This window comes from Ciconia boyciana, chromosome 2 (genome assembly GCF_034638445.1).
Source record: "Ciconia boyciana chromosome 2, ASM3463844v1, whole genome shotgun sequence".
In the NCBI taxonomy this organism is placed as follows: Eukaryota; Metazoa; Chordata; class Aves; order Ciconiiformes; family Ciconiidae; genus Ciconia; species Ciconia boyciana.
In genome coordinates, this window is record NC_132935.1 from 117,303,263 (window position 1) to 117,375,351 (window position 72,089).

Consider the following 72,089-nt stretch of genomic DNA (forward strand, 5'->3'; position numbering starts at 1 on the left):
TTGTTTTGCTTTGCCATTAATTACAATTTGCATGTTGTCTAGGTCAGCGTGCTATCTCAGAAGACAATATTAAGTAGGATTGGCTTAATTTTTCTTTAGTCTAGAAAGTAAAGACCTACACACAGCTAGCTGATAAGACTGCTTCTGTTGTCAATGAAAACAGATGCTCAAGAGGACAATTTATCTTCAGTATCTTAGACAACTGCCTTCTACAAATGCCTATTGAGAGGTCTTCTCCATTGACTACAGTAAGCTTAGAAGCTGATTTTTGACAAAACACCTAAGGTTTAAATGCTAAAGTTAGGGAAAATGAATCTCATGCCCCTGGGAAAAAATGACCGGATTATCCGGAGTGTAATCTTGAGGAGACAAGAGAGGAATATTTCTTAGAAGGGACAGCATCCAAGCAGAATACAGAGACATCTGAAGATGCTGATGACTGAGTATTTCCAAAGCAATGGCAATGCCCATGGCTGGATTTTTTAAATCTGAAGAATGAAATTCTTCCCAATGAACCAAAACCAGACCCTTAAAAATGGTCCATGTTATTTTACAGCAGGAGTCGGCAAACAATTTGAGGGAGGCAGAAGATGGCTTCTGCTGTTTATATTTCTGTTTCATGTGTAGAATCAATACCAGAGCTGGGAACAGCATAGCTGATCATATCCCACATGCACGGGAGGCTCACAGCAATAAAAGGATTGTTAATAACCAATATTGATTCACCTTTCCCTAATGGATGGACAAAAATGTCATCAATAAGCTGGTCAACAGCCTGAAGCAATGAGCCTTATAATAGTCTACTAAGCCAAGAATAACACAACATTCATTTATTTATTCAAACATCAAATCAGTTGCATGTAATCCCTCAAGAGATGAATGGATTTAAAGCAACAGGGCTATGATCTACATGGCAACTTCTTTTGTGGGTGTCACACCCATGTGTGCCCCAATGTGGTGTTGACTTTAGACATTGCTGAGCTGGCTTCACCTGACTCTCCCCCTCCACCCATCTTTGCTGTTCTGTTAGTCAGTCCCCAGAGACAGCACTTAAATTTTTTTTTTTCTTTCTTGTACCGGGCTATTAAAAGCAGTATATCACGGCAATTATGAAAGGTTTTTCAGTTTTGCTGCATTGAGGCTGATATGAATATGGAAAAGTATTTCAAGATAGAAACAATTTGCCTAAGAGCCTTTCCCACTATGTTTATTTCTTTCATTAAAATAACTGATCATCCAGGGGAGTGGAATAGATCTACCCACGAAAGCCTGTAGACCTCTCCTAGGTGAAAACTTTACTAACAGGGACTAGATAACACTTTGCAATTAAATGGTACATAAAGGCAAGGCAAGCAGAAAACATGAAAATCCTGTAATACCTAATTTCTAAAACTACCATTCGAATGAATAATAACATGGCATAAGTATAATCCTATGAACCTTCCAACGTAATTGCTATTTGTTTAATTTATTAAAAAAATCCGAATTTACTACTCTGGGAGGTTGAAAGGCTTTGGGTAAGAGGTGAAATGCCTCTTTTCTACATTTTAATCCCATCATAGGTTTTGCTTTCTGTCTATATATTTATACAACCTTCATTACCATAGTTCCCAAGCATGTGACCATCACAAGAATGTGTTTACGATTAGCTGTCTTTTTTTTTTTCCTAGTGAGAAACCGATGCTGGATTCAAGCCAGGAAATTTGGATAGAGAGCAAGCCTCCAAATATTAACCCATTGTCAATTACAGAATTTTACTTCCTCCCCACAGGACAATTTGAGGACTTGGACGCAACTTGGATCTAGGGAAAGAAAAGCTTGTATTTTGAACTCCTCATGTCCGTCTTCAATATGGAGTTATTTTTTAGAGCTAGCTTTTTTCTCCATAGATCTTCAGCCATCAATAAAGGTGACAGAGAAATGTCCATTTCATGGAATATGCATGGCTATATAAATAATAAATAAAAGTACTCAACAGCATGGCACACGAGTCATACACACAAAGTAGCCTCACTGGCAAGCTAAAAATAACATTCTGGCAAAATTCTGCACAGAAATTTGAACAACAGGATTGCTTTACCCTTTCTCAGGTACACAGAGTCAAAATAAAAACCTTAAAATGATCTGAACGTCCTTTTATATTACCCTTCCCACTGCTCAGGGATCCAAAGAACTATTCTCAGAAAAGCAGCCCAGTAAAAATGGCAACATGGAGTTCAGAAGTTGATGTCTCTCAGAAATTTTAGATCAAATCTATTAGTTTTAGAGATGGGCTATTTGCTTCCCATTTTCTCTCCCAGTAGCCATTCTAAAAAAATCACTGTGCATCTGAAGCCAGCCTGGATCCTCCCTCTCTGCTACATGACCATCAGTAAATAACGTTTGTGCAGAACTAATTAGGTCTGTTATCATATCTTAGTAGTTCCATTGTCATCAATGTATATATTGAACTAGCGCAACATCACTGATTTGGATACAGTCTCTTGAGGCTATCTGATGTATCCTTTTAATTAAAACTCAATAAACACTTCTAATAATAAAGTTACACAGAAAAGAGCAGAATCAAGATCTCTTCATGGAGCTGTGCCACTTCTGAAGGATGAACAAGAGTAAAAGAAGCAGTACAGATGTATTTCTGCCACTGAAGTCAGGAGATAAAACTCTGAACACACATGTGGAGCAGATCTGATAAGTTAAAAGGTGACACTTTAATACTGTCACTCTTCATAATGGAACCAAACTTTCAAATAATATGTCCTAAGTAGTTTTCAAGAAATATTCTGGAGTGGTTAACACATTAATTTCATACTAGAAATGTCTATCAGGCACTGCAAGATAGACAGGATTACTTATGTGGTCTCACTTAAAAATATTCTATGCCCATGGTTTATCACTTAAATAAGAAAGAAAAAAAGGAAATAATTACAATTTATACTCTTGCAAGTGTGTGGAGTCAGTCCCTTCTTTAGCAGTTTTGTACATTTTTGTCACAACTACCAAAGAGGTCAAACAAAAATGGCATCTATAAAGCTAAGTGATCCAGTAGAAACCCACAGAAATACCAACTGTGAAAGATCCTCAGAACAGCCTGAAAATTTGAGGATCCAAAGACATAAAGTTGTCCATTCTTTACTGTCCAATATCACTGGGATATTACAAAGCATATTATTTTCTTCTTTTCCATTATGACAGAGCTGTCTATGTTAAAATAAAAATAATAAAAATTCAGGAACGTGTTTTGATTTCAACCAAAACTATAACAGAAGAATAGCCATACTCAGTCAGATGAAAGATCTGTCTTGACCATTCTCTGACATTGGCCAGTAATGCATGAGCAGGTGAAAATACAGAAACCAAGACAATTATGAAATGATATTTCCCCAGCATAGTCCCAAAATAATAACTTGTCTTTGGTCTCTTAACCTCTGGAGACAGGATCTGAAGGCAACATACACTAATACGGCAATATCAGCTGACAAACTGAATAAGTTACTTGATTTTGTGTCTTTCTTCTGGATTTGGAAAATACAGAGACTGTAATGATCTCAAGCATCCTCCAAAAATGCCAAAAGCTCCCTGCCTTGGCAAGACACCAAAGCTCTTTCCTTTTCCACCCTGTTTTCCTTCCAGACGTACAGAGATCTTTGTTAGCTGCCACCAGTAGGACTACATAATTAGAAGCAAGGTTTAGTTCCCTTAACAAAAAAATAAAGATATAACCACCACAGCAGTTATTAAGCAGAAGCTTTGGTGAAAATGCCCAGAGGAGGCATTGCAAAGATCAGAGGCAGCTAAACCTTATATTTAGTGATAGACAGTTTGATTAACTGGGTTTTCACATTGTGTTGCTCCTTTTCATTATTCCAAGACAGGACTGTTTCAACATTGCTCTCAAATGGCACTGTCCTTTCTTTTCCAAGAATACCTTTGCCTAGCATCCTTCAACCTGTCTGATAACCCTCTGAGTCCCAATGCATTCCTGTTTGGCACATAACCTCTCATTTAGATTGCCATAAGCTTGATTATTTTCAGTGTTTGGGTTACACAGTTACAGAGGTTACTTTTATCCCTTTTTCTCTCTTTGGGTTGAGAGCACCATATTTAACAGAGTTCACAAACAGGCATATACTGATCTGTGCCTGAGACTCTAAAAGGCAACTGTAAACATACATACATAATTATCACTCAAAAGAGAAAGAAAATTACTTAGATGGAGCTTTCCAAAACATTCTTCCTTTGAACACAGAAAAGTCCAAAGATTCTGCTTAAGAGGAGTTGTTACTGGATTTTTGGAAAAGACCTATTTGCTTTGGACCCCTTTCTCCTAATCTGGTACTATAATAGTTTACCCGTTGAACTACATACAAATGCCGATGCATAACACATTTACCTTTAGACTGGATATTCTCAGTTGTGACATTCACTTCCTTAAGCATTTTCAAAGTCATTACCAATTCCTCCCACAAGAACCTTTTTAAAATACAAGGAGAAAGTCAGACAGATTTGACCTTGATGAAAACATTGCTTATTACTTTTTCAGGTATCTCCATATTGCAGCTTATTATTGTACACAGTGGGTTCTGTAGAAAGATATTTGTTCTATAAAATTTAGTTTAGAGTTTCTAGCCTTTTTATCTCCTCCAAAGGACAAGTTTATTTCCTGGTATATTTTTGAAAACACTCATTAAGGGGAGTTCTGTGGGGCTCAGACAGGGGCTTTTCAAACTTCAGGCAAAGAGGAAAGACTTTTTTCCATCATTGGTATCCTTTTAATAATTTAATAAAAAGAAGGAAAGAAGCTGAGGCTTCAGATTTACAATACATGGATTGAATAATTATGTCGCATCAGATCCTATACATTGGTGTTGGACGGGGGGTCCTATCATAGCATTTGGCAAAAGTAACACAAGTCATATTAGAACTCAGTAATTATATCTTCTTTAAAATTACTACTTCAGAAACAGCAAGGGAGAACTGAAGTCTCTTGGACTTCTTTTGGATAAGTGAGAAAATTCAGTGTCTGGCAAGAAAAGGGAGACCTGTCATTTGCTGGAAAAGTGGAGCATGTGAAGAGTAGCCTCAAAATTTAGCTTTTTTTTTTTCCCCCCTCCTTGCAAAATATCACACAATTAATTCCACAAGCTTTATTCAATTGTAGTACTGTAGCACATACCTAGTAGGCTCCCTTTCCCTGGAAATCAGTTTGTCATGGTGGCTATCATGATAAGAATCCATAAGAATCCACACAAAGCAAATGCTGTTGTATGAAAATTAATGAACGGTGGTGAAACAAAAGGGTTTTTTGTTTGCTTGTTTGTTTTAAAAACTAAAAATAAGATATTGAGATGTCTCTACTCATGAGACAAAGAAGAAAAAAAGATTATCCTTGTATTCAAACTCTGCTGGAGTCTAAGTACCCTTCCTCCCCATGGTCTTTGGATCAGGCTATATACAAACACCCAGAACTACAACGGGGATCAAATTTAAATTCAGATAGATACTTCCAAGCTTGGAATTCCTATCCATTTCCAACTCACTTCACAACTGAGAGTTCCTCCATTCCTGGCCCTTCATAACATCACTCCTGCACTACCTGCTTTTTCATCTACCTGCTATGTTTCCCTCCTCTTTGTGCCTCCCCGTGTACCGGAGACTCAGCATCTCGTACCTCCTGTCCCACTGTGTTGCAGGAGACCCTTGTCTGCAGGGACCCTCTAAAAGATGTGGCCTGATGGAGATGTTTGGATACTTTGCTGCATTGCACAGGAAGAAGTTGCCTAGCCAAAATGAAGAGAACTACCCAAGCAGTCTTTTCATACTTAGCCTTTGCGCACATAAGCACTGCCTTTTTCTGGTCTGCTCTGCTCACTGCTAGCACGATAAAATGGAAGGCAACAGGATGAAATTTAATTTACTCTCAGAATCCATATCTAGTACTTTGCATGATACACAGCTCTGAAAAAATCCAGCACAGAGAGAGTCACAAAAAAGAGCAAAAGACAGATTTTTAGAGGCACCAAACAGGAAAGTCAAATACATATACGAAAATTATTTATATTTCCTAGTTAGAGGTGCTCCACATACAATTGCCTGACTAAATGTAGAAACCAAAATATTATAACAGACTGATGCAGAAACCTTATAAGACTTGTGGTTTGGATTTGATTTGGACAATTTCAAATCATTCCATTTTAAGGTTTCCTCTTTTCACTTCAAAATGCAGAACTAGACTGGAAATCTTATGAGGGAAGCTTCCCAGTTTATGAGGCTTCTACTGCCAATCTCAACTGAAACAAGGAAAAGAAAGCTGAGGGAAAAATGCATGAGGAAAACATATAAAAAGAACATTTCACAATCTGAAAAGTTTATGTTTTGAGCTTTTTGCTAAAAACAAAATTCAGGGATCATACAGGTAAACTTTATCTTTTCAGCTCTAGTACTACAGAAAGCCAATTTAAAAACAGATCATATTTTACTTAAAACCCCCAAACAACTATGATGAATATTGTATAATACAATTTAAAAAGACAACACATTCCTTCAAAAGGATACTATTAAGCCATATACAATTCTGATGTGAAAACTCAGATCCTTTGTAAATTCATAAACTATCCACAAATAACAAAACAAATGAAGTTCTGATAAGTCAGCATCAGGCATTAAAAGGATTAATAAATAGTTCCTTAACACAGAAAATACCACAGCTATGATATGGAAATTATCGAAGAAATACTAGAATCTGCTTGAATTGAGGGATGGGTGCTGCAGCTGGGCTGCAAGGCTATAAAGAGAAAATATCACCAGCCTCCTTAACTTATCAAAACCATGTCTACTAAATTTTGCCCAATAAATATATGCAGCTGTTCAGCCCAGTTTGTTTCTTATCAGTGGGTGACTTTGCCTCCTGGACCTCGTGTTACCAGATTCATCTGAAATAACATGGGGCTGCTCAGGTGACTCTGCTCCCTTAATCAACACCAAAGTTGAAGCAGGCTCCTGGCAGTGAGAAAAGCAACACCAGAAGTCCAGAAAGCGGTTCCCAAAGTTACTGAAAAGGATCAGTACCCTGCCTCCAACTTCACAGGCACTCTGCCTCAGAGTGATGGAGGCCTGTGTCCGAAGGGGAGTCGGTGGGTTTTGCTCAATTGTGGTTGGAGTAGGAAAAAACAAAAAGCAAAAGAAGAGAACCTCAGCACTAATTCTCCTTCTGCGAAATCCTTCAACTGAAGGGCATGGATTACTAAAAGCTAAGATGAATGAAATATCCTTTTTTTTTCTATTTAGCATTTGAATGAGACCCCATTAGAACAGGTGCTGAGTGAACAGCACAAATTACCATAACCTTGAAGAAAGAGCTTATCTTTGGTTCAGCATTTAGGAATGTAGGCCAGTCCTTAACGTACAGATGAAGATCCCTCATGCTTGGTAACAATTTACATGATGAATTCATCGACTTTAATGTTTACAGCATCAATGCTTTGAAGTGGTAAACTTTTACAACAATCACTTAAGCATGGTGGGAAACAAAATAGCATCCTGAAACAGCTCTAAAGGTAAAAACTGAAGTGTTTTAATAAATTCACATGAGGCCATGCTGCTTCTTGAGGGGTATTTCAGTGCCTGGGAAGCTTAATGCCCTAGGCAAGCTAAAGCAATCCAGGTGTTTGAGATGACTCAGGGGATACAAAATCCAGGCTCTCCCACAGCCAATTCATAAGTTTCTAGGAAGGTGTGCAGCAGTCTCACATGTATTTTACTGTGTGTCAGATTTAAATAGTGACACAGAGGACCCAGCCTGACTTAAAGATTGCCCTGACACGGACATGTCCTCTTAAGCATTAAACAACACGCAGTGCAGGGGTTAATACTGCTCTGCCATGCTAATTCTTGATTCATTTCTGTGTAAAATGTTGTTGTTATCAACAAACAGACTGAGCATCATGATCTGGAAAGGCTGTAAACTAAAATGATTTTGTCTAAAGATTTTTTTTCTTTCTTTCTTTTTCTTTCTTTTTCTAGTAAAATCAATTGAGTACCATACAGGTCAGCGTTACATGATTTGGCAGAAATGTTAAACCTGAGTAAAAAAATCCCATTGGAAACAAGAATCAAAGTTATTTTGCAAGCAATGCATTTTTCTTACTGCAGGCATAATAGCTACCCTCAGGGTTTAGAGATTTTAGTTTATTTGGAAAAGGAGAAGTAAAAAGAATAAAAAGAGAGAGAAAGTCACTTATGCTTTTGCCTTAAAGAACCAGATTAATGATGTGCAGTGAACAATGAAATGAAAACATTCAGTTTGGTTCAAAATGCTACTTATTAGCTAGCAGAGTTAGGCAAAAGTGTGACAATTTTCAAGATTTCAAAGAGGATGGAGAGTGAAAATATCCAATATTTTTAATGGTATTTTTCCTTTGTTTTGGACAAATTAAACCATTGCATTTTGCTACTTTCACATGTTTTCATTTGGACCTGTTGGTTTTTATTTTAAACATAAAAGGTTTTACAGAATCCTACTTCTTCCTTTCCATAGGCCTGTCACCTCATTTTTAATTTTTAAAATATCGAGTGGACACTTCAGCAACCTAGAAACAACTTTTTTTTTAAAGTAAGAAGGAAATTTTGTTAGAACTGAGTTACTCTTTTGTAGAGTTGCAGCTGCAAAAAAAAAAGCTTTTTTAAAACACAAAACCTATAGCTGAAGAATTTTTGAGGAAATCTGTAGCAGATCATTACAAAAATAAGACATGTGCCACCGCAATAGTTTATATCACATTTACTACATAAAAACCTTCTAAATAGAACATTGAGAGTCTATTATACTTTATCATTTAATGCCTGCTTAGAAAAAGTATTACTATTGTTTGGATCCATTGAAGTCTTTTACAAATTCAGCTGTATTACACTAATTTTTACCTGCTCTCCCTCTTCTGTAACACTCTTGTGAAGAGGAGAAAGAAAGCTCTTCTGACTTTATTTATATTTGTCCACTTAGAGAGGACAAATATTTGAATCCTGTCAGTACAGCAAATACTCTCTTTGCTATTTGTGGATATACTGCCACCTACTAGTATACTGGGTGTTTTGTGAGAGGGAGAAAGACAAGAACAATACACTTCATAAAGTTACTTCACTAAGTTGAAAACCATTCATAAGAGGATTCATTCATTCTGAAGAGGAACTTAGGACTAAAGAGAAAGTTGTAAATATAATCTATGTATACAGTTTCAAATCAAGAAAAAAGGGCATTCAGAATTTAGACTAACAATAGCTATAAGGAACAGGTCAAGGATGCATCTTGATCCGTGTTCTGTCTCCAACAAAAAGCAGATGCCCAAGATTATAAAGCACAGGGCACATGTAGATGAAATACTCCTTGAATACTCTCCCAGCTTTGAATCATTTAAAGATCATACTTTATATTTTCTCCTGTTTAGCTTTTTCACCTTTACAGACATAACTCCAAGATCTTGCTCTGATTTCTAAGGATCATTTCAGAACAAGTCATTTTATATATAAGGCTTTGATTGTGTTTTCTCTATACATCGCTTTACACTTATATTGAATTTCATCTACCATTTTAATCTAGTGACAGTCTCATAAGGCCCTCCTGCAATTCTTCCCAGTAAGCTTTCTTTTTTGCTGCCTTGTATGCTTTAGTATAATTAGCAAAATTAGTCGTAACATTGTTCAGTACCTTTTCTGGGTCATTTAGATATATGCTCAATAGCACAGTTCCCTGCAGAACCTCACTGGTAACTTCTCTACCACAAGCAGCAGTGATTTGCACCTAATCTGTTTCCCATCTTTTGGCAATTTATATAAAGGGAAAAACATTCCCTGTTATTTCACAGTTTCTTCATTTCCTTTTTTTTTCTTTTTTTTTTTTTTGGTGATGGACCTTGTTAACTGCCTTTTGGAAATCCAAGTCATGTATTCCAAGTGAAGTGCATCAACTGGACCTCCCTGTCCACATGGCTGTTGATGTGAAAGTCTGTGAGGCAGATCTGTTTTTTAATTATTTGTATTTTAAGGAAAAGCCAAGTTCACAGCTCCCAAGTGAACCATAGCTCTCCTAACTATTCATTATGACATTACCTTTTGTTTTGCCTAGTATAGACATTACATTTACCATGCAGTAGTTCCCATGATCTCTTCTGGAACCCATTAAAAGCCCTTAAAAACTCTTAAAGACCAGTATCACATTCATCACCTTCCAGGCCTCCAGTAGTTTTAGACAAGAGCCTACATACTGCAAGCTCACAATTCTCCTATTTTATCCCTGACTTCCATTAGCACTTTTAGGCCACTACCTGGTCCTGGCTCCTTGTCACTGCTTACTTTGACAATTTGTTCCACAACCTCTTCTTATAGACATTTCAATTCCAGACAACAGCCCCTGATGCGTCCCTGACCAAGACGGGTTCATCTCTGAGCTCTCTGCCTCCTTGCACACTGAAGGTGAATGCGTTTCACAGCTTCCTTATGCCTTTAAAAGATAGTTTCCTAAGGATCTATGTAAAGTGGAGAAGCTCCCACTGAAATCATTGAATCCTTATATAAAGCTGTATACCTACACACCCAGACCCAGTGTGGCCTCCAGAATTGTGGGGTTTGCTGCTCACAAGATATATAGGATTGCTGTACTGCATGAGAGTTTGTGTCCATGTAGACCACACTGTGCCTCCCACAGCATCGGTCCCATTTGCTTCAGGTGTAAACAGGACCTAAACTGAAGATAGCTGCATGCGGAGTGGAGGGGCATGGAAAGGGAGAGCAGACAAAGAGGCAAAATCACCAATATTGTGTAACTGTAGGTATTTTTAGCTGCTATACAGATATCCAAATCCCTTTTGAAACTTTCCAAGTTCTTGACCTCCTTGACTCGCAGTGCCAATGAATTCCACAGATCACTTCTTGCATGAAAATGTGACTGATGGCCAGAAGCGTTACTAAGCAGAATACTCCCATCAGCTATAATTCAATAGGTACAATCCTGCTGTTTAACCGTTAAAAACAGCTCTATTTCTATTATACAGGTATGTGGCAGCAACGTTTCTCTGAAGCAAGGCTAAAATACAAAGGACAGACTTTTGAACATGACTTCTTAGAATATTTAGCAGGAAATCCCTGGTTCCTTATAGTGCCTGAAGATCTCAACACTGCTTTTTACTTTCCTTTTTTTCCTAAATCTGACTTTGCCTTCCCGCAGGTGATACATTTCATCCTAGTTTTATACATTCTGCTTTTTTACAATCCATTAGCTTGCTTTCAGTCAATTATCATCTGACTTTCTACACCTCTCAGTGTACAAGTCAGTGCAAAGGAAATTTTACCAAAATTTCTAAAAAATGGACACATATGTAACTCTAAAGGAATGAACATGGTCTCTAAGTGAAAGGACCATTTGAGGAATACTTTTGTAAAGACCAGAATTTGACCAAGCTGATAACTATAATATAGGTACAACTGTTATCTTGTGACTTTTCATACAGAAATGAGCACATGAATTAATGTACTTGATCATACTGGTTCAATCTAAGGATACCTGCAATAATTTACATAATTCCTATCTCCTCTCTTTCTGTAGGCAATTTAGGACAATGTGTAATGCTTTTAATCAGTCTTTTATTAGTGTCCTAAAAATGAAATCTTCCAAAAACAGGTTGTGAAGCAATATAAACTCATGTACAATTAGCTCAGTTTAAAAATGTTTTCTCCTAATGGGATTATGTTCTGTAAATGATCTTGTTGCTATGGCAACTACCACAAAAACCGCACCATGTTTTCTGTTCAATAGCAACTATTGCACCTGTGTACCAGCCTCTCTTTCTGCGGTTTATGTTTTTGCTTTTCAGACATTAGTGTGGAAACAAAAGCAAAAACTGTGACCTAGAAAAGTTCAGGCATTGTTTCAGCTACATTTGCAGGTAGTATTGTTAATAGCACTTTTCCCAAATATGTTATTGGAATTAAGTTCAAATATTCTTTATTCATCAAGCTGAAAAAAACTGCTGGTGGGGGGAGTGTGTGCATGTATCTGCAGGGAAAATAGAAAAGCACACTGCTTAATTTTCATGGCATCCTAGCAAAATGAGTAGATAAATTGCACAATAATAAAAATTATCTTACTGTTTCAAAGAAGGCAGTAGGAGGCTATGACCAGTATCAGCAATAGCCAGCAATGAACAATTCTGTGTGGCCACATACCTATCTTCAAAAAAAAAAAAAGAAAAGAAAAAAAAAGAAAAGCCTCTGTCAAGCTTCCCCTTTCCACTCAGGCCAAGGAGGCATCAAAGAACATGGTATCATTTCCTTATCCTATATTCTCTTGAGAGCTGATGCTGGAAAAACACAAGGGAATGAGGAATTATTTTTAAAAGTACCCAAAGTAAGATGAGGTAAAAATGGTTCCTTTTTACTTGTAAATGTGTTGCTGAATTGGAGTCAGATACACTGACTTAAGTGATAGAAGTGAATGTCAAGCTCAAGAAGGAAACGTGGGTGAGCAGAAAACAGAAGTTACACGGTAAAAGTGGAATTTACCACTAGAGAAGATCACGTAGAAAACCCCAGAAACATGTAAGTCCATTTCTCTACCCAACCTTTTCATTATAACTGACAAGTAAAAAGCAACAAACAACTTCCATTCCCTCCTGAAGGAACAGAGGATGCTGCATTTATAATTTTGAGGGGCAGTCAGACACAACAATGATGGATGCTGAGTTTGAACACAGATAAGACTGGGTTCTGTTCCTCCAGCACCCATTATCATTTCTGCCTTATCAAAAGCTTATAATTCACATACTGTCTCAACAGGAAAATTATGCCCTTTGTTTTTGCAGAAAAGTAGACATAAATCAACATGCTATTTGCAACCTGAAGACACTAAACAAGGTGTACAACAATTTTTTCAAAAGGCATCCTATACAAAACAAGGACAAAACCAGAGTCTGATAGAAGTCTGAAGAGGAAGGCTTTGCTGGGAAAAGAAGAATGACTAGCCTATTCGGAGAAGAATAGGGAAAAAGGCATTACCAGGTGTTCCCCAGTGGAATACTGCATGATCCACTGTATCAAAAAGAACTGATGGATTCAATCCAGTTAAGAGACATTTTATCTATGGGTGTTGAGAGCCTGAAAGTAAAAGCCTGTTACCAATATGACCTCTCAGCAATAGTCACACCTGAACACCATTTCTTCATGCTCCTTTCTTCATACACAACATACTCCTTCCCCATCTCCACAGTCACCACTGAAGCACCAGGAGCATGGGGAAGGAGCCCTTTCAGACAGGCAGTCAGGAAAACAATGCAGGAAGTCTGTCTTTCACTATACCTGTTCCACTCTTCATTCCCTGAGCTGTATCGCACAGCAAGGTGCTTTTGTTCTCAGTTTCTTCAGTTAATAGATCCAAAGGCTGGAAAGGCTCGCTATGAAATAAATCTTTTGGAATATGGGCTACCAGGGATGCCCAAACTGCACAACAAACACTTTGGTATTGGTATTTCTTGGATCTGGCTATTATTATTCCAGTGTTACTACCTTCCTAATCTTTTTAATCAGTGTTTAGAAAAGCTGAAACATCCTCACTTTGTGGCAATGGATTTGGATTGAACAAAGATGTTCAGTTCTCAGCTCAGACTTCCTTTGTTATTTGGAGGACTTCACCTACCTGTGTCGCTGGGCTACCAGCTTTTCTGGGTACCTGTGTTTCTATTTTGCATAGCATAATAAAATCATAGGCACACGTGGGACCTCCACATACTACTGACTTAAATATTAACCAATATGTCTGGATTTTTAGGAAGTGTTCCCAGCCTCATAGGGCTAATTTGTTCTTCTGCATGAAGAGGTACAAACACCAGCCATCCTTCCCTTTCCTTTATATCATTCAGCTTCTGCTGCTGTACTGCACAGAGTATATTCCCTTTGTCATGAACATAAACAAACTGTTTTTACCACTCTTCCTCAAGCAGCAAGCCACAGGGCCAAGGTCTCTCAACCTGAATACAGAGAATTAAGCCGTCCACCAAAAAGGAATAGGGATAAACAGTAGAAATACATGAATAACTACTTTTCGGTTCACTTCTGTTCTTGTAAAGCTGATGCAAAAGGTCCTTCCTGTTACCTGGAATATTATCTATTTTTTCTCACTATATGTGAGAAGTGAAACAAAGAATGGTCCTAAACTAAAATCTCAGACTTGAATAGCCTGAGCTCTCCGTAGTTTTTCATCTGCTGACTGAGGACCAGTGTTAAATTGTTAAAAAATGTACAATTATTATGAAATGACAGGTATAATGTATGCAAGTAGTCACCCACTTTGGCGTACTAGTCAGATGCAGGCAAAATTATCAAATGACACTATAAGGAGGTGAACAGTTTTTCTCATAAAACATGAATCCTATTGATTAACCTGCACTTCTGTACACTAATACAGAATAATTGCATGAGACAGCAAAGTATTCAGGCACACAATCCACTGATATATGAGCAATGGTCATTATCTCTATGGTGACATTCATTAAGACAGACAGAAAATGAGTTGCTGCCAGGGATTATTGCTCAGTCATTCCCAAGGTTTTTAGACAATACAAAATGGGGGACATTTTCTGACTGTCAACTTTTGCCCAAGAAGTGAAAGAGAAAAAAAGATGAAGAGCAGTTCAGGACGAAGTGAAACTCTGCATGCTGGTGTCATTAAGTTTTTATTCTGTGCATTAAACTTTAATGAATAAACTAGAATGTAAACAGTGATGAATAGAACAAAAATTGTTTTGTTTTGTTTTAGCAAATTTTATGTAATTCTCAGACAGGACATTTTGTTTCTGAAATATTTAATTTAGAGGTTCTTGATAGTCTCTGAAGTTATCAAATACCAAATGCTAATTAGATCATAAGACTTAACTAGCTGGACTGAAATGCCAAAAAAAAAAAAAGGTTATTTAATCACCAAAGCAATACAGTTCCACTTTGAAGAGAGCTCTTGCATACTTTGCTCAAGCTAAATCAAACTGCAGTGATTCTTGAATACAAAACACTGCAGGATCAATAGTCACAGTCATGCAAGTATCAGAAAACCTAGGCTTTACTCCAAGCATATCCCAGGACATATGAGAAAACCCCCAGTTCATTGCTCAGTCCTGACCTACTCCCAGTTTTTGTACATATTAAAGAACATAACTTGGATTTTAAATCTCTCCATGGAAGAGATGGTTGTCCAGTATCCCCCAGCCAGCACTGTCACCACTAGCTCCCAGCAACCTATCCAGAGTCCACGTGTGACTGGGAGCAGAAGATAGTCCCCTGCTCGCACAGAAAGGCTGTCCTTGGAAATAAATTACTTATGGCACAACACAATTGAATCTATTTCTGAGGTTAATCCATAATGACACAAATGGCTGTTTTCACCTGTGAACTCACTGTGTTAAGCAAGTGCTGATCTTCCTGGGAGAGGTAAGCAAATCCTGCTGACTCACCGGTGCAAGCAAGTCGTTGGAAGGAAGATTGCGAATGACCCTGAAAAATGAAAGCCTAGGCAGAATGGCCCTCAAGGATGCAAACTCAGGGACATATCTGGAGGCAGAATTTGGTTCATAATATTAATAAATTCTTTTGGAAGTGAAGACTCACTCCATAATAGAAGATTAGTTATTACAATCTGTAAAACACATTGGCTATATTAAGAGCAGTCTGAGAAAACTCCCAGGTAGTTGTCTATAAGCCAGTAGCATCTATCTAGAAGACACGAATAATTCAAAATGAGCACAGAAAGTAACAATATCATTTGGGGGCTGCAGGAAACTAGAGAAGATAATGTAGAAGAGTGAAAAATAGGCTTCAGAAGAAAAGTTCAGTATTAGCCTTACACGTTCTGCACTGACCCCTTTTTGATAAGCTCTTCATCCAGTTCGCTCTAAATTCAAATTATTTGGTCATTATTTTTAAATGAAGCTCTTTCAGAAAAAAAGGCATTTTCATTTCCCAATCATGTGAAAAAAACTAGTAAGATGTGCCGGGAAGACAGGGTGGACCTCTGTGAAACATTTCTTCTACAGGAACTACATCATGTGGCATCTGATCAGAAAACTAAGATCCTGATGTCACTGTCAACTGTTGTAATTGACTCCTCCTGTACGCTCTCTTAATCTCATAAAAGCAAGCAGAAAATGACCATAATGTTTCCACGTGTATTTTCATTTCGGAAGCACTGGAATGTAAGAAAACTGTTCTCTAGAGGCAGACCAACATATCGCCATTTTTCCTATGCTGTGACTTTCCTTTCTTATATCAGGTCCAACTCTAAACTCCTCTTTCAAGACAAAGTGGCCATGACCTTGATTAAAATAAGAGGAAAATATAACCCTGAAATTTTAAAAATTAAAAAAAATGTTCTCATAGTGCCTCAGAAAGATCTTAAAAAACTTACGCGGTTTGTCATGAAAACCAGAGGCCAATGTAGGCATATGCCCAAGCTCTGCTTTTCCAGTTTCCAACTGGAAGTCTGAACTTCAGAATCCATAATCAAAACCAAACACTAGGCGGTTGCCAATTCTGTGATTGATCTCTGTTAGTCCCTCTTGATGGAGCTCCTTTGACTCTGTAGAAAACATTGAATATTTATACCCAGTGGAACAGATTATTCCACAGTCCAGTGCTGGTGGCTCTGGCCTGGAACGTAGGAAAGTGTTTCTAATCTCCTGTCCCAATGATAGCATAGCTCCTTACATGAAGTAGAAAAGCACACAGCCTATTCTGTATATGCCTGGGACCTCTCCCTTCTTTCCCATCTACCCCCTTGAGTCACAACTTTCCCATCTCCTTACTTTGATCTGAAAGAAACTTCTTACAAGCAACTATAAGGACACTCCTGTAAGAAAAAAAATAAATCAATTTAATGATCTGGTTTTCCACTGGGAGCCCATTTTGTTAGAAAAATCTTTACCATCTGTAAAAATGGTCCCCTGACACCTGGTTACAATCCTCCAGGGAGAGAATCATCAGTACGAGCAAAATCTCAGGTCTGTCCAGCCCTGACTTCTGAGAAACGTGGAATCTGGGTCTTCACAAGTGATGCATAGTAAGCAGAGACAAACAACTGACAGGGACATGTTCACTCAAAAAAAAAGAAAAAACAGCAAAAAGTTTATTTGTCTTTCTGCATCCCTGAATCCTAACAGTGGTACCTGCGTGTGCTACACGCTGCCACTCCGCCACCTCTGCAATGTGTCATGGAGGACTTGAATCGTCTCTGATGGACGTCAGCACACATCCTGCTGAGCATCTGACAGAACAATCTGCTCATGATTGATGCCGACTGATTAGGAATCATTTGGCTCCAACAAACTGTTCTTAACAGTTTGTTTGACGTCTTTTGGAAAATTGTGCTTTTATCATATACCTCACTGGATTAAAATAAACTAATGCTCAAGTCTAGAGTGATGTTTCAGTAATGGATGAAGTGGTTCCAGTTGTATGGAGAGGCATAGCAGAGCCAACACGAAGCCTTTTGCTGCCTTAGTCTGTTAAGAGCGACCCGTCCCTCTTAGCAGGTTGGTGCACTGGCAAGCAGGGCAGTACCTTGTGCGAGACAGCTGCTCTCAACACTGGCTGACATCCCACCAGGGCAGTGAAGAAAGCCATTTGCCCTGTGGTAATTTCCCCACAGCTAATGTACCACAGGAGCCAGGAAACTCTCTTAGACAGAGGGTTTTTTTATGTGACTGATGGAGATACAATGGTCAGTGCCAGGCTCCCATATGGCATGGCATTTCCTCACTTGCTCTGACCTTCTCCGTGAAGGGAAGATGCCACCCTGCTTGCCTTGGCATCTTGCTTGGCATGCAGAGGAGTGAGGAGCTGGTGGAGGAGGTCACAGCCCACCACCTGAAGCAGGCCACCACCCTCTCAGCTGCTGCTGAGCTGCCCCCATCTCTGTTAATCCTCCCACCACCCGAATGCTGATGGTAACACCAGCTTTGGGAGGTTTTTTGCTACACAAGCCCAGTCAGTGAGGTGTACTGTCTACTTGCTCACATTCATCCTGCACAAAGAAAATACACGGTAAAATGCTACTTTGATAACTCATGTGCCATCATACATATGGGGATGAACTGAAGGTAATAAAATAGAGTTGACCTGCTTTCTACCCCCTTCCCATCCATTGCCTCTCTGTGTAAGGTAAAAACAAAAAAAACCAACCCCCAAAAATTCCAGTTTTCCCATAGCATAGGCTTTTCTTTGCACAAAAAATGTACACTGCTCTGAGTTAAAGAAAATAAGTAGTATACCTTGCATATTGTTTTTTTAAAATCTTCAAACCTACAATTTTCCAGGAGTTATACTACATGGCAAAGGATGAAGATCTCAGATCTGAAGAGATATTTCCTTCAGTCCTTTCCTGACAATTGTTGCTGGATTCTATTGGAGAAGCAGCAACTCTTCTAACATGTTGGAAACTATTGGGTTGCTGTTCTCTCGATGCTTTCTGCCAGGGCTGTAACTAATAAAACCATCCTGTTCACCATCCAGAGAGAGTGGGGATCCCTGAAGTTTTCCAAGGCAGCAGATTACAATTGTTACTTAGATGCAAGAATAACTCATGGTTCAGAAAATCCATAACTGTATGTTTTTCTCTTCCTTACCAAAATCTATATGGGTATCAATTTATCTTTGTTGCTAAAGAAATTAAGAAATGGTGACATTTGTGATTTAAAAAGTGTGGAAGTATCTGTACTACTGTTTTAGGGAAACAAAATGTATTCTCTATAATAGCAAGGTACTAAAGCATTTTTGGTGCAAGTCTGCGAGGTTCACTGTGACTCACGCACACTTGTCCTTTTTTTTTAACTGTAATATATTCCTTCCCATTAGTGTCTCTGTCCATCTAGTGAAAGGAAATTGAAAATCAAACAAGATCCAAAATAGAAGAGGTCATTTTTAGGCCTCACTAATGTAAATGTCTGAAATATTAACCACATTATTATCATTTTCAAAAGTTTTTTTTAAAAAAACCAAGAACAATATTGCAGAGGGGTACACATGGCAGTGAAGTATTTTTGACATTTGAAAGACATGAGGAGTGCTGAGGTGATGGACATGCACATTTGGTGGCACCTGTTCGACCCTGGTAGCACAAATTCCACTAAAATGTAAAATATGAACTGATAGACTTATGAAGGCTCTCCAGCTGAGCATCTCTGTCATTATATCTTGGCGAGGGGAAGGAACCAAAACCCAAATACTCAAGAACCCCTTCCCAGTTACCACTTCATCTTCCCAATGAACAATAGCAGATGTTAAACTGCAATTAAATGATGAGAACTAGGAAACCCCGGGCACAGCCACAATTTCTCAGAGAAATTGTATTGTGGTAAAGATGCTGCTTTTCCTCAACTTGACACAACAAAGTCAGTTTTTCCCATGCTGCAACATCACTGACCCCACCATGGGCTATAGAAATCCAGCAAAAGCTGGGCAAATACATAAATGGTTATGTCTATGCCTTGCTCTGCACTGCTGCAGCTACACTGCCATCAATACTATTGGTAGCATGTTTAAAGCTAGTTGCACCATGAATCGCAGTCCCACCTTCATCTGCAGTACACATAGACTCTCCACCTTAAAAGTAATCGCAAGCTCTCCATCTTACTGTCTTTTCATATCTGCCCCAGTTTTAGCATTTACTCTTTCCAAACTCCATTATGCTGTTTTGGGGGGATTTTTTATCCAGAGGATTTTTTTTTTAGATATTCATTATTTCATGCACTTTAAATGTCATTTTACTTCCCTGAGTTGGTAACTGTAGTGTAAGCAACACCCAGGATAAGAGAGGTGTTCAGTTCAAGGTCCCTGGGCTGAGAGTGCCTTGGCTCCACCAACCAAAGAAAGCTTCTTTTGTAAATGAAGCATTTAATGGACCATTACCTGAAATGATTAAGCATCAACAGCAACACTGCCTTGTGTCCCCCTGGAACCAGTTTTAAAGTTATAATCTAGTATCTTCAAGAATTGGAAGCTGAATAACTTTGCTGACAATTTATACAGCAAAAGAAACAATACGTGACAGGCAATTGTGAATTCTAACTCTATAATTGCACTTAGGAGGCCTCAGTGATATCACATGAGAATGAATCTCAAGTAGCTATTATTTAAAGCATCTTTTATTTTCCAAATGCCTGAAGCAAGGCTTTTCATAATAGCAATAGTTCCACGGTGAATTTTTCTATGGGGTAGAACAGGCTGACCTACATTAAAGTCCAGTCAAAACAGGGAAATATGTAGTTGTTTTGAGAGACATCACATTTACAAATTCAGTGGTATGACATAAGATCAGTAAATGCCAAGATACCTGGGGTCCGGCTGTATCTGCTAGGATGCCTAGCTCAGCTATACATGTTCAGTCAGTCAGTAAATCTAGAACAGTTTTCCTGGCAAATTTAAAGGAAGTTTCTTCCCAAATGAAACCCTAGCTGTGGGAGATCATATGCTAAGCTAGAACAGCTAGTCTTTTGTAGATGTTTTCAAAGTGGCCATTTGTAGCTGCAGATGTTTGTCCTTTTGTTTCATATAAGTGTCTGTCTCTTGCACCTGTGTAGGCTTTCGCCTCCTGACCAGATAACTGAGTTCTGCAGGCTCAACAGATGCCACATCTCTTTTTAGCACTTTTACACTGAAATATCCTTTAATTTACTTTACTGCACCCTTCTTTCTGTACTATCAGAAAAAATAGTAATAAAAAAGTATGTTCCACTGATATTCACAGGCTACAATTCATCTCTCACGACCATCTCAAAGTTAGGGAGCTACTAAAAGTTAGTCAGACGAGATCCTCCTACTGCCTAAGGAGGAAACAGGTACACTTATAAGACCATTCCTTCCTCCTTAAGGTAACATAAAACATAACTGGGCTGAAGATACCTTTCCTATCTGTATTTTTCTGTCCAGAAAAAGCAAGTAAAGCTGAGTCTTTAGGAGAGGACTAATTTCAAGGTTCTCCTCACTTTGTAGAATAAGTTGTTCTGATTTATCTAGCTGCTGTAAGATCCTGCTGTTGTAATGCAAGCTGCTCTCCAGCTTTTTAATATATCACAGACCAAACAGTGCAAAAAGCCAAGAAAAGCACTGCTTTCAACTACTCCCTACTAAATTATGCATTTATTGTAAATGCTGATAGCTTTTGGGGAACCCACAAAAATATTGTGTGTTCTTCTACATCATTGAGGCAAGATTATATCTATCGATTATTATATCAAAAAATAAAAGTTTTCATGTTCCTGTGTGTCTATCAGACTCAAAACAAATGCTATCTCTTGACTAATACAGCTGCTGGTACTTCTTATATGCAGGCATACTCAGAGAAGCACCTGAAATAAATCCATTTAGTGGCAAACTTCTTTTTGAGTGTGGAAGAACCATCCATCGAGAAAGTACTCCTGGACTCCTGGACTACTGTGCTGGTTTTGGCTGGGATAGAGTTAATTTTCTTCATAGTAGCTAGTATGGGGCTATGTTTTGGATGTGTGCTGAAGACAGTGTTGATAACACAGGGATGTTTTTGTTACTGCTGAGCAGTGCTTGGACAGAGTCAAGGCCTTTTCTGCTTCTCACACCACCCCACCAGCGAGTAGGCTGGGGGTGCACAAGAAGTTGGGAGGGGACACAGCTGGGACAGCTGACCCCAACTGACCAAAGGGATATTCCGTACCATATGGCGTCATGCTCAGCATATAAAGCTGGGGGAAGAAGAAGGAAGGGGGGGACGTTTGGAGTGATGGCGTTTGTCTCCCCAAGTAACCATTACACGTGATGGAGCCCTGCTGTCCTGGAGATGGCTGAACACCTGCCTGCCCATGGGAAGTAGTGAATAAATTCCTTGCTTTGCTTTGCTTGCATGTGCAGCTTTTGCTTTATCTATTAAACTGTCTTTATCTCAACCCACGAGTTTTCTCACTTCTACCTTTCCAATTCTCTCCCTCATCCCACTGGGGGGGAGTGAGTGAGTGGCTGTGTGGGGCTTAGTTGCTGGCTGGGGTTAAACCATGACAACTCCTTTTTTCGCAGGAGATAAAAAACAAGAAGCCCTAATCCCTTCCACTCAATGGCACATTTGTATTACAAGCATCACTCTCATGGCAAACAGCTTCTAACAAGAACAGTTACAAATTGTCCCTAGAGAAGGAGGATGAAATAGGACAAGACGCTCAAGATCAACATTGGGCTCAAGAACTGGCACTAGGAGAAAGATTTCAGATGTCCAATCCTTAGAAAGTATTCATAGGCACAGGACCCTTCTTGACAGATGGATAATTCCCTGAGTATATGGCGTATCTGACCTTTAGGAATCAAGCCTGGCATGACTGATAAGACGAGCATTAGGCTTAGAGGAGAGGTGACAAGAACAGAAGAGACTTGACTTGTAATCTTCGTGGGTAGTTTAAGTGTGCAGAGAAGGAATGAGAGAAACAAGGCTACAGCAATACAAGACTATCAGAAGGCAGGAATAGGAATATTAAGGGAAATGAAAACTCTATAGGAGTGGAAATTGCCACAAACAACGTATTAGAAAATGCAGTTAAAATTGGACAGACCAGATAATTGCCATCCTGGAAATTAAGAACCTAAATTATAAATCCAGCAGCAAATATTTTATACCTCTCTAAGTTTGTGATAGTAGATGGAAAACAGCAAATTTAAGCTTTTTTAATTAATGAGGGAAAAGTTGTTTGGGTCCTATAGTCTTACTGCAAAGATACGAGAGACTTTGAAACAAATTCTGAAGGTAAAAACAATTAAAAGATGTGCTAAATAAAAAAGGAAATGTAACAGTACATGGGTGTATACTGCATCAAACTATTATTTTTTTTGCTAATTAACCTGATTTTCCACACAAAGGCAATGCTATAGGTCTCATTTATTTGAACTTAATTAAAGCATCTACAAGGACACATGGGAAATTATTAAACTAGAAAAGATTGGTAGTAGTAAAAATATTATAAGGTCTGTAAAAGATTGTTTATAGAGAAGACAAGAATACCAGTAAGGAAGGATGAGTCTTTGGCCAACCCTATTTCACATTTTCATTAACAACTTAGCCATAAAAAGGAAGAGCACACTGATGAAATCCAGTAACGATGTAATGCTGAGAAGTACCTCGAAATGGTAATGGCTCTAGCATTGTCTTGGAAGAGCTGGATGACTGAGAAATAGATGTAAGTATGGGTTGAAAACAAACACTTTTAAGTGCAAAGTCACAGATTTAAGGACTAATATCAATAATTTCAGCTAAGGCTTGAGAGTTCATTCTATGAAGATGAAAAGAAGTAGAAAGAAATGTAGCAGCTTATTTCAGGATGATCTACAAGCCACCAATGTACTGCTGTTGTGAGAAATGGAATCTTAAGATGCCTGACACAAGGCACTTCCTTGGGAGTTAAGGAAATAATAACGATTCTGCTGAAACATCATCTGAAATATAGCTCTGGCCAAGCATGTTTAAGAAGTCAGTTCAAACGGGAATGGGTTTGAGGAAGGATGACTAGGAAGGTTATCATAAGAATGAAACATTTCTCTTATGAAAAGAAAGTGAAACAATTTGACTCGTTCAGTGTAACGTATCTTACACCGTGGTGGGGCAAGTACAGGAAACGGGGAAGAGAACAAGAATGCAAGTTACATAAAGTTGTCACAAGCACAGAAGGGTAGCCCGCAAGGCTGGCACAATTAATACAAACTCTCTTATCAGACAGCACAGGGTCTGTCATATATTTGATTACCTTTGGGTTCCCAGCACAGATTACCAGGGTTTGTAAGGAAGGAGCAGCCTCTCTCACAGCGCGGAAGAAGATCGTGCTATTGGAGCGACAGACAATATTCCACTCTCCTACTAGGGTCCACCTAAGTGCAAAACTGCCTCAGCAGCAGTTTCATGATGAGGTTTCCATTTAGAAATCTACCCTCTCTCCCACCATTTCCCTTCTTGTCCTTTGTGTTGAGCTGCTACTTGTAAACGCAGCAAGGATTTTATAGAAGGTATCAAGATCAGAAATGCATTTTTTGAATCCTTAAAAGATATTTAAAAAAAACAGGTAAAATGAAAAACTTCTGGATTTTCCTACATCAATAAAGCTTGTTGGATTTTGTCCAGAAATAGGTGAATATGCTCAATATATTGTGAGAAGGCAGCACATTGATAGGTTAACCCAAAGAATGGCCTGAGAGGAATCAGCCCTATCATTATACCTCATTCATCTTGTACCTTTGCTTTACTATTTATAATCTTGCATTCCCTTAAATGACAGCTGTCAAAAAGAAACCAAAACAATCATATGCCTGTTCACAATAGGCAACTAAAAGCAAATACTCTGCTCTGTGTGGGATTACCGCTGGTTAGACTACTCGAACATGCCACACAACTGCAAAACCTTGTAATTACTAATTACACAATCAAGAAGATGGCTGAGAGTGCCATTCACCAACCCAGATTACCAGGAGATAGACCCTGAAACAGACGTGAAAAGACACTTATCTCCAGAAACTGTGCTTGTAGCCTAAGAACACAAATAAAGGAAAACACAGACTCTCAGGGAGCATCCTAGCACACCCCTAAGGCTCCTTGGGGCTACTCCCACAGACCCAAAACTGCCCTTCAAGAATGTTGGTGGCAGCAATCAGAGGGACCGCGGCATATTTGGCCCCATTTGGTGCCCCTCTCACTTGATCCTTTGCTGCTGCTGCTGCTTTTGTAGTGCAATGCCATTCAGTGCATTTGGAGGGAAAAATAAAATAAAATCAGCCCACATTCTAGCAGACTACAGGGAAATTAAGGCACTACTTTTGAGTCACCATGTTTACAAACACTAGCCCAGTTTACAGAAATCTTCAGGGAGCTGAACTTTTAACGACAGTTTTAAATAGAGTGAACTAGGTTTCAGAAGGAAAAGCAATAGTTGTCCAGAGACTATGGTGTGGGTGGGAGCAAACGGCAGTCTTATAAAGAATGGAGCAGCTGCTGCCAGTTTGGCACAGTTATGCAGTATTTAGCATATATCACCCCTGAGGATGATTATCTTTCTGTCATGAGCATAAAAGACAGATAACTCATGAGCCAGTTGAATCTCTTTCTCATAAGCGGTAGGGAGGTAATGCACTGATAACTCTTTGGAGGTTAAATATATTTATTCTATGGGAACGAGCTTTTATTATTATGGTATTTGAAAGGGACAGATATTGTCTGAAATCCTGATTTTTCATTTCTCTCTCTGTTTGGGTTAAGCTTTTTATTATATCTGCATTATGCTTGCCACAGTAGAATACAAGAGTAATCCAGAAGAAGCAGTGGAAAGAAACATTGGATAAGCATATACATTTCTTTATTAGGATTTACAGTGCAAGTACATGCACCTGTTTTCTTTGGGTAGCTATGTGGATGGAAACCTGCCCAAAGAGGAGATCAGTAGTACAGGCAATTTTTAAGAGCTCTGTGTTTTGTTCTTGTGGTAAAATAGCAACAAGCAAGAAATTTTGAGGTGGAAGCCATGAAGTGGTACCGTTTCCCTAAATCCCCCAAAGCTCCTTTGTTTTTTTATCACGTTTCATAGCAATGCAGATTTCTGAAAGGGGTGACAGAGACAGTTTACACTGTCATGAGACCCTGACCATCCCATGTTGAGCGACACTAACAGCTCAGAAGGGCCACTTCTACAGGAAATAATTACTTCAGGACTTGATAATCCTAAGGACAGTTCATATATAACATTCATTAGGAGATATTTGATTATTTTATGGTTTTCTCAGAAGCCCAGGCCCTAGGCAATTTGTTTTGTGAAATATGAGCAACTCTGAGTCAACCCTTCATTTATTAAGCTAAAGCAACTTCTTTCAACAAAGGATGGACAAGGTGCATCATCAGAGAATTAGCCTGTATCAGGGATGCTGGAGCCTGCGTTTCAGACTCTTTGGCATAATCGTGTTGTTATGCCAAAGAGCAGCACCTATATACAGTAACACTGCAGCTGAGAGAGACAGCTACAAGCACCAGTGGGACACTTTTATTTTTATGGGTGATTTATTTCAAGTTTGGCTCCTAGTCTGAAGGGACCCTTCCCTTTTTCTTTAAGGAGAGCCCAGGGATTTTAGCCTCCTAAATTGGGCACCTGAGTTGGATGGTAAAAGTCAAAAAGGAACGAGTGGAATTTAGCTGTAAGCTTCCTGTTCTGAAAGGTATAATCTTTGAGTCATCATAAGAAGGATCTATCCATTAATTATTCACTGTTCTTTGTTATCATCTTATTAATCTAAAACTGCAATTGCAGTACATAGAATTGCAGTTTATAAAATAGCAATACACAGGTTCTTCGCTCATTGCACCTTACACAGCCTTCATAAACTAGGTTAATTTGACCCTTAATATAAGCAACATGTTGAATAAAAAATAAAGATCAGCAACTATTTTGCACAGAAATTGCCTGACAGCTGCTTTTGGGTAAAGGGCAAAGAGAGTACAGAGAGAGAACTTCCCCTTCACTTGCTTCCTTGTGCATTATATACTGCGACAAACTAAAAATTAACAAAGTAAATTGTTTGCATGTTGAGCTGAAAAAAAACCCTGCTTAAAATTCTGATAGAGACTGACTATTCTAACTGCTGAACAGCTTTTTCTACTGCAAGGCTCAGAAAGATTCATCCACACAATGCACCACTGTCACTCAATCAAAGAAATTTTATAATCCACTTTTGAAAGCAATAATTTCCTAAATTCTGTGAAAGGATCAATCTTTTTTCCTCTCAGAGTTTATAAATTATCCCTATTACAGTATTTTTTTTTTAGTATTAAAAGACAGTTAATTATATTACTGGAAAAGCAGATCGAATGGCACCATAAAAGGAAAGTAAAACAAAAGCAGTCTGAGAGATGTTCTGAATGCCTTGCTGCAGCAGGGGAGTGGGGGAAAAGCATCTTCTCACTGGCTACAGGCAGGTACAGCCTGGGAGGATATTTTCCAGAAAACCAGGACAACTGTTGTTCTTTGGGACTCAGGTAACTTTCATGAGCAAGTGTATCTGCCTCAAGAGCTCGCATTTCTATTCGATTTTTGACAATTTGCATTAATAAGCACATAAATAACAACAACTCAGGAAATTTAAAAAAAAAAAAAAAAAGACAAATCATTTATTTCATCAGTGCCCTTCCTGAATTGTTCCATCCTTTGCAGCTTCTGTAACAGTTTTTTTAAGTAATCCACTCCAGCTTTTCACTGTTTTGTGATGCCCAGTCTAGTAGTTATGGCTGATAATAGACCAGTTCTGTATCTGTGAAATGGGGATAGTAAGCTTTCCTTTTTCTGCTTTTAGCCATGTTGTTTGATTGTAAAGCACTCAAAGAAAAGGGTGCCTCACTATTTACATACATGGTAGTTGGGCATTTGTCTCATTTATCTTAATATTCTGTGCGTTCCTGCTTCTCATTTCAGAGAGCTCTGACACCCAAAGCTGGGGGGGGGGGGTTGGGTTTTTTTTGTTTTGTTTTTGGATTTTTTTTTTACAGAATTTTCAAGGCTCTTGGTGAGGTGACATTAATATTTATTTTTTCATAAAGCTGCCAAAATTAGAAAGAGCAAAACCAACCCCTCAACCCACTCACCAAACTCTGCATTCAAAATTAGTTTAAAAAAAAATCTACGGGAATTTACTTCTAGGCAGTGTTACCTCCTCTTGTCAGTCGTGGGACGCCACCAGTGTAACATCAGAAGCTAAGCAGGGCTACTTTATAACACTGATCTAGAACAGGCATGTGATGCTTGCAAGACCCATCAAGGCACCAGACAAAGAAAAAGAGGGTGGATAAGAGAGATAATAGTAAGCACTGTAATAGGGCAAGAAGCAGCACTGAAAAGAAGAAATGTACAACAGCTTAAAGTTTCTACCTGTCTCAGGTGACAAGAAAATTGTGTAACTTGTAATGCAGCAGAGACATTTAAAGATACCTATCATGTTCGTGGTGCCACTCTTGGGCATCATGAGTGTTTTGCACACAGTTGACAACCTGATGCAGAAAGGTATTTCTGTTCAAGCCAATACTTAAGCATAAGCTTAACCAGCCAGCAATTTCCTATGAAAAAAAAAACCAAACAGTTTCTGCGATTTTTTTTTCCCGTTTTCTCCAGGAAATATTTTCTTTGGCTGAAATATTTTTATTTTAAGAATCAAATATTAAAATATTAAAGCAAACTGACATGAGCTGTCACAGAGCCTCAAGTCTCTTTCCTTATCTACAGTTTAGACTCACTGGTTAGACCACTTTGCTCTAGCCAAGATAATGAAGTGCTTCACAAAAGGTCTTTAAGCACAAACACAGATAAGGGAGATGTAGTCTGGCAATGGAACTTCATCCCCAAGATGGGAAATGGCATTCCCAAGAGGCAGGATGGTAACTCACCACAAAAGGTTCAACACTGAACTAATCGTTAAATGTTAACATGTTAAACAAAATATTTCTAAACATTTTGTGCAACATCTATTTTAGTACTGGTTTGGCTTTTAAAAAAACTATTAAGAATGTAAACAAAATGTAAAAAGACAAACCTTCCCACAGAACAAAAATTCTAATAATACTGACCTTTCCACTTAATAAAATTTCATTCCTCTGACTACTGAAGACTCAAACACATACTTTGATGCTACCTTAAGTCAGAAAGCCATCCTCTTGTCTACAAATCGTGTATTAGTCCAGTCTCTGACATATGAAGAGCATTATCAAATCCTATTCTATTTATTTACTTATAGCAGTACAGCTTTCCCACATTTTACTGCACTGGCTGAATCAGGATAACTGACACCAAAGAAAATTTTGTACTTAACCTCTGAATTTTTGTACTTCTGGATATTTCTTTTGCTCTTACTCAAACTATTTTGAACTTTCTGATCACATAAAACTGATCAAGAATTTAGGATAGGCTTTCACAATTCCTAAAGTTTCTTCAGATATTTACCATTTACTTTGTTACAAAAATCATAAGCGAACCACTATTTCTGCTTAACCCAACTCCTCCTGTCAGCATGGCAAATGTAGAGGTGGACAAATAAATTGAGCTATTTGGAAGATGTGAAAGATTCTTATTGAATCTGAAGAAATTCATTCTAATAAAATAATACTGATGAATCATAGAAAAATGGGATTATACCAAGGTAAGGTCAACAATACTTACGCCATTCCCAAAAAAACATTTTTAGTGGGTACTTTTAGAAAGTTCTAGTGATGAAGATTTCACAAACTCTTAAGCATCAAATCACCATCCTGCACATATTTACAAATAGAGTGTTCTTGACATTCAGGGCTATTTACCCATCAAATTAGATTTCCAGCAAACTACCCATTTCGTTCCTGCTTGTATTATCTGCTGCCACCTTCTGCATTCAGCCCTAGTTGGGAGGGCTGCATTTTTCTTTGTGATATTATGCACTAGAAAGCATTATGAGAACATGAGGACTGTACCATGTTTGGTGGATCCAGACTAAAGGAAGAAACTCAGCAATTGCCAGGTATTCAAAGTTTTTGGCTTTGACCCAGGGTTAAATTCCTGAACTATAGTCTTCCTTGCTTTCAACCTCCAAAGCTGGTACCAACATGAAAGCTTCAGCCATAAGGGTATAAAACGGCAGTTAAATGTAGTAGTTCAACTGCAAAAATGCAACAGACTGGTCTCCATCCAGTTCTAGACAAGCTGATGTTCCTCAGCAGTAGTGCACACACACACACATATACACAAAGTGAAATAAAGACCACGGGCTGTCTACACAGGGAGTATACTGAATTACTGGTGTAAAACAGCTCCTCACATGAATATAAAATTATTTTAGATTGGAATAGTTTCTCTGATTTGGAAGTGAATCAAACAAAACTGAATTAAGGCAGCTTTTATTCAAAATGAGAAAGGCCTTGCATTACTTTAATCTGGTTTAATTAATCTGATTTACATCAATTAGCCTGGATTAATTTCCCAGAGAAGACAAGCTCAAAACTCAGGTTTCACTGCATCAACAATTGTAACTAACACAATAAAAGTAGTTGATTTTAAATACATAGACCATGCTGGTAATGACACTAATGTTCATTATTATTGCTCACATACCTGAAATTAGACACAAGTTTAAGTGCTTACATAAAGCAAAAGCATGAGGGGAAAAAAAATGAATTTGTAAAATGGGTACTCTAAAGGAGCATAAAATAGAATTGCCATCAGAAAAATTAAATATCAATATTGCTTTGTAAAGCAAGTGTTTCTTTAGAGCGAGATGGAGCAGTTCCGTTAACACATGAATAGGTCTTCATAACATTACACTGCTTAAATGGAAACAGCCACACCAGTGAAACCTAATGCATGCACTCTCCTCTTTTAAAATTGATCTGCCTTGCTTCAGTTTGCATCATCAATTAGTTCACGTGCAGATGTCCCCTTTCACACCCAAGCTGGCTGGTCAGAGTAGTACTTGCTCCAGTTGGAGGTTACCTTTTCCCAGATAGTGTGGGAGTCCCTGACATCTGACAGAACTTGGTGTGTGTCTGCTTTAAAGATGCTTAGCCTGCTTCAGGCAAATTCAGCTTTTAAGTGGGTTACCTGAAACATTTAAGTCACCCAGTTCAGTTAGTGCAGGGGATTTTGCCCAAAGCAGATTAAGGTACATTTCCACAAACCTCCTGCAAGGAAACAGAGACAAGAACCTTTGGGCAGAAACCATTCTACCGGCCCCATGGGACCCACAAGAGCACACAGCCAGACAGGGCAAAACAAATGTATGAAATGAAAAATAGGTTGAGGCTTCTGAGGAAGTGGATGATAAAGGGCAAAAGCTGGTGATACAAGAATGATGCTGACATTATTTTTGCCGTGTCCTGTCCTAGCTGTACTCAAATGAAGGAAGCACACCTCCCTTCTGCTACTGGACTACCTTGAGTTATCATTGACCTGCGTTAGAGAAGTGAAAATTTTGCTAGACCTACAAGTTCATGGTGTAATAGCCTTTTCCATTCCAGGTCATTCTGACTGAATCAAATTTCACCAGAAGAACTCAGCAGTAACTGGAGGTTAATCACTGGAGGCTGAAGGGAATAATGTCTTCACATGGCCAGTGACGGTTGGAACAGGACACCAGAACACAGCCTAGCCAAGCAAGGGGAAACCAGAAATGGACATAAAATCACACAAAAAATTGCACAAGTGTTTCTGGTTTGTCCAAGAAACATCCACAGAAACTACCTTATTATGAACAGACAAAAGTGTGCAACAGAAACCTATTTACAAAGACACATTGCAGATCTATGTATGCTTTGGTGAACCTAGCCAGACCTCCTTCTTCCAACTGCTTCTCTCCTTCTGTCTTTTCCTCTCCCACAATGAGGGCAAGAGCTTCTGCCAGCTGTGACTCTCTACTGTTTCTCTGGTGGCCAAAACCATCTGCCTTTTTGTCCCCACACCATTTCACTCAGCCTGACTCCGAGGCAGATGGCACTACTCCCAGGCAAACACTCTAAAGCCAGAAATGCTTCCTTATGGGGCTTTGCTCCTGGTCTTCCTCTCTGATACGATATTCAACTACACTCTGTACTTTCACATCTTGCAACCTCGTTTCTCTTCACAGTAGTAGCCATGAGTCTTAATTTGCAGCGAGGTAAGGTGGCTGTAGAACGACAGCAACTACCAAGCTTTAAAAGCTTTTTCAACAGTTATTAATGCAGTAGTTTTCAGCATACAGAGAAACAGCACCATGTCTTTGGGCAGGGTCCAGCTGTCTAAATCTAAGTATCGAGAAAACCAGTTTGACAGTGTCTTTTTTAGTACCGGGGAAGCCCAAAACTGGACACGGTGCTCCAGATACAGTCTCACAAGCACCAAATAGAGGTGAACAGTCACTTCACCCTGCTGGCTACAGCCGTGCTGAGGCAGTGTGGTAGGCAGTTAGCCCTTCCTGCTGCCAGGACGCACTGCTGGCTCACGCTCTGCGTCTGATCCACCAGGACCCCCAGGTCATTTGTGACAGAGCTGCTCTTCAGCCAGCTGATCGGCCCCCAGCCTGGGCTGCTGCAGGGACTTATTCCATCCCCACCGCAGGACTCTGCATTTACCTTTCTCACAGACATCTTGCTGTGCTCCTTATTAGTGCATGCCCCAAAACAGAACGATAACTAACTCCAGAAGAGGAGGAGCAGTGGGAAAGGCAGTACTTCAAGCAAAAGGAAACACTCTCTAGCTCACAATAATTAGTATGTCCTTTCTGCTAGTACAGAGAATTTGTCTTTTCCATATTTGTCCCCTTTAACCACAGGGCAAATATCAACCAGTGACAAAACAAGAGAAAGAGCAAGTTGGAGACACTAAAGGGTCTGTGGAGGGAGGAAAGCCAAACTTCCTGAGAGCTGAGGACAGCAGTTCCAGCATGATTAATACATGCACGGTCTTGAATGTAAGCACTAATGGCATGCAATGAAATTGAGCTGTCTAGGGAAATCAAGCAAGACACACTTTGCACCACCACAGCCTGCCTCTAGAGTTTAATTTTCCTGTTTACCACTAACAAAATCCTTTCCCCAGGTCTCAGCACTTTCCCTTGGTTTTCTCACATAGTTTCTCCTGCAGGTCAGGTGAGACAGATCATTCTGAAATTCATCCCAGAGACCTCCTCAGCGCATGTGGGTGTAACTCTACAGAAACTCCACAGCTACTTCAGCTTTCACAAACAGTACATGACAGAGGATGACTTAGAAGCATCTTTTACTGGATTGCTAAGCCATGCAAGTACTGGCTGTGCTTATTTCCTGCCTGATCTCTGCAGTTCAGTTCTAGGAAAGAAGCAGCACTTCAGAAAAGCATTGTGGTTTATGTAGCATTCCTTTACTACTCAAATTTCAGTATATCAACAAAATTACACTTTTGAACTGTGCTGATTAAAAATTGGTAGCAGCCTGTTATCTCAGTGATCAGTTGTTTGCATGTAGAAGCTTTAAGATTTTCCACATTTATTTATGAGGGGAAGGCTGTCATTCCAAAGACACAAGGCCCCTTCCCCCCAAATAAATAAAAATTATATTGTCTCTCTTTTTTTTTTTTTTTTGGTAATAAATGGCAAAACCACCTAGCAGAACACTTACTTAAACCTCTTAAGGTATCACCGTTTGCACTCAGTTCCAAATTATTTCCTCCGTGAGCTAGGTTATGCTTAATAGAATTTGACACTCCTAAATGCTCTGCTGAAACACTATCAAGGTACAGAACTAATAAAGATAATTACCCTTGCAAAGTGGAAGGTACTTCTGAATGGACTCATTGAACCATCAGAGTATATCTGTTGCAGAACAGTTTTTCAAAACACGGACAAAATTGTTACAGAGTACAGGCAATTAGAAAAAAATATGGTATGGTCTTTTGTAATTAACATCTTCCAAATCATAGTTTAGCCCAGGAGTTGAAAATACACTATTGAGTATATTTCAAATATTTACAAAATTTTAAATATAACAGCCCATGTATCTCTTCAGAGGAAAAGAAAGGGGGGAAAAAAAGAGTATATCAACTTGCTTTCTAAACACCTCCAAATGAGAGAAAAGCACTTATCAGTATCTTGCACATTGTCCTAGCATATCAGAGAAAACTGCCATGAGCTGATTTGCAAGCTATTAACAATGACCTCTACTAGTCACATAATGCAAAGAGATGCTATCACCTGCCCACCAACTCCTGTCAGGGTTGAACCCATTCTCTCCTCCTGCCTCCCTGGCAGGTTGTGTTTTTCTTACCTCTAATAGCAAACACTAAATGTGACGGATGTGCTCACCCTCCCTGCTTTGTCACTCATTCTCTGCCTGAACTGAAGTTGCCACATGGGAGGAGCAAACACAGCCCAATGAATGGCACATTTAATATACGTGGTGGTCAAAAGATCTTCAGCTGGCATGAGCTGCCTTAACCTCACAGAGTTAATGGAACTAAAACATTTTTAATGCCAGCTGACAAGTGACCCATCTTCTCTGTAATTATTCAAAGAAGCCAGGTTTGTAAAGAGAGGTAAACTATTTTACCAGACCAGCTGACTGAGATGGAGAAATTGAACAAGTTTTTAAGCTTCTTCAGGCTTTATTCTGACTTTAGAATGTTGCTTCCCCCTTGCTACTGTGGTGATTACAATCTTGGCTGTTTTGTTTGTCCTCGGTGAATTCCAGCCCACCCAGCTGTAAATATAACTTGCACCTCAATTAGGAATAGCTTCTAGGTAAACAGACCAGATCATCTTCTGAACCTGAAAGCACATTTTCTTAGATTAGTAGATATAGCTGGAAAAAAAAAGTTTGTTCTTACAAAGGTTGTCTCTCTTCCATCTTTTAGCAATCATGATTATTGCATGATCACCAGGAGAGAAGATTTCCGTTTATACTCTTATAACATTAACTAATTTATGTTGCAGGCTACAGATCCAACTTTGGCAAGGAAAGGAGGAGAACGACCCTGCAATTAACAATCTGGTGTTTCTCTGAAATATGAGAGACATTGTGAAATTAGAATTAATCTCTTTAAAAAACCCTAAACACCCTCCCCCCCCCCCAAGTTGTTTATATTTAACAACTTGTGATTTTGAACTGCACTCATCTATGTCAGTATCAGAATTAACTTAGCTAGTCCTCGTGGATGAGATTTAGACCACTTATGTTAAGGTACCTAACTTGCACCTGCACGGAACAGAATCACTTCCCCCAGACCTGCTGGCTGCACTCTTACAAATGCAGCCCACTACATGTCTGGCCTTCTTGGCTGGAAGGGTGCACTGCAGGCTCTGGCTCAGCTCACCCAGCAGAACCCCCTTTTTCCTTCAAAGCCACTTCCTATGCAGCTGGCTCTTGACCTCCACTGTGGCATGGGATTACTTTGTTCCAGGTGCAGGACTTTGGATTTTCCTCTGTTGAACTTCACGGGGTTCCTGTCACCTCATTTCTCCAACCTGTACAGTTCCCTCTGAATAGCAGCTATCCCTGCCAAAATATTGACCCCTTCCACCAATCCCACCAGTTTGGTATTGTCTACAAACTTGATGAGAGTCCACAATCTCCCATCATCCCATCATTAATAAAAACACTGAATAATATTGGCCCCAGTGCTGATCCTTGAGGGACTCCACTGACAACCAGCTGCCAGCTTGGACTTTGCGCTGCTGATCACCACACTTTGAGCCTGGTAGTCCAGCCAATTTCCCACCCACCTTATTATCTGCTTATATGCTCTATATGTCATCAGTTTGGCTATTTGGAGATTAGCAGACCATGTTAAAAGACCTTCTACAATCAAGGTATACAGCATCCATGGCTCTCATCTTATCTACAGAGCCATTCACCTCATCATAGAAGGTTGTCAGGTTGGTCAGGCATAATTTGGACTTCTAAATCCATTCTGGCCATCTCCAGTCACCTTCTTCCCTTTCATGTGGCCAGAAATGGCTTCCCATAAGGATTTGCTTCACTACCATCCCAGGACTAAGATAAGGCTGACGGGCCTGTAGTTTCCTGCATCATGCCCTTCTTGAAGATGGGTGTGATGCCTGCCTTTTCTTTTTAGTTTTTGTTTTTAAACCCTCCCCAGTTGCCATCACCTTTCCAAGGTGTTAGAGAGTGGCCTCAAAATGACATTGGCCAGCTCCCTGAGATGCGTCTTATCTGATCCCATGGACTTGTTTATGCTCAGTTAGTGTAAGCACTCCTTACTTTACCTTCCTGTAATGTAGATAATGCTTCGCTCCCTCAGGCCCTGCTAATAAAACCAGGAAACTTAAAGGCCAGATGGCAGACCTTACCAATGAAAAAACAAGCCAAGGACTGAGTACCTTGACCTTTTCCCTGTCATTTGTCATTATGTGCCCTGGCCCCTTGAGTAGCAGGCTCACATTTTCCTTAGCCTTTCTTTTGGTACTGATGTACTGGAGAATTTCTTGTCACCCTTTACAACCCTTGCTATTTTCATCTCCAGCTAATCTTATTCCAACAGAGTACATTGGTTTTTTTCATATTTTGAGATTAAAGGATACATGAGTATGCATGTGTGTTTAAAGCAGTATGTCAGTTCTGTTAGTTCAAGAAACGAAAGATTTTCTTTGTTTTGCGTACGTAGTTGAAGGAAAGCTCTCCCCCACACATACACTCAGATAAGAGCTTCTTGGTTCTTTCCATGGTTCTTCAACTTCCTTTTTGGCCAGTATAGTAGTAAAGTGAAAATGGAAAGACAAACTCCCTCAAGAGATGTAAAAAGGGTAACTGCCTCCAAACTATATACATCACCATTGTGTACAATAGGGAATCAAATTACTACCACTTATTTCTTTATTTAAATGGCCTGTTCACTCATCTTAATATTGATTTTTTTCTTTTGCAGTAGGAAGAATCTGAAGAAAGAAGATGATAATGCAATCTGCCCCTGCTATACACACACACACACTCCACACTGTTGCTTGGAGCCCTGCATTATCCAGAGCTATTAAGTAGAAGCCTGAAACAGTAGTCAGTCTTGCATAAAGAGTTAGAAGTGCTGTACTCTCTTTAAAATCAATTTACCACTGTGCTCACCATGGTCTCTGGAGAGACACATTAGGCCAGACTCAGAAAAGGTTATTGAATCCTTGTTTCTCCAACAATGGTTTTCAATTATAAACAAAGCGAGGGCTCCATTCTGCAAATCCTTACTTGTGGCCTGTACACACATGCACTACTACACACAGAGGGTGAATGGAAAGGATTACCAAATAATGTATGAGGTCCTGTTGACTTCACAGGGGTCAGGGGATTGACTTAACTTTCAGGTTTCCAGGCTATGAACTTCAGCAAGCAGAGGTGTAATGCCCTTTCTTCACAGAAGGCAAAGAGCTAAAATTGGATCAATGTGATTAAAATAAAGCAACAAATGAATCAAAGTGGATTGTAGTCTTAAGCATGTTTGGGAAAGAACACTTCACACTGGACACTGGATTTGCTTAGAAGAATTGCTTAGCTGCCTTTTTCAAAAGGAAGAGTAACCACGTGGTTTGTATAACTGGGGGTAAAAAGGCCTGTTTCACAGCCAAAGCATAGTCTCATACTCACTATTATTGTATCATATTCTTCTAGTGCCTAGGAGTTGCATGGCCCTTTACAGAGAAGTGAAAACAATGCTGAGTGATGCAGAGGGTCTAAATTAAACTCTCCACAACAATGGATGCAAGCAAGAGAGTGTGGTTTTGGCATCTCAGATAAGAAGGATAACATAAAAAAATCTTTCTGCAAATGCTGTTATTTGGGCAGGTTTGAGTGTCTCAGAAAGTAGTAAAGGGGAATAAGCACTCTCCTCATCTGCTTGCAAGGGATACCTGTACAAGAAATAGGCAAGGAACTGTCTGTGGAAAAAGGATTTGGGGGACAAGGGGTGATCCATGACAGATAATATGTAGGAGCAGGGACAAAGCCACATAAGCCCTTTGATGAAGCATTCATACATAAGGAGAAAAGTCATAGCAGAAACTACCAGCAAGGGAGTAGGACTACTGAAGTGTCAGGGCTGGAGAGCAGGGGAGACACTAAGGGCCAGGTAAAGCAGTAAAGGATCACGGGCACAAGATGTAAAACCTTCATGACATTATCTCTACCAGAATTTATTATATTAGTAAAGGTTTGTTAGGACAAGACTCTTCCTTTTAGACAAAAAAGGGCTGCACAGCACAGGGACACTGATCCCATGACAGCAGCAGAGGCAACAAGCAGGCAGGGAGGTCTGGGGGAATCCTGCAGTCTTTAACCCAAATGATGGAATATATCAGCTAAAAGACAACAGGTATGTAGCGCTGTTCCTTCTCTGAGTGCTCAGCAGGTATTGAAAACAAGCCTAAGAAGGGAGTGTAACACTGAAGGTGATCATACAGAGGAGAAGTTTTGTTACTTCAAAAGGCAGAGGCAACTATAGCACAGATTAAACAGTCAGTCTGTCACAAAGCAAATTCCCCTCAAACAAAATATCCCACACAAATGGTGTTTTCAGTCTCACGTACTGCAAAGGCAGATGTGTAAAAAGGAGGAAGAGAAAGGACAATGACCAGGGAACATGGTGGCACTTTGTAGTATTTGACATAAGCAGGGAAGTGCAAAAAAGTATGGAACCTCATGACCATGTGGCCATGAATATGTTATAAGAAGGGGGACACTTTCATTAGAGGAAACAAAATCAAGAGCATTCTTCAGAGACTGGTTAGATGGAAGGAAAAAAAAACCAGATGTGTAGATGTGGCACTTAGGGACATGGTTTAGTGGTGGACTTGGCAGTGCTAGGTTAATGGTTGGACTTGATGATCTTAAAGGTCTTTCCCAACCTAAATGATTCTGTGATTCTATGATTCTATGGTTTATTAGACAAAGTCATAGTGAAATAATATTGTTCCATCACTCCACAGACCATATTAGTGTTAAGACCATTCCAGTGACAACTAGAAGGTTCACTTCTACGTCTCATCAGTCTTACAGAATAACAAAACCAGTCCAAAGAATTCCCCTGGTAATTAAAAGAGAGGAGAAAGAAAAAAGCAGTTGGAGGGCAGAGAGTCTTGAAACTCTAAGATGTTAAATAAATAGATGCATCTTACATGCCGTTAGGATTCCACTGGATGTTGTCTGTATGGTTTAATTAACAATAACTATTCACCCCCTGTTTTGCTGCTAATGTAATCTCAAAAGCACTACACTAATTCCACTTGCAGATTTTATGGTAACATTTTAAATTATAATAACTCTGAGTACACTTAACTACACATTCAATGTGGATTTAATAAGGTAATTATAGGTTCATTAAGTAGCAATTGATTATTAACTCTTTGCTGGCCTATAGATGTGAATATTTGGTAAAGAATGGTGTATTCTAGAAAAGACAATCTGCCTAATAAGCTAACTTCTTAGCTGACTCCTCAACACATCAGGCTAAACCATTTTGTCCATTCAGTAGGGAACATAAGATCAATTCTGCGGCAAAACCCCCATCATCTTCGCTATGAGCAAATTGTTTTGGACTGTGACAGTTTTGTAGTGAATAATGGCAAGTGGATTTTGTCTTCACTGGGAAAAGCTTGCTATATTAAAATATATAAAAAGTAATAACATTAACATTTTCTTCCATTTTATCCATCTTGTGAACATAGCTGGAAAGGCCCTCTCTAACCTGCATGCTTCAAAAAGCGATTCAGGAAGCAGAAGTCTGCTGGAAAGCCAACAGGACATGCCTAATAGTACAGCTCAGTTCCAGCAGACAGGAGCAGTGCTCTGCCCGCACTCATCCGCTCAGCTCCAGGTAGGTTTCATGTTTAGTGACAAATGACAGGGGAAGCACTTGTTTAAGGTAGAGATTTTACTGTGGTGCACTCAGAAGTGGGACCCATTACCCAAAGTGCATCATTGCCAATCACCTTCTCATGTTTTCTGTAATTCAAAAACCAAAAAATGGTTCACTTTCTGGTCCATTCTTAATACTCCTACTTTGCTATCTTTGGACTCCTCTACCATTGCCACTGAATGCAGAAGCACCATTTAAAATGCCTGTTCTCAAAATTTTTCATTTTTGGAGACTTCCAATTCCATCATTCAGACCCAACATTTCAGGCAACTTCTTCACTGTTGTGTGATATTAATGCTTACCAGGCTCCAAGACTGATTCATCTCTGTCACTGATTAAATCAATTTAAACCCAAACTGGCAACATTTTAAGAGCATTTCCCAAATCAAAAAAGCATGCACTGGTAACCTGACTATTTAGCAAGTGTTATCAAACAAGATATTTACATAGCAAGTAGCTGGTACTCTTTAACATTTCACCTTACAGATAACATTATATGCTTGAAAGCAGCTTATTACCAGTGTCCACTGTGTTCTGCAGTTATATGGATAAAATTAACTTTTGCATCTTCATGAACTGAGTAACTAAGAAGAAAACAAACAAAAGCCAGTTGCACTGAAAAGAACATGCAGTAACCCCCCCAAACCCTGCTATGTATTCCCAAGGCCTGATGTGTTCAGAGAGAGTTGAGGAGCATGTAGAGTTTCTACCAACTAATTGAACAGCCCTCCTGTAAATTTTCTAAGACCAAACAGTATTGATTAATGGTTTAGCCTGTGCAGCACCAATTTCTTTTGTCCTGTCTCAAAACCAACCAAACAAAAAGAAACAAAAGCCTTCCTTTTCATGAAGAGGTGCACGTGACAGGAGCTTCACAGCTCCATCCTCATAACCTGCTTGTTCTAATCCACAGATCTGAACTCGGGCTGTATCGTGCTACTAATGGAATAATCAGGCCCCTCACACCTAATAAAGTACAACTTTATTAACTTAATTCAAGTAATTCCCTGGTGCATGTGCAATTCCTGAGCTCGGTTATAATGACTTTAATGAGGAAAGCAAATCTTTTGCTAGTTAAGTGCCAAACGTGCTTTTTCTTTAAAGTTTTTCTTCTACTTTCATTAACAAGCTCCCTTTGCAAAATAGCTGTGTGCATGTAAACAGTGAATTCAGATCAGCATATCCAATTAAACAACTTCATACAATCACAGCATGCCATGGGATCAGCAGTTCAGACATGTATTTTGAGATTACTGGTATAACCCCTAGTTTCTTCCTCTGAAATGGAATAAAAGATCATTTTATATTCCAGATAAGTTAACTCATTGCCAGAATATCCTTCTTAATTGTCCCAATGATAACAAGCAGGACAGTCATCATAACATGCTCAAAGACTGTGCAAAAATATAGCTCATTCTTTGCATTTTACTGGCTGGACTGGATGAACTATAGAACACTTGTTATTTTATAAACATTAATTAGAGGAAAAGCACTGGATGTGAATGTGAAATTTGGGATCTGAACCCAGATCTAAATTTCATGGCTGGCTCCAGTTAAAGCTGTGGATCAAACTAAAAGTCTAGTCCACTGCTTCCAGACTCAGTAGGTTTCCTGCGTCCCAATGAAAGCAAATATAAAAAAAAAAAAGTATGCTTTGTTTTCTAAAAGAAAAAGAGAAAAAAAAACACCACAAAACACAACAACAAAGAAAGTAAATAACCAGCCACCATTTTAAATATATTTCATCCAAATGGATGTCCTGAATTTAAACACGCTTGATAAAAGAAGCCATTAGTGCTTTTAGTATCCTTTCTTCTTGGAAAAGAGTCTGTTTTCCAGCTGATCTGACAAACAAAGGAGACTGAAAACAGCCTTACTTTGTTTCTGACTTTGTTTCATGCATTGTGGATATACTGTAACACCCCAAAAACCTTCTTTGTGTCACACTTCAATAAACTTGACATCTGTAATAAAGCTCAGGTTATACTTTACTTCTATTAAAACATTTTTCTGCTCTCAGGATCACATCAGCCAAACTCATAGAATGGTATTGCCAATATGTCTGCTCTGCTATATACAGTAAGTGGAATCGATAAACACTCACCTGTCATATTTTCACATTTCTGTTAAAGTCAAGACACACTGCTTACTGAGTCTCTCAAGGAAAAGGACTTAGACACATAAAGAAACCTTTTCTTAATTAGCTAGAGTCTTGCTTTAGGCATTAGCTTAACTAAAAATCCTGCAGAGAACACTTTTGGGCCCAATATTGTGCAATAGCTCCTCTGAACTCGAGAAGCCACATCCTCAGCTCATATAAATCACCACCGTTTCACTGACATCAGCTAGGCTAAAACAATATGCAGAAGTTGAGGAGCTTACCCCAGGGGGCTGCTCTGCTGTCAATTAGGTGCATAATAGCAATGTAAAATGAGAATGGGAGGGCTTGACTTACTTAACTTTTCTCCATGCTTCTCTCAAAGTTTAAAAGGTGTTTGAAAGGCCTCTTCTAGATTTGGTTAACGAGCAGATTGGACTTCTTTTACTACTTGGTGCCTTTGAGCAGTACCAACCAGCTTCCATTTAAAATGAGTGAATAAATAAGCAAAGACAAATCCGCAAAAACGCAACCTTCCTTTTTGACCAGAATGAACCTTTTTTCCCCTCCACACAAGATGTCTTCCCTTGTCTACCATCATCCGGTTTAGAGTCTAGTCTTCCACAATCCTGCCACTGTAAAACTGAGATCTTAGTACCAAAGTGTTTTAGTGGGACAGAAAAAATGAGTGACAGGCATCAGAGAGGGGTATTTAAGAGGTATGATAGTGAGTGTTAAAGACCTCATTGGCATTCATTTGGGTGAGACGCATAATTTTGTAAATAGGCTCATCAGTCACGAGTAAAGCAAACGTTCCAACTGCATACCAACATTTACACGGCACTACCTCAGCCTACAGTACCTTACGTGATGCTTAAAGGAATATGTTGTGTCTGCAAAAACACAGCATGCAAAAATGCTGGATTTAATTTCTCTCCCCGGTGTGCATATGCTGTGACATAGCTTTTATTTACATGATATCCCCTCACCTGGAACTCTTCACTCAGAGGGCATGGTAGGGAAATCATTAAGGGAACAAAACATGTCAGTGATAGGGTCCCTAACTTGTTTTATTCAGAAGCTGGACATGCCTAGAGCAAGCATTCTGCACCACAAGTTCATATGCAGTAGGAACAGTTCCGGTGATAATTTCTAATACGAAAGTAATACAAATACTATTTGCATTGTTTTAAGGAAATAGATGAAATGTGATCGTGAGAGAGCTTTCCAACAGAAATGGTGACCATCATTGTACAGGGAACTAATGAAACTTTGCCTGAAATACTGCATACTGCCTTGATCACTCATGCTTAGAAAGATGAATCTGTTACCAGAACAGGTGCAGTGAAAGGCTTGTAGCATGATCAGAGGAATGAAGCACCCTTTTTTACAAGAGGAAACTAAAAAACTTGGCTAGCCTAACCTAGCCAGAGGAAGGCTATCTATAAATTGCTATCTATAAATATATCAGGGAGTGAGAGAAAGGACAGTAGGGAAGGAAAAGAATTAATCAAAAGAACCACATTGGTACAAGAACTAATAGGTATTAAACTTGCCAAAATAGGTTTAGACTGGAGATTAGAAGAATGTGTCCAACCCCCAGAGCTATGAGATTTTTAAATAGTAATGAAGGCAAAATAACTAACCACTTTTTAAAATGTTTTAGAGGTTTCTGTATAGCATTAGATCACAGAGCAGCCTGTGAGGCTCTGAAAACCACAACTTAGGCACCTAAATGCTATGGAGGATATTGTTCCAAGCAATATATTTCAAGTCACAGAAGGTGTCTGTGGGATTACTGAAAAGTCAGCCTCTTTTCCCCATTCACCTTTGAGTTCTCTTCCTGTTTTACTCTCAGATTGCTTTATTTTCTTAACTTTCAAGAAATAGGAGAAGTTACATATTAGTGGCACATCTGTATTTGTGTGCCCTTGAACTGAGAACAACACAAGAACAGGTGAAGATGCAAATGCAGAAGACAGTCAGAAACCATGGACAAAGAAAGCTCGCTGACACTGCAACATTCAGAATTCAAGAATGGATCAAGGCCTTCAGCCCTTGGAAGGAAATCATACAGCTAGCATTCCCATTCAATCAGAAAATGGAATTGTTGCCAGCTCAATTTGTAAAGTTTGTGTAATAAGAAAAATAATAAGGACTCACATTCCTGAACAAGGGAAATTGTACCTAAGGAAATATAACCTTCTCTGCAGAGGCACGCTGTGGGGAAAAAAACACAAGCCTTGCTCTGAATGGTGTATTCCAGCCATCCTTACAAAGACTTTACATTTCTCCTGACCCTAAAAATAACATTTTCTGCAAGTGAGATGAGCAGATGGAGGCAGGCTTTCCATGGCAATGGGTTCTACTAAGAAAACAGTGGGCAGCACACTACAGTGAAGCCCTCTGCAAGCATGAAGCAACACCTCTCCTGTTGGGACAAGGCACTCTAGGGCTCTTCTTTAGCAAGGCTTAGTTGGTGCATTGTTCCATAAGTACAACAGCCACTTGATTTAAGCTGGAGCTTCTCTTAAGTTATTTGAATTGAGAGTATGTTGCATAAGAATGAGGGTGCCACAAGCAGAGTTGATAACAGGGCAGAGGGAAGCCTTGTGCCACACAGTTATTTTGGATGCAGAGCCATTCACTTTTGACAGATTTAGAGGAAGACAGATATAGAAAGGTCAAAACAGAGGAGTGGGAAACACTTCTTGATGGCTCTTTCTCTTCCTTTGCAAAAGCCCATCCCATATTTGCATGCCCAATTCTGCAGATGTTGTTGTGGTACACACCTCCCCTTCTTCTCTTACGCTGCATATTACCAACTAAGACTGAGGATTCAAGTGAACCCAAAACCTGAAATTTAAGTGCTCCCACTTAAATATTAGATAAATAAATATTAGAGCTAAAAAGTAATCTTACGTGCCTCCCAACCTACAGCCTGCTGCACAAGCGCTGCTGATGTTAAAATGTTTATTAACATGCTCTGCCAGGATATCCAGGAGGTCTCTTCTCTATTCCCGAGGTCACATTCTTGGTGACTATGCTGCCAGACAGCAAGATTAGCTGAAAGCCTGTAAGTGTCATGTCTGAATTCATAGGCTCAAATATCTTGCAGATGAGGATTTCAAGAGCAGGTGGTCCGCTCATTAAATCCTGATTCACGTCAGCAGGCCTTCTCCTTCCTCGAGATGTTTCTGCCTCTTCCCTTCCCTTTGAAAGCATACCAAATGCACTTTTCAATGCTTTTGGTCCAGCCTCTCAGCAACAAAAATCTGCAGCTGTTCCAGAGATGATGAGATAGGCTTAGGGCAGGGACTAACCAGATCTGAAACTGTTGTCTTAATTTACAAGACCATCATCATCTACATGCAAACCAGGAGGACTGCAGGTGGAAGGGGGAAAAGAAAAAGGTAGGGGAGAAGGGGCATGAAAAAAACCAGTATGTTCTCCCTCCTTTTTTTTTTTCTAAAGTGTTCAGGATTTGCCAAGGTGACTGGTGGTGACCTATGAATGAGACCATATTGAAATTACAATGATTGGCAATTTCAGACAGCCATTAACAGTAAATTGTCATTACACAGCCCTCTGACAGAATTTTGTGTCAGTGGCCAAAACCACAGACACACAGGATGGCACAGACAGAAAACAACTAGATGCATAAGGAAACTGGAGAGGTTACTGAACACCCAGTTTATCTGTATTCACATGACTCCTAGGATGCCTGTACATGCAGATAAAAAGACTTTTATTTCTTTACAAAGTTTTTAGCTTTCAACTGTTCCAAGCAGAGCTAAGTGAAGGGGAGCATTTGCAAGGGAACAGAAACAAACCACAAAAGCTTCCTCACTTCTTTTCACTCCCCACAAAAAGCTTAACAGCCAACAATTGTAATTCCCCCATGGAGTGCAAATTCTTTGACATAGTCTCCTTCCCTTCTATATTCACTATTAACTTCTCTGGGATTAAATGCTACCTAATCTGTTGTTTTCAGAAAGCTGATCATAAACCAGCCAAGATACATTTCATAAAGCTCCATGGCCATTAGATGAAAGTGTTACTGGCATTAAAAACATGAACCAATAGAAAAAAAAATACAATGTCCCAGGTTCTTAAATTTTGTCTAGGGTTTGGGTTTTTTTTCTTATTTTTTCTTCTTTTCCCCCAGTGGGGGTGGCTTTTTATTTATGGGGCTAGTTTTCCAAATTTTTTCAACATGGTCTGCTTTACATTTGAGTCTGAAAGTAACACACAACTCTGTTTCTTTTCTAAGTCTGCAAACCCTCCATCTCTCACCTCTTCTCCCATTCCTGAGGAAGACAAAAGTAGCACAGAGCACGTTTGCTTCCTTCCTGGTCACCCTATAAGGTCACATAGATCTTGCCAACAAGTTTATGGTTAGCAAGCCTTTGCTCCCTCTGCTGGCTATTCTGTCCCTTTGTAGCACCACAGTTAAGAGTATCTGTGACCCTGATGACAAAGTTTTAAAGTTTCGAATATAGCTAAATACAAAATCCACAGTCATTCTCTATACAAACTTCAAGTAACTGAATTACTTGAATTAACTGGAAGAATCACTTTAACTTTATTCTTGGTAACTTTGCTGGATACACCTTTATATCTGAAAAGATATGGTGACAATACTACTTTATATTTAAAATTCACTCCATTCATTTGCTTTGCTTCTGATATTTATGCCTGGAAACCAGTCCCGTGTGTGTACATTTGCAACACCTGGGTATACTTTTTCAGAGTATGCGCTGAGCACAGGTGGATGTGGCCTGTGGTAAGTGACAAGGACCCACCACAGGGCCCAGCTTCTCCTTCAACTGTTTCACAAAAAAAGAAACTTGGAGGATTTTTCTCTGCTTATGGCAAGAAGTATAGTTGCTCTATGAACTAAAGTTTAAAGTGAGAATTTCGCTGGCTGTAATAAAGAGGATTTGGAGCAAAGATGACATTCTTTTGGCTTCCATGAGGCATAAGGAAAAAGGACTACTGCATTTAAATTAAAAAAGAAAAAGTAATTGCGTGGCATCCCATGGAAAAAATCATAACATCAAAATAGTTCATAAAGGGTCAGCTACAAGACACAGCTGTGTTGATTTTTTTTTCCAGAACTGGATCTAACTCCTCTCTATTTCACAATGTGTGCTGCTTTTGTTTTTATCCTGGTCTCAGGCAGTTTCACTTGGCATCTCAAATTTCTGAACCCATTGGTTCTTTCCCTCATTCACGAAGATAATAGGAACCTGCATCCAGCAACGTTTCTGGTCCGAAGACAGCATGGCTTTGGAACCTGCTTACGTGTTCCCAAATAAATCCACATGCCTCTAACCACAGAAGTTGCACCAGGGGAACTGTCAGAAGTAATACAGGTTTCTGGAGGATATTAGTATGGGTGTTAAGGCAGAAAGAAGAGAAGAGAGGCCACACAGCAAATCATTCTGTTGCATTCCATAAGTAAATTCATCTACTTAGGACTCAATACAGCATAGATTAAGCCTTGCCAACTTTTTTTCGGGGGGGGGGGGGGGGGGGACACACGACACCCCTTCATCTACTAGGACACAAAGTATTAATAGAGTTGTTCTTGGTCTGACGACCGTTGCTAGAAGGAAGTGTCAGCACCAGTCCGACAGCACAGATTTATGGCTTTCAGTCTAGAATGATCATTGTTCAAGCACCACTACTCTTCCTTCCTCCTTAGTGTTTTGGTAAACGGACGGGTCGAAAATACACTTGGCTCTTGTGCAGACCCGTCTATTGTACTTGTAAGAGGTTTAAGTAGACATAAAAAACCAATAAGGCTTTAAATAGATTTAGAAAAACCCAACTGTCAACAAAGCACCAAAAAATGTGTGCTCATTTTGAAAAAGAAAAAAAGGCTCCAGCAGGATTTGCTCCAAGCTTCTGACAGGAGTTAAGTTCCTCCTGCCTGCCTATACATCATGGCAGAGTCACAGGATATTTCAGCAGAAGATGAAAGAAACATCAGTCACATTTCCCAGTCTTCTCACAGACCTCTCCCTTTACAATGGCGAGCCAAACTGGATCCCACAGCACGCTGCAGAACTTCTCCTGGAGCCACAGCGTGGGCATGCTCGAGCCCTGTGCTAGCACAGAAGAAGAAAGGAAAGAAAGAAGCAAAATAATTCAGGCTGGTATCTCCTGAACATCTCATTCATTTGAGTGTGTTGTGGTGTGCTGCACCAGTGACAAATGGTGAAGTCAGTCTAATCACAGGACAATAAACCTCATATGCTATGCCACCTTGCAAACTGTATGGAGCACATGCCTAACAGCACAGCTGTATTTCAGGAGCTTTTAAACAAAGGATAGATGTATAAGTCCTAGAAGGTAAATTTTAATTTTGTATATTACAAGACTGGCTGCTCCCAAAAGTTGAACAGGAAATTTTGAAATAAATCCCAGGAAAGGTAGAGTCAATAGCAAAAGATAAATGATGCAGTCACAGGATTGCAATAGATCTATTTCTTCTCAGGTCCACGTTTTCTCTCACATCGTACCCACATAGTAAACAATTTATACATGTCACACATCACTACTATACAACCTTATCCATGGCACAAGAAAACACAGCACCATAATGCAACAGGCTGAAAACAAGCCTGAAAAATCCCATATGCAACTGAAACAGGATTTTCCCCATGAAACAGCAGGGACAACTCAGAAGGGCTTGAGAAATGCAATGACCCAGTTGAGATTTCTCCAGAACCAATGGTCTAACACACCCAATTTCTACAGGGTGTGGACCGAAATCTTTACTAACTGCATGTCATCAGAGGCCTGCTTTTAAAACAACCTGAAGAAGTTTAGATCATGCTGTGTTTCAGCAAGATCTGTGCTCCTTTCCAACCGTACCAATTCCTGCAGAGTCCAGACCAGTGATGTTAACAAGTCTTTAAGGGATTCCTGATACCTGGATGTCATACCATATGAAAAGATATGCTAACCCACCTGCTATACATACCCATAATCCCAACAATAACAACTCTTCCTCCCCTACACCCTCTGATTTAATCTTAACATTTCTTATGACAAAGGCCGTTAGTTCAGTCTGTTGACGATGATAAACAATTCTAACTTGTGGCTTTGCCACTGAACTGTTTCTGAAGGGTTTGTTTTTGGGGGGGGTTTTTGACACATCAGAAGCCAGGAACTGCTCTCTAACATGTGTCTGCACATAAACCCTGAACAATTTCGTTAGCAGATAAGCGTCTGAGGCTGTGGTATGTCAGCAACCATTAACAGATGCACTGGAAGAGTCATACGAGGCCATGAAACACCATCTCAGAGCAAGGAATACACATGCTCAGATAACAGTCTCCTCAGGAACAACGGAGAAAATACACGTTTTGAAATGCATCTCCCTCAAAACAGTAATAAAACATAAGTTAAATAAAACCACAATCCATGCTCAGAAGAGAATGGTGGGGCTCAGACAAAGATTGCCTCCCATGGATGTAAATGCACAATTACTTTCATTAGTAACACAATTTAAGCACATGTCCAAGAAGTATTTCTGTATCAGGGTATTATCTGTCTACTCACTTACCAAGCATGCTGCAGGGCTGTTCTCTGAAAGAGTCCACATCCATATTTTAACTGCAAGTTTTAACTGAGCCAAGCCTGTGGGGTCAACATGTATAAACTGACAAAATGCCAGAATTTTTTTGTGGAATTACACTGATTCAGAGCAGCTGGAGCTGTGGTCCCTTGACTTTAATTGGAACTTATACTCACTCTTTAAGTTGAGTGGTCCGGTCATGTCTTTGGCTGAACTTGGGCCACACTGACTTGTGTAGGCCAGTGGAGATGATGTTACTACTGTAATCTTAGCTTTTGCATCCCTTGACTTTACTTTTGGTATTAATAGTGCAACTAGCTTGTTGCATTTCTGACTTAAAGGGATACATTAATGGGTTAAAAGTCAACACATCCTAAACTGAGCATGCACAAAATCCACCAAAATTAATTAAAATGCTAAAACTGATGTATCTTTAAAAATGTCTTTTAAATAATTAAGCAGAAGGCCTCCTGATTTCCAACAATCACATATGCCCCCCTCCCTTACCCCAAAGAGATTCCTTTAGCAGTGAAATACCTGCAGTTGGCCGTGAGAAGTCACTACCAGCAGGCAGCCTGCCCCTAACGGGGAGTCAGATGCTTGCTAATACTGCACTGATCCATTGACAGACACCTGCTCAGTGAAGCAGACATCTTGGTGGAAGTTAATATCTGCTTATTATTTCAGAGTTTGAGCCATGCCAGGACATGCATATGTATACACACAGGAAATCGCTAGCAAATTTAAGGGCAATTTTCCAAAAGGCTGATGAAATGGCTTCTGAACTCCCTTACCTCGTCAGCAGGAAAGATTGAGTCCTCATTACATCTGTACAGGGAAGGCTGAGGTTAAGAAGTGGTGAGGTCAGTATCTCACAGAACAACTCCAGTTCCCTTCAAAATCAGGATCTAACCATGCTGGTGACAGCTGGATCAAATTTTGGAGCCAAAACCACCCCCCAAAAAATGTTGTTATAGGAGAGCTAAAATGCTAATGTTTCAGTTAGACATCCATGCCAGAAAAAAAATCCTGAAAATCTCTAGTCAGAAAACTTTCTTCTAATTTTAATTCAAACTTAACTTTCAGGCATAAAATACTGTCTATATTTAATTCAAATATTGCTTATATTTATATTTCCTTACAATTTATTTAAACATAAATTTTGAATTGGAAAAAAATGCTTTATAATTAATTCAAACCAAATTTATTTTTTTACCTTTTCAATGCAATAAAGTATCTTGGAGGGGAACGTTGTTCATTTCACCCTCACACACAGGTTTTTTTTAGTTCTTAAAATGACTGCAAACTGAAAAAATTAATTATTTCCACAAAGTTTGGGCTAAGTGTTATATGAAAGCATAGAAAAAAAATCAGTTCCTGCCTCAAAGAGTTTGTAATAAATTACACAACAGGTGGAAGAAAAGAAACACTATTCTCTTGGCATTACAGCTGACTGGAACTAAGGTCAGAGTGATTTACTGAGTTGACCAAAGTCACACTTGAAATCACTGTTACAAACAAGAACTGAAACCAGATTTGCTTTGTTCCAGAAAAAAAAATATTTACCACACAATCTTTATTCTTTATAACTATCAAGACGCTTAGGTTCTGAATATGTAAATATAGGAAATATTCTGCATTTTGCACCTCAACAGCAAAGAAACAAGTTAAAAAAAAAGCTTGCAGCTGGTCATGGCTTACATCTCAGTTTTTCTGAAAGAGACTTTTTGATTAAGTATAATGTCCTACAATATTAAGCAACTGCAGCAAGGTAAGTGTGGCTCCCATAGAAAGCAGCCTTAGCTCTGGCTGAAGGTGATTAAAAATGGAGAGGAGTCGAAGGGGACATTTTATATTCAGTGGCTCCACAGTTTCTGACAAATGCTTGGGTTTCCATGGAAAATTACCAACCAGGAAATTTCAAAGAAAGAATGAAATTTATTTCTACTTAGCAAAGAACGAGTTACAAAAAGAAACATATGGCACAAGGGGGGAGATTTCTATGAACCTTCTGCACAGCTATCACCACAAGAAATAGGAGCAGTTTAATATCAACTAAAGCTGTCCAAATACCATTGTTTTCCACTGGCTAGCTGGGTTTGGTTTCAGGTTACCCAAAAGGAAAAAATGCGTGGTTTTCTAGTGAAAATGAAAACATTGTTAAACAAACATTTGAGGTTGCGTCAAAATTTTCAAATCACCCCATTTTGTTTCTGAGTTAGGGAAGCATTGTTCTTTTCAAAACAAAAGAACTGTATTTAAAAACAAAATAGAAATTTAAGTTTTTTTAAAATGATGCATTCCAGCTCTTTGAATTATTTTGCAGGGCGTATGTTGGATATGGAAGGCAAAGTATAAGTGAGTTCATGAACAGTTTCAGTTAGCTCAGATTGGTACTTTTCAATAAATAAACATTTAACAATAAAATGTGTCCCACTTCCTGTATCTTTTTCATTCCAATATTGTCCCTTTTGTGAAACATCACTAGAAAGGGGAGCACTATCACAAATCCTTTCCCTTCCAGCACACAACACGACCAAAATAGTGAAGGGGTAGCACTGAACAACCCAAAGTACAAATTTATCCATTCAAGGATGAATAAATTTAAATGTATTTTGAAGGTAAATGCTTCAAGATATAAATCTGGGACTGGTCTCATTAGCTGCAGGCCTGTAGGAAATGAAGATCTGGTGGTTCTGGTAACTGGTGAATGCCCACCATTTGCTACAGCAATACATCTGTGAAAAAATTAATGTGGTTTTAGGATATTTTTATAAGGCAAGATATTTTTAAGGACAGAAGCATTTCATACAGTAATACTGTATTAAATTGTACATTGACTTCTTTGGGGGACATTAGCTATGGTCAGCTATGGTTACAAAAGCACATTTACACTGGAACAGGTTAAAGAAAATGCCTAGCGCCTAGTTGTAGGAACAGCCATCAAACAAAATATCTGATATGAGATTTCATGAGCCGATTGTCAAATGTAGCCAAAGGTTAAAATATTATATAATGATTCCTTATTAATATACTGGGGTAAATATGAAGAAGGCAGCACAGTGTAAACTGAAGGATAATAACAAGACTATGCTAGAGGTAAGTGAATACAGGAAACTTCTAATCACCTGGGGAGTGATGAAATGACTAAGAAGAATAATCAGGAGAAAGGATCTATGCCATTTCAAGATGTGAGATTGCTAAATTTATGGAAGGGACTGTTTGACAAATCCCAGCAACAAGAAATTAAACTTCTAATTTGAGTCCTTGGTACCTGGTGTGCAGATAACTTGAGTGCCTCTGAGAGGAGACTCAATCATCTTTTGTTTGCATCATTTTTACAGGCAATTATGTTTGAACCTTCTACCAATTGCCTGGAAAATCCCCCTTCCACAACTGGTTTCTGTTGTTTTTATTTCACTTCCCACTGCAGCACCAGAGTGTGCCACAGCTAGACAGAAAACGTTGGGCTGTATAAGCTGGTGCACCAGCTATACTACATTCCTTTAGGCAAGCAGAGGCATTCATAAGTTCTGGAATTAGGTAGAAATCAGCTTAGGTAGGAATTTTCCCCACAGTCAGTTTACTTGGATCAACAAGGATTGTTTCCACATCCATTGGGGTACCCTCAGTTTCCTAAGATCATCTGAGGATTTTACCCAGTAGGTTTCCCATTCAAATTCAGGCCCTGGATCATGGCCTTGATTTCTCCTATAGCATATTACACTTGTGGCATTAGTTTGAGAGCTGGGAAGCGTTTGCCGCTGGCAGTGAGTACTGGGTATGGAATGAATCTTCCTGGGTCCCTCTGCAAGCTTTGCTTTGCCTGTTCCGTGTTTCCTCCACCCTGCATCTCACCCTTTATTATCCTGAGCTGGATGCAAAGCAGTACATAAGCAAGAGCATTTCTACCTAACTTGCCCAATCCAACTTTACATACATACATTATATGGCATCATTTAGGCGTGGACATTTTTCATTACTATGGTAATATGTATTCTAGTAGTCCTAATACTGTAAAAAATTACAAAATTCCTTTCTGAGTAATTTTTTTTTTCCTTCGGTGAGAAACCTTCTGGCAACAAAAACTTACATGAGGGCCATTTCACCCCTCTGATGACTTGCAGAACTGTTGCTGAGTTCGCAGTTCTGTAACTCAGGATATATTTTTCACTCCTATAACAGGTGGCTCCACATAGGCAGGTGTTCTGGGGATTTTGGAGCAGTCTCTCAGCCTGTCAGCTGGTGTAGTTTGTCCCACTGATGGACTGCCAGGTTGCCTTTGTTATCCTGGAAACCTATCTTCGCCCCCCCCCCCCTTTTTTGATTTTGAGGAATTTTGCTCCTACTGTGAACAAAGCTGTTGAAAGTAAGTTTCATTATTAATTCTTCATCAGGTCTGTATGGATGCTCTGGTGTGCTTTAAAATATGCACCTCTCCTCATTAAATCCCCCACAACTCCTGCCTGAACATATATGTTCAAAACCCCACTGACCTGTTGGCTTGCTTAGTGAGATGAATTTTCTCATTGCAGTTCTGATTGATAAAGTTTCTTCATTTCTCAGGAATTTTAAAGCCACTACACAGAGACAACACCCTGCTTCTCCAAAGGAAATCACAAGAAAAAAAGAAGAAAATACTAAAGATGGAGCAACAACCATACATGGTTTTGTTTTGTGCTGCTTTCTGGAGATACACTTTGGCTACTGGGATTGCATACAGAAAATGCGCATAGGCAAGTTCAGTATCACCTTAGCATGGCTTATTTTGACTTGCTGCAACCAGCTCAGTGACTTGATAAAAATACACATTGTATTCCAGGGCAGCATAAAAAATTAGGCCTGAGCTACTGATTAGCAGCATAACACGAAGGCAGAGATATGCCCCCAGCTGAGTCCCTGGGCCAGAATTCCTAAAATCATTTACTATTTAAACATTGAAACAGCCAAGCTATGATTATTCTAAAAATTATTCTAACCTCTAACTGAGCTTGTTTATCTTTTGCCCCTCTGACACAATAAGATTTAAGTTACCTCCACAGTATAGCTTATAGGACAACTTCATGACATTAGTTTGTCAGTCAATAGTTCTGTTAGAGTTAACCCAGTGCTCCAATATCACTGCAAGAAAAAAAAAACAACCAACCAGCAAGTGCTCAGAGCAAAAAATCAAAGCCGATTAGCTCCATGGAGACTTGTTTCTGCATCAGACTGCATGGCTTATTGCTTCTGAAAAAGACTGCAGTATCAGGCATGCCAGGCTGGTAACACTGAAGTTACACACACGCACACACAAAAATCAATCCATGGGCAAAACCAGCTGAAGCCTGTGTGCAAAATCTGCCCAAAGGGAGGCAGGGGGGAAGCCATTCACATTGCTGTGTCATCAACTCTCAGCTCTTCGCAATGCAGACAGGGTTGGACACTTTTTTGGTACCTGTATCTCTGATCACTATATTCGAGCATCTCCCTCTTAAGGTCCTGACTCAGTAATCTTTCCCTATTCAGCAGACACTTGAGCATCTCTTTCAACCTGTTTAAGTGGCACATAAGCAGGTGCTTAAGTGCTTTGCTGAATAGGGTGGATCAAAGCAGGTGCTTAAATGTTTTGCTAAATAATTAAAAATTGGCTTGAGAGCCTGCATAAAGACACTCACTGAAAATTACCAAGCTTTATAAAAATAAAATGAAGCAATTAAGTTTAGCTTTCCTATCTCTACTTCCAGAAATGCCTATTAAGTCCAGCACACAAGCTCTGGTTGTTGGAAGTGACAGGATCAGTAAGTCTAGTGCTACTTAAAACATCACCTTTTTACAGAAAGACCTTGATACGGACAAGGTGCTTTGTATCTCTCTTACCTCAAGGTAAACCCTGAAGGAAGGATTTTGAGAAGCAGCCTAACAACATAAAATAAAAATTATTTATGCCTTCATCTTCCTTAGGATTGCATCTTGCAATAGGTGACTATAGCTACATAAATCATAGCCTCTTTTCTTGCGGAGGCAAAGCTGACATCCCTACTTTCATTGCACCCCTTCCCTTTCGCACTAGTTCTTCAAAGTCTCCGAGAGTTTCATTTTGCCTGAGCGTTCCTATGCTTGGGTTAAGCCCCAAACTGTAATCTTTCTAAACTTGAACAAAACTGATTTATCTACATAGGAGCTGTCATTCAGACAGCAAAGCTAAAAACAAAAACAGACGTATAGGCAAAGTCTACAGAGACAGGAGACGATTCTGTTCTCCATGCAAGGGCTTGCTAAGCGTTATATTGCTTAAAAAGATCTGCAGAAACATTTGAATTTAAAAAAAAAATTGCCAACTGAACTGAGAGTTTAGTTTAACTTGCAAAAAGCTGAGTTCATCTTGTGAATCCTGTTTATTTCAATCTGTTTTGCTCAGTTGTCCTTTACCATCAGAACCATCAGTACTAAGCCCCAGACAAGTTCGTGCTTCCCTTGTGTAAAACCACATCAAAATCATATGGTAAGAGAGTCCTTCATACTGAAAAATGCATACCGTACATGTAAAAGAGACAAACATTAGAAAGGTGTTAGGAAATTTTTATGGTACACTTCCAGGCAAATTAAAAACACATTTGTGCTTAAATATAAAAGGAAAATATAATGAACAATGCATTGGGCAGAGTCCTACCACAATACGTGGTTCCAGATGGAGTGTGCAAAGATGCGTCACAAGCACATTCCTTATATACTCTTGCACCAGCACCAACCCCGAGAGCGGTGGCATGGGGCACCTCCACCCGGCCCTGGGTCCATCCCCCAGCCCAGCTCTGCTGCCCAAAGGTGGCCCCTGACCACTCCCATTCCAGGATGGCTACAAGACAACGCTGAGGCTGTTTCTTCTCTCATCACCAAGGGAAACTTCACTCCCTTGCAAGGACTCTGTTCTGTCTCTTGCCTTCCTGCCAGAATACAATCCCATAAATTGGGCCCCCCAATTTAAAAAGGATGTTAAGGTACCTGAACATGTCCAGAGGAGGTCACCAAAGCTGGTGGAGGGGCTGGAAGGCATGTTCTCTGAGGAGCGGCTGAGGACACAGGGTTTGTCTTGTTTGGAGAGAAGGAGGCTGAGGGGCAACCTCACTGCTCTCTACAGATTCCTGAGGAGGGGATGTGGAGAGGGAGGTGCTGATCTCTCCTCCCTGGTACCCAGTGCCAGGGCGTGTGGTAATTTCGGCTCAAAGCTGCATCCATCAGGGGAGGTTCGGACTTGACATGAGGAAGCATTTCTTTACTGTGAGGGTGATCAAACCCTGGAACAGGTTTCCCGGAGAGGTGGTCGATGGCCCGTGCCTGTCAGTGTTTAGGAGGTATTTATTTGGACAATACCCTTAATACCATGCTTGAACTTTTGGTCAGCCCTGAAGTAGTCAGGCAGTTGGACTAGATGACCATTGTAGGTCCCATCCAGCTGAACTATTCTATTCTATTCTATTCTATTCTATTCTATTCTATTCTATTCTATTCCTTGCACTCACCTTGAGTTGAATAACGAGACTGTTATTTGCCTGAAATGCCAGGGTTTTTTCAGCTCCAAAAACACTTTGAAGGACATATAACACAAAGGTTACAAGTGGAAACAGGATTTTATTTTAAGTTATTTTATTTTATGTTATTTTATTTTATTTTTCTGAATCTGTTTCAGAGCTGATGCTCACAAGCATTAACATTAATGCGCATGTGTAGCCAGGAGAAGGCTGATGCATTCTTCAGTTTAGCTTGAAAAAACATCCCTTGCAGTCTGGCAAGCCACAGAGCTACAGAAAGTAGCAGCAGGAATACAGGCCAAGCAGTCCCTGTTTCCTGAAGAGCAAGAACGTGAAGAATGAGGATCAGGACCGACCACACACAAAAGAAGAAGAGGAGGAGGAAGTGTGTGGTACCATGGGCTATTTTCAAAAGTATGACATGTATCAATGACAAGCATACATTTTGCCTTCCAAATCTTGCTCCGCTGTGCTTCTTGGCCAGCGATGCATGAAAAGTGCTCTCATGCCTGCCCAGTGCTTGTATTGCATGCAGGGAGGCAGAGCTCTGTCCCGCTACAAACTTGCAAAGGGCAAGAGAGCCCAAGAGAGCCAGGGCATGAGCGGTGCCTTGGAGGTGCCAGAGCAGCAGGCAAGAAGGCAGCCGAAAGGGCCCAGAGGAGCCCTGACAAGGGGCTGTGCTCAATGCTACAGGGAACAAGAAGCAAGCCCTGGGGGCCACTCTTGGGGCCCACCCTGGCAGTCTAGAAAGCTTCCTCCCCCTGCATGCGGGGCACGAGGGCCACCTTGGTGGAGCACGAGCAGCAGGCGCCTAGCCAAAATGGCCCCAAGGAGCCCTGGCAAGGGGCCATGCTCAGTGCAGCAGAGGAAGGCAAAAAAACCCCCCCCAGAGACAGTTGCTAGCCCACCTTGGGGGAAAAAAAGCCTTCCTCCCCGCAGCTGCAGGGCACTAGAGGCCGTCTCGGTGGTGCATGAGCAGCAGGCAGTAGCCTAGCCGAAAGGGAGCGGAGGAGCCCTGACAAGCGGTCGTGCTCAGTGCTGCAGAGGAAGGCAAAAAACCCCCGGGGAGCCGTGCCAATCTTCCCTGTGGGAAAATTCCTTCCTGACCCCAGAGCTAGCGATCAGCTATTCTCTGAGCACGTGAGCAAGACCTGCCTCCTCGTCCCACAGGCCTGTCATGCCTCCCAGGAGATGCCCAAGCCCTATTCTCCCTCAACCTGGAGCCATCTCAGGGGCTTCTGAGAGTGGCCACATGCCCCCAGCCTGAACGACCGTGGGGGCAAGAATCCTTCCCACACCTGGCAGGACACCAGTGGGTGCTCCAAAGCACTGGGACCCCTTGCAACATCTCTGCATGCCATTGCTTACGGCTGCTGCCCATGACTGCAGGGGATAAGGACAGAGAGCTGTGCAGTGCTCCTCAAGAAGGGATTGCCTTGGTCTTGCTCCTGCTATTCAGCTGAAAAGTATTGTTGTCCATCAGATGAGCACTGAAGGTGGCCCTGCCAGGAGCTGGCCTTGCAGCAGAGCTGCAGCCTCGTCCAGCCTCCAGTCTTCCCCCCCAGGTAATTCCACCCCCTTCCAGTCTCCCCCCCCCCCTCCACCAAGTAATTCCACTAGCTCCTCAAGGACCTGCTCTCGTATGTCTTTGGGCTGCCCCTGGGCCAGCTCTGGCAGCAGGACACAGGAGGATGTGTGTCCTTTTATCCTGCCCCGGGGCATTGTGACTGCTGCGTTGCTGGGTGGTGGCTCTGTGACATGGGGGTGACGGGGCCCCCATGCGCAGCCCTGCCCACCACCCCTCTGTCCAACATCCTTTGGAGGAAGGCCTTTGGGGTGCTGGCCCCGAGGCAGTCCCCGTGCCCAGGAGGCCCAGGGGGCTGTCCCTGCCCTTGGTGGCCATGCACTGGGCACAGCTGCTGGGCGTCCCTGACGCCTCCTCTGCCACTCGGCTCCCAAGGACAAACCTGGTGCTGTTGCTCTTCTCTCAGGCCATGGCAGAAACCAACCCTGCAGCCCAGAGACTACCCCTATTAGCCATCCCCTCTCTGTGCCAGAGCTAACCTCCATGAGGCCATGCAGCGAGGAGGACCAGGGACACAAATCCTTTTCTGGGGAGATAATGGGGTGGTTTCGGCAGCCACAGCCTGGAGGAAAGCCAAAGTGTAACCAGAGCCATAGGCTGGGATGGACGGTGCCAACAGACCACCACGAAAATAACACAGGCTTTGAAAAACAAGTGAGTAGAGGTGACACTGGTGTGGTGGAAAGGCTGGCCATTTTCAGACCTAGAATATTTAGATCCGTGCTCAAAGCACAGCCAGGCAAACCATGACTCTTACAAACGGCAAAAATAGCCCACTGCTGCTATTGCAGTCACATCCCCTTTTCCCACTGGCTACAAGACAATGCTGAGCCTGTTTCTTGTCACGAAGGGAAGCTTTCCTCCCTTGCAAGGAGTCTGTTCTGTCTCTGGTATTCCTGCTTCCAGCCAGTTTAACCCCTTCTTGTATTTGGGCCTTCTTGCCTTCTGTGCCAGATCATTCCTTGGTCACGAATTACCACTGCTGAGCAGTTACAATTAGAATTTCCCCTTCATTGTAAAACAGATGCCAGCAGAAGAGATTTGCCCAAAATTGTACACCCAGTCAGAAGCAAAATTAGGAGTAATACGAAGATCTCACTCCTAGAATCTCGTCTGTCATCTGCTAGACTGAGCACTAATGACCGCAGGACAGCTCTCACTTGGAAAGTACATGCACCTTGTTAAGATGGTTATTCATTGCATCACTGTTTGAAGGAGAGGGAGAAAAAGAGTATGTGGCATTATAGAAGAATAGAAGGTGTGAACAGAGCAGCATAGAAAAGTCAGGAAAACTTTCCATCATCATATAGGAAGAGACATGAAAGCAGAGGTTAAAATAAAGGCTAGAACATGCTGGCCTAAGTTCTTGCAAAGACATTAAGAGTGAATTTAATGCTGTGAAGTCTATGGAGTTAGTATGTAATGTCCTATGCAGTTGAGGTTTAAAAAATTACAGTCTTTTCAAAGTGAGAGAGTATAGGTGAGCATTCAAATGACTGCTGCTCGGCTCCACCTGAAACTCTCTCTACCTGCCTGGAGTCAGGTCTCTGATTGCTGTTGCCAACAGGGAGTCTGGCCTCTTGAAGCAATGCACATCCATATCTGCCACCAAAACCCATGAGACAATGTACTATTTTTTTTTTCTTTCTCTCTCTCTCTCTCTTTTTTTTAACAAATGCTCCTGTGAACAATAAATATTTAATTTTTAGAATTAAAAAGGGCATTGGGTTTAGTAGATGGCCTCAGTCTAGTTAGTATCAGCAGTTTTTCCCCCTCTAGGGAGTAATTAAGGGAAAGCTCCCACCACAATGCTAAACTGTGATAATGACAGAATTTAAAATCATTTTCATACCACATGCTGCATTGCAGTTCATTTCCATATGCTCTGCCTCCAACAAAGGTGTCAAGCTTACAAAGTCTCCTGGGCAAAAGGATGTCCGAAGTCCCAATGCCTGGAAGGAGGCTCAGGGGAAGACACACATTGTCATGCTATATGTGATAAGGTCCCCACTTTACAAAGTTGGCAGGAGGGAAGTAAGGCGGCCCTGGAGATTTTTACTATATTTTTCTCTGCAGCCCAGTTAGCACCTGAGATTTGGGATGTTTTGTTGGTGATTCACCTGTGCTATAAATTATTTGTTAATACTGGACATTCAGTACATATCTACTGCACTCACCCTAAAGCTAGATAATGGTGAAGCACCCATAAGAAATTTTCATGGTCCACACTTTGCAACACCCTGTAGCAGAGCACAGGGAAAGAATCCTGTACTACTGGACTATCCATTCACTGCGATGCCATATGGAGAAAAAACAGCAGTATAGCCACATTACCTAATAGGCCACTGTTAACTTGGGTGCAGCATTGTCCTGACAGTTATGTTGACTCTAATTCCAGCTCTGGCTTCTTCAGCGGAAAGGAAGAGACCCTTAGGGAAAGGTCATTTGCCAGACATCCCATCTGGGCTGGGAAATAAAACTATTGACAAGACAAGTGGTGGCACTGGGAGCAGCCTCCACATAAAATTTAGATCTGAGAATGATACAGCTGGAGAAATACTCTGTAAAAAAAACCAAACAGTAAAAATCACAATCAGCTTGTTAGTAGCAGCAAATAGACAGGTTTGGATAATAATTCATTCAAGTTTTGTCTCTCACTTTGATCACCTCCAAATTCACTAAAATCGGACCCAACCATCTAAAGTGGTAAATTAATAAACATTTATCACACACAGAACCAGTCCTCATACCTGAGAGGTGTCCCTAGAGGAGGTAATTGAATGAGAGCAGGGAAGGAGGTTGACAAGAGAAATGGGAAACGGAAACACGATTAGTGTGATAAGTGGAAGTAGCAAGGAAGGGACACATCTTACAAGAGGAAAGAGTGGAGGGAACTGGGAGCGGGAACTTGTTGAAGGCAATGGGGAACAACACTAGACTAGAAAGAAAGGTATTAAGCAGTGAAAACTGTCCAGTCAAGAGCTGAAAATGGGTCGCCTGCATACAGCTAGGCATAGGAATTAAAAGAACTCAGACAACCTGGAAGCACAGGAGACAGCGGAGATATAATCTGGTGAAAATGAGCAGAAGGGCAAGTGGCACGTTCCTCCTGGGCTTGGATCAGAAACAAAGAGCCCTGAGGCTCACCACCCTCAGCCATCAGCAGATCTCCACTCCACTGAGACTGCTTCACCCCCATTTTGGGTACTTGTTCACACAGGAAACGATGATCTGACACTGCGCCCCTTTGTTCTGGTACCAGGCTTTGAAGCGGTCAGCCTGAAGAGCCCATCTCTGTTGATGGTTTTTATGGCTGTCAGTATGATGTTATAGGATGAAAAGAAAATGAGGGAAGAGAATTGATTTGCTGTTGTAAGAAGCTTAAAAGCACATCTTAAGTCACAAGGACACTACTAAAATAGGGTCACTGAGGTTAAAAAGTCAATCCTCATAAATTAGGAAATCCTTAATTTTGGTAATTTCCAATTCTGAAAGTTGTTTTGACATACCAACCTTAATGTATCCTTATGGTAGTGTTAGCTGTGTATGGTGCCTGTGCATGTTGTTCCCATGAGACCATATCCCATGCTACCTTACACCTGCTAGGGCTGGAAGAAATGTGAAAAAAGCCAAGAGCAAAATTCTGAAGAATAATGCTGATGTATATTGTTGCTCTATCCCAAAAGCAGAAAGTTTTGAACATACCCATTTTAAACTGGAAAATTTGTCATTCAGTTCTGCAGACTCAAAATGTTTGCTTCCGGGACAAACCTAGAAAGATATCTGAACCTTTTCACCTTGGCACAAACTTACGATATCTCACTAATTCTTTGAGGTTCCTCCATTTCATCTCAAATCATTCTTCTCTAAACACAGCAAACACAGCAAAACCTCTCACAAAGGCTTGAAAACTTATTTCCTTTGGGTTTTTGTTTGCTTAACATGGTCTGTCAAGGAATCAATACCTATTCTCATATGCACACAAAGACAAGTAATCTTAAGCATGCATATGAATAAAAGGCAAGCAATAGATTTTATGCAACTGGGACCCTGCATAATCTAAGTTTGTAAACCCCTTTAAAGACCTTTATAGAGCTAATTAAAAAGGTAGAAAAAGATCTATCTCAATTAGGACCATACTTGCTTATATAATGTTTTTGTGCAAATATGATGACAAGGTAAATTTTAAACTCTGTGTGCAACCAATATATCAGACAGGATACAAAATATTCTAGGTGCAATGCTTCAGGAAAGTCCTGGCTACTCTGGACTGACAAACTGGTTGACAATTTTTTAAAAACCTCTATCCTTTCTGTTATCCAGGAGGACAGATTAAAATTCCCAGTAGCATTTCTAAGGCATCTCACTGATTACAAAGATTCTGCTGATATACTCAGGAAGTAGAAACAACAGTATGTGACTTGTTAGTACCCCTAACTGGAGATCAAATGTCAACAACTACCTTTCAAATACTTAAAATCAGCAATACAGCAAAAGACTTTACAAATTAAAAAAAAAAAAAGAAAAAGAAAAAAATCAAAGAAGTTGCAATCTTCCTCCAAAAACAAGCACTTCCATGTGTGTAAAGGTTACATTTATTGAGCGTATTTTTCCATGCTATTATTCACCAAGACCTACCCTATTTAGTAGAAATGATCCATTTGTATCTTCTTTATAAATTTTGCATTGAAGTCCAAGTTCATGCACATTATGATAACTAATATCTTCCGTCTACTCCTGGAAGAGAGATCCCATAATTATATCATTAGCACAACGAGTATAGTTCCATTTTTCTCCAAGAGCAATACTGCATACATAAGAGCAAAGTCTAGCTTTACTTTGAGAATCTCAGAGTGTCTCTGGACACAAATTATTTCTCACTACACAAATGTGAGATAGGTAAAGATTATACACAAATGACATGAGCTTTAGTGTTAGGTTAAATGATTTCCTGCCAACAGAGTAGACAAAAAGACAGGAATGAATGGTGAGAATTTTCATCAATAGACTGCATTGGCTTAACAGGATTTAGATGTTCTATACATATAAATTACACCCAAACATTCATGGTGTGTGTTATCAGTCAACAATTGCATGAATACTCCTAAACTTGCAGAAGCTGGGGGCTTCTGCATGTCTTGCAACATCAAATCTGAAGCTCATGAAATGGTTTGATAACAAATGAAGCAAACGAAGAATGATTTTTCTCTGAGGAACCAGGAGAAAATCAACTGTTTCATTTTGATCTTAACACACAGGGATGACCCATGTGAACTGAAACAAGGAAAAAGTTTGCATGAACTGGAGAACCAAGAAGTGCTGAGTTTTGCACAAGTTTTATAAATTATCCTCCTTTCTGTGCTCTGTTCCTTGATAACAAATTGTGATCTGGGGACTCGGCTTCTGCAGTGGATCAGTGGTTTTGACTGTGAATTACTCTGGTGACCCACAGGTCAGTAAAAAGCCTTTGCTCTCTGCTAGGAATGTTCTACTGAGCCATTCAGCACATTTCTAGCAATAAGTAAATAAATCCTATAATTCAACTCACTTCGCTTTTAGACCATGAAGAGCCATTGACCAGGATAAAAGATATCAGACTGGCATTTTATGTTGTGCCCAGATGCAGCCAGTCTCTGAAGTGACACACACCTGAACCAGATGCCATGGTATGTGGTATATGGTACACAGTAGTATATCACAATTATTAATCAAGGAGGGGACAGAGGGCTAGACAGGAATGAAAAAGAGGGAAGTGCACTTATACATCACCGGCAGAATGCAAGGGGAGTTCAGCAGCCAGTTCTTTCTAAATTCCCATTAGTTTCATCATTTTACTAGGAAGCAGTGGATTCTGTTGCCAGGGTTTTGATCCATCCTCTTTTCTTGTTCAAAAGAGTGGGAAGGTTATGCTAAGTTTATTGTAGCATAGCACAGAAAGCTAATCCATGGGAAAAAGGCTCAGCAACTGCCTGCAATCAATGTCTTGAATATGGCTAAATGTATTTGCCTCATCAAGGGTGAGTCCCAGAGCTGGGTGAATACCTATGTTTGGCAAATACTTCATTTAGCAGTGACAATATTAAAGCATGTCCTTTTTATTATTCCCTGCTTCTCTGGTCTGTCCTTGGCAGTAACTCATTTTAAAAAAATCAAAGCCACCAACACATTTCCGCACAAAATTTTCCAAGAGTCCAAACTCTGAATGAAGGTCATCGTTCACATTTGCAAGTTTCAAAGAGAACGTGTAATCTATACATTTCTTTTATACCAGAACAACTTACACTCAGTAAAGTCTAGGTCACATAATGCCTTTCTGTTATATTGCATGTGTCTCTCAGGTATAAACACAGCAGTCAAACCAGAAGCTTATGGCTTGAACCTTGCTGCTGCTTGTGCCAGGTGAAGTTCTGTAGCCTATGTCCTGCTGAAACTCAGTCTCCTAGCTCCTTAAATTCTCAAAACTACCATCAATATCTTGAAATATAGCTTGAAAGGCCTATTTTAATTGAACTAATCATCCGAAATGAAGCTGCAAAGCTCTTCATTAAAAGGCTCATTATTTGCAAACAGCTCTAAAGGGTCTACAAGATTGCAGATACGTAAGTACCATTTCAACAAACTTTATAATCTAATGATACTTAGAGAAACTGCTTTCAAACCACCGTTTGAAACTTTGCTGTTTGAAACCCATGGTCATTCCTTCTAACTTTTAGTATTTAGGAAATGTAAACAAAAAACAGTGCAAGCCAATGCAAGTGACAAGCCTACCAAATTTTTCAAGCATTATGCATAGCTTTATATGATAAGGCCACCCACTCACCAGCTGCAGCTGAACAAGCCATGTGCTAGCAGAGTACAAATAGATATACAATGAGATACAAGTACATAATCAAATGATAAGTAAAAACACCAAAATCTTAAAACAAAAAGTTTTATAAGTTTTAAAATAAAGTTAGGATGGGGAATTGGGATAGTAGTCACATCAAGCCATGCTCTTACCCATGCAGAGATATTGCCCTTTAAACAGAAAGCTGTATGTCAGCAGCTGAAGCTTCATAGTGTTAGTAACTAGTCTTTGGCACATCAGTGGTATACTGACAACTGAGGCAACAGAGGCACTGGGAAGTGGCAGGAATACTGATTCTGGCACAACTGCATATGGAAAGAGAATAAGAAATGTAGCCCACAGAGAATTTTCATGGAAGCTGTATTCTGCTGGACCAACCTTTTATTAATGATGTAGCCACAGGGGCTCATTAGGCATCTGCAAACTACGAGGATTTTATATATAGCCCAAAAAACAGGTAACTGTAAATTATAACATTTTACTTTTTGTCAGAGAGATGGAGTTAATTCCATCAGTCATTGAAAACTCCAGCTGCCAACCTGTTCTTTGACCTTTGTTCCTTTGACCACAGCCATGAATAAACCTTGCCTCTTTCTCTGGCAACTTTCCATTCAGCATAAGTGCCATTCATTACATGAACATAAAATTCAGCATCACAACCAAGGACTCAGGCTTTTAGATTTTGACCATAGTTTGCAATATTTAACAAAATCCACCTATTTTCTTGCAGTAACTGGGTGTAATTGTCATTGCTAAATAAGCTCATCTATAAATCAGCTGAATAAGGTAATAATTAACAAAACTAATAATAATAATATGGTGGCATGTTACTGGCAATGGAACACAGACCATTTCATAGTGAGGCATAATGGAAAAATTATTCTGGATGGGAATTCTTCCCAGTTTAGGAGGCATGTCCCATTAAGGGATACATGATCTCTTTCAAATTTTGATCATCTTCTATCCTCTGACTTCTGTCTTGTCATATCAAGCACACTGTCTGATAACAGGGAGGAAGCAGAAGAGTTAAGCAAACAGCCAGGTGATAAGGACTAATAAATCCCTGGATTTCTACCTGGTGAGTATATTTTAATAGGTAAGGGGAAGTAAGGAAAAGTCAGGCAGGGTGACTCATCAGTTCTAGCAATGTAAGAAAATTAGATTTTAAGTGGAAAAAGATGTTTCCTAGGAAACTGCATGATCTGCTTGTGGAACATCAAACACGAGCAATTTCCTAACAACAGCCATGGCTAAATTGATCTACTGCACCTCAGACAGCTTTATCAGTAAGAGAGATATTGGGTCCCTTTTATATTTTCTTAGTTACCATCATCAATCTGTCTATTATTTGACTCCTTCAGCTGTTACCTTTCTGACCTTCCACAAGTACAAGTATGATATTTGCCATTATCTAATTGGAAAGCATGTTTCCCTTTCCCTCATCTTTTTTTTCTCTCTTTCTTTTTTGCAGCAAGCTCCAGATTCCACTATTGCTGTTGCCACTGAGGCAGAAAGACGAGAGCATGTACCATGGCATACAGCAGGCATAAGCCCAAGCAAGTGTCCTGTTTGAAACCCTCCACTTCGCAGCAATGAAAAGTGAGCTGCAACATAAGCAACCTCCCAGGCTCCCTGCTCTGAGATGTTCAATCTACAGTATATTCAGCCCACCTATACAATTTACACTGGATCAAAATCAAGTTCTTTCCCTTTAGAGTATGCTGTCTACATTTTCATTCCAATAAATTAAAGCCCTTAAGTTTCTGCTGTTGCATATGACACTTTACATTATGCATGAAAGATATAAAGTATTTTAGATGCTAGGGAGGGGAACATTTGTTTTCCTTGATCACTTTCAATGCAGATTGTTCAGTATGTATAAGTCATAGCTGATGTAATACAGGGACTGTCTTCAGAACATGACCATGGATTTCTGAGCATAAATCCATGCACGTGCTGACTATGTGCAGTCAGCCAGGGAATTCTAGTACCAGGCAGCTCCACAGCGCTTGTGCTGCACACACCGCTTGCACATGTCCTGTGACACTGAGTAGCAAATGCACATCTGTTCAGCAAAGATGGTCTGAAAGTGTTTGGCTTCCTGGACATGCCTCTGTACATTTAATCTGCATGTGCACACTGAATCCCCTGTATCATAAAGTGAGTGGATTTACTTTGGGTACACATATAGAGATGCATCCTATCCTAATGCCAAGGCATTCAAATTCCTCCTAGACAAAATTTCCTGGCAGAAAAGTAAGATATGTCTGAGGAAACCCAAATGCCTGGTAGCTCTAATCCTGGCCACTCTTGAGCTATCGCAGTGGATAAAGACGACTGCCAAAATTAAAAGCCAAAATTTAAGTAGGCTGCCAAAAGAATTACTGAAATATTTTCAAGCATACTGATTGCACAGAGAGTTGCAAACAGGGAAAAATACATAAGATCAAATCCATTCATGCTTGCAAACTTGTCTACTATACAACTTGTGAAGAAACCAGAAACAAAGACATTATAGGTCTCTTCCACAACAGCATCGCTCTCACCAAAATGAAATGAATAAACAGAGTGTTCTTCTACCTAGTATAAGACCACGTAACTGAGGTTTTATTATTACTACTGCTACTAATTTGGAGATTCAGATGCAGACAGAAATTATGACATCCCAAATTCAGAAAATCTGTTCAAGCACTTACTTAAATTTACTGCCTAAAATACACCAATATGTTCTAGAAAACTTGGGTTCTACTTAGCCTGAATTCAGTGGCTAATGGAATCTGTCCCTCAACATGAATTTCTCTTTAAACTTTCCAGAAATATCCACTATTGACTATGCATCAGCAAGTCACACATGGAACAGAATCCCATATGAAAGCCAGAGAAAGTGAGGGAAGAGACTTTGTGTTCTGGATTTGTGGCTCCAGAGGACAGTAAAGAGATTGCATGGGGAGAGTTTAGCCCCCTGTAACTGGTCCTTTGGATTTGCAGCAATTATTTTATTGTCACCAAAACAAAGTTGGAAAGTCTATCTCTTTTCCAGCCTACTAAACAGAGCAAAATTCCCCAGATCTTGGTAAAGCCAATGACAAACTGTTTAATATCAAGAACAACACCCCCTACCACCATCGCCACTCCCGGAAAGCTCACATAAAATCCTCTCCACAAAACTTTTATTCCTGCATTGTTTTCCCCAACCTGGACCTTTGCAATGGGAAAAAAACCTTCTTTTCCTTCCTCTTGCAGTATACAGCTTTGTTCTTAGCTTAAGACATATTCAGGATTAATGCTTTTATTTTAAAGGAGTAAGATTAAGTATTTTTAGCCCCCATGAAACAAGATGATGTATGCTGCAATTGTCAAGTCCCTCTTAAATTGCATGTAGCACATTCTGTAGCTCATAAATATTTAAGATGACTAAATAATTATCCCAGGCTCCTCAACCTGCCTTTCTTTATTAGTTCCACGGGGAGCCAGGAAAGCATTTGTTCTTCTTCAGCCATACAGACAATTATTATATTGCAAAATATCCTCTTTCTGTTGTTGGTGGTGCTGCTACATGATTCTCTCCTATTGTGGTGTGACGGAATTAGCCTCTTGCAGAGGACAGAAGAGCCCCCTTTTCCTCATCAGATCAATCCAGCAAGCTTGGCAACTTTTCCAAAACATCTCCATCAAAGCAAATCCCATCTCACTTAATTCCACACTTAGCCTCCTGTTCCCAATAGCAAAGGGAATAAAAAAAGAAAAATACAACTAGGCCTTTATCTGAGCACCCTGAATCATACAGGATTTCAGAGTGTCAAGCAGAGAAGTGTGTCTCCACTTTGAGCAGCTCAGTGGGGAAATGATAGGGGCTGAATGGATGCAGGTGTATCTATTTAAACTCGTAACTGTAATGACTTGGGGGAAGAGGAGGGTAGGAGGGTGAGCCAGCAGCCCTCTCACCATGGAATAGCATTGAACAGAATTTTTACAGTTGCTTTACAGCTTATTCTCCTCTCTGTCTCCTTTTTAATGCAGCCATATGGTAGCAAGCAGATACTCGCAACCTAATGGCAGATGAAGAGCCTGCACACTCTCACAGGCAGCAGACCATGCCCTAGCAGTCGGAGTGGCAACACCCACCAGCAAAGCCAAGGAAAAGGAGCTACCTCCCAGATGGCCAGAACACGGAGCTTTGTCTCAAAGCTTAAGCTGCTTGCTTCTGCACCTGTCAAATCTGTCACCATGGTTCAGTACCCACTGCCACTACCCCCACCTCCTTCCACTCGGGTACACTGCAGAAAAGCAGAGAGGGAGCACAATCCACACATCTGGTGAGCGCGGCCTTTTGAGTGCTGTTGTCACATTATCCTGAGATTAACTCCCCTTAGAATGCTATTGTAAAAGAGGGTGCATGGCATCAAGTCAAAATAAGCTATATAGATACTGTAATGCATGTCTGTGCTGAGCAGAAATCTATGTTTGTATAGGGAAAGCGTGATGGCAGTGATCTGCCGTTGCTGTGTTAAGAGTTCAGCTTAGCACAGCGCCTAGACACTAAGGAAGATGAGATATGGTAAGTGCTGCAAACTTTTCAAGCACTTCACTAGCTGCATTTGCATTTTGCAGATTGCCCTTTATTTTTAAATTCAAAATAATGAAAACAATAACATAGCTGGGACAGATCTACATGGGGGACCAATGAGAAGTTACGAGTTTAAAGGCGTGAAATTAGCGTGCAGAAGCTAAAGCATGTTACATACCTATGGGAATGCTCTCATTCAGAAGTAAATTGGCTTAAAGTTCACTGTGGCTTAATACTCCCTGGAAGATCATTATTTCCAGTAACTGGGAAAACCAACATGTAAATCAGCATATTTTAGGGTGCAGTTTGACAAGGTTGCAAAGCCCGTTTAGTTTTACTGCTACCACAAGCAGGTAAGGGAGCAGGCAGCTCCCTCCCTTTCTCCCCTGTCACACTTTGCTTCCCTTCCCTTTGCTCTGGCTCTATCAGTTCTCTGACCCCTCAGTGGGCCTGTTCAATTAGCTAATCCAGCAGAAAACTAACAAGCAAAAAATGTGATTAGATGCAATAACCTGAAAGTAATTTTGTAGTCAACACGGGGAGTTTTATACCAGGTCCTTATTATAAACTTTTGCTAGGATAGGTTTATGAGCTATAAGCCTGCAGGGAAAAAAACAAACAAGGGAAAAAACAAAAAACCAAAACCAACCCCCACATCCCCACCAGCAAAGCAATACCTGCAAAATGTTAGGATTTAGTTTAGGCTATGTCAGTCAGAGATGGCATAAGCTGTGCTAGGAGACAGTCTGCTTCCCTTTGCCTGGGTGGTAGCTCTGCAAGGAGGATTCTGCCAATGCGGTTGTAATGATGGGAGCAGCTAGAGACAAGCCTTTGCCACCTTGTCTCACTGCTAATTCCCTCGGGGAGAGGAAGAGTTCTTCACAGATAGTCCAAGCTTGCATGCTAAGTTCAGTGTAAAATACATGACACGTTCTATTCAAAAAGGTCTGGAACTGAGGAAAAACAAGTTCAAAGGAGTGTCTAAAATTAATCCAATTAAACCACTCCCTTTTACAGCTGTTGCTAAAAGGTGGGAGGAAAGCAGCAACAGTAAAAAGGAAATCATTTGACAATGAATCAGGATTTACAGTGACAGTATTCACATATATTTCGATGAAAGGGAGTGTATCCTTTCTGTATCAGCTGCCATATATAGGGGAAATATTTCATATTCTCCTCATCAATATTGCTATTCCTGTGCTCAGATTAAACAAGCCAGGCCAGATCAATAGGCAAAGTTTGAGACTGCAGTATGTAGTGCACAGAGCAAAGATTTGCAGGGAGGGAAGATTTTTGACACTGCCTACTTTGGAAATATCCAACTTCTGCATCCTACCTTTTGTTCTGATCAAAGGTAGCAAAGACTGAAGCAAAATGAGTGAAGATTAATCCAGATAAATGTGGGACTGTGCATTTGAATCAAGCAAATCGGCTGCACAAAAGCAGGAATAGTTTTCTATACAAAGATATTACCTCTGCTTAAGAAAGCTCTTGAGACCATAAACCATCAGAAGCTGAGAGATTACCTGGGGAAAAGAGGTGAGGAGGAACAACCATTACTGTATGCTTGCTTTATTCTTGTGCTTTTACCAAGGCACTGCTACTGACCACTCTTGGAGACAGGACGGTGGGCTAGAGGGGCACATTGCCTGAACTGGCACAGCTGTTCTTACGTTCTTCGTGTTGTAACTGCCTCCACCGTCGAGCTAGGAAAACAGAAGTGGTGGAAGTCTCTTTAGAACATGGAATAGGAGAAGCATTTGAATAAGCCAAACCTCCACTTTACACAGACACGTGGCAAATATATAATCCCTTAAGGAACATCTAGGCGGGTTTATTGTCTTCAGATTGCCAGTAACGCTTTTTCAAAACAAACAAACCATTGATGATGGAGACTTTGATCGAGTCATTCTGTTTGACTATAAAATGTACCTTCATACAGATCACTGTCTTGAAAGACTGCACCAGGTGTCACAGATGACAAACTGAAGATTTGCTGCTACCAGCTTGAAATTGTTTATGCTGCAGAGCACTTACTGTTGGTAATAAAGGGCCAAAATTAAAACACAGATTGTCAGCAGTTCTGTGTCAAGCTGGGAGAGCGTTTCAGCTCAGACCCTGCAGAAGCCCAGTTCTATTAATTATTTTCATCAAGAAGTTAGGTCATGGAGTAGAGAGTACACACAAAACATAGAGATGACACCAAGCCAGAATGGTTTGCTGTTACTTTGGAAGAAAGAAAAAAGAATCCAATGTCAGCAAGGAAAAAAGAAATCTGTAAAGACAAATGCAAAGTACTGCATTTATTAAGGCTAAATCAAGTGCAAAACTGAGAAACCAGGGTAGGCAACTGTTCTGAAGAAAAGGATTTGAAGCGTTAGAGGATCACAGACCATTGACTCAGTTCTAGGATGATACATAAAGGCAGATAACACTTTGAGATGTTATCTGTTTGAGATGTTAACAGCAACACCCTATGCAAGATAAGGATGGTAATTATTTATTCTGTTTAGTAC